The sequence below is a fragment of the Carassius carassius genome, chromosome 21 (assembly GCF_963082965.1).
Source record: "Carassius carassius chromosome 21, fCarCar2.1, whole genome shotgun sequence".
Classification (NCBI taxonomy): domain Eukaryota; kingdom Metazoa; phylum Chordata; class Actinopteri; order Cypriniformes; family Cyprinidae; genus Carassius; species Carassius carassius.
The window spans coordinates 2401570-2473658 of NC_081775.1; the positions used below are offsets into that span (position 1 = coordinate 2401570).

Genomic DNA, 72089 nt, shown 5'->3' on the forward strand with positions numbered 1-72089 from the left:
ACAATATGCATAACGCAGCCGCGGGTAAAAAAAACGGAAAGAAAAGGGTGGGGCTGAGAAGGCGAGAGAAAAAAAAAAGCGGAATTTAGATACTGAACCCGCTAAATTTCCCAAACTAACTGAAATATATATACAGCTATGCAGTAACATGCCACCAGTGATGATGATGAGGGACAGAAAGATGAGCTGGTTCCACAGGCAGATCCAGATCCAAGTATGGAACATGAGAGGAGAAAGATAGTTATTTGCTAGGGATGATGTTAGAAAAAGGGATATTCAGGCTGCTACATTTTTAATGATTACAGTAGTTAAAACAGCTAAACTTCAACATTTTAGCTGTAAAATGTCACATGCAGTAGCTAATATTAAGAAATATGTTGTGCTTTTACTTTTAAAAATGTTGGTAACATTACAGTTAATGCTTACAAACTTTTGAATACAGAAGTTACATTTGTAATGTTGTATTTTCATTTAGATGTGGTATTATTATCTGTGCAGTAAGTTTTATTAAAAAACTGGTATCCTGTGTGTGTATTTATGAATCATGTGTGTGCATGTATGAATCTTGTGTGTGCATATGTGAATGTAGTGTGTGCATTTATCTTTTTTGAGACTCGTCTAGCTCCATATAAGACTCCCAAATATATATTTTACCAATGTTTTTTGTTAAAATTTATGTAGGAAAAGTGCACCCTCAAAAATCGACATTATAAAATCATTCCTTGTTAAAAATAAGAAAACATGAAACAGGCAAATGTATGTATTGTAATCAGCCAGAAATTAAAGAACATGTATTATTAAAATGTAAAAAAAAAAAAATCTCATTAATGAAGTTAAAAACATGGTGTTGAATCATTCAGTTAGATAAGTCTTTTGAAAGAACGTTAAATTATTAAAAGGATACAGAACTGGTAAAAAAATAAATAAATTATTATTAGTAGTTGTAATAGATTATTCTGAGTGAGATTTACGTAAACCACGCCCCTATTGAATGTACGTGTATGGCCTATTATCGAGCGTGAGTTCTCAGTAAAACAAGTACGCTTGCAGAGTATGTGTCTGTCATTCATCTCTCCTAATCCACCTTTTAGCACAATATATTACAGTGGCGACGAGGATTAAGAGTTCATTTGAGAGACCATTAGTGGTGGATAAACACGGTGTTGCACTTGTCGTAAGAGTGAAGAAAAAAGGAACAAGGCACGAGTGAAAAGCCCCTAATGAAATAGCTAACATGGCAGCGATGCAGTTTGGCCATGTGGATGAGTACAAGGAAGTAAAGGAGGATTTTGAATCGCACATTGAGCGCTTTGAACAGTGGCTGCTGGCGAATGATATTGCCAGCGAGAAAAAGGGGGGCGTGTTTCTCTCTGTGATAGGGGCAGAGACATATGGACCCGTAAAGAATCTAGTCACACCAACGAAGCCGAGTGAAATGATGTACAACGAAATAAAAGCAGCGTTGCTAGCACGATACAGACCGCAACCATTAGTGATCGTGGAGCGTTTTAAGTTTCAGAAACGCAACCAAAAGGAAGGTGAATCTGTGGCGGATTACATCGTGGCTTTGAGGCAGCTTTCAGTGAGCTGTGAATTTGGACAGTATTTGAGTGATGCTTTTAGAGACAGATTTGTGAGTGGACTAAATTCTGAGTCGATGCAACGAAAACTGTTGAGTCAAAAGGATCTGACGTTCCACCAGGCTTGCGAAATTGCGTCATCCATGGAGCTGGCCTCGAGAAACACCCTGGAAATTGCGGGTAAAACAAGGGATTTACAGTCAGTGAATACTGTGAATGAAGCAAAACTGTTTCATAAAAGAGGAAAAGGAAAGTTTAAGGGGGGAGTCGATTCTGAAAAAGGAAAATACCAGAACAGGGAAATGAGACCAGAAGAAAGCAATAAATGTTACAGATGTGCTGGGAAACATTCTGCTAGAGACTGCAGGTTCAAGAATGAGAAGTGTCATGGGTGCAACAAAATTGGACACATTGTAAGACCCTGTAGAAATAAAAGAGCAGCTGGACAGACACTGTATGTGGAAGCAGAGAGTGGTAATGAAGGAAAAGAGGATGAATCAGAGTTATTTGGTGTGTATACAATATACACAACCTCAGATGGAAAAAAGGCATTGTAGTGAATGTGAAATTGGATGGGAAGTGTATGGACATGCAGCTGGACACAGGGGCAGCTGTGTCGCTAATGTCAGAACTATCATACAAGGAGTTCCTGTCACACTTACCATTAAGCAAAACCACCATGCAGCTAATTACATATTCAGGTGAGAGAATTCCATTGCTGGGATCTGTAGATGTGCCAGTGCAGTATGAAAAGCAAAATGTCACACTGCCATTGGTCATTGTCAAAGGGGAAAGACCAGCTCTGCTGGGCCGGAACTGGCTGGAGAAAATTCCGTTAGATTGGCCCAACATTTTCAATGTGGAGAAAGCTGAAGTGGCCTCTGACCCAGCAGTGAAAACATAGTATGTAACCATAGTTCCCTGAGTAGGCTGCTAAGTTACCACGAGAATCACCCAAATAGCCCCTCATGTTGAGGGAAGCGATGCTTGAGGTGTATAAACAAATACATACTGGCTGAATGGAGCCCAAGGAACCAAGGTCTAATCATCTCAAGAAAGGGAGCGAAGCAGAGCGCGTAACCCTTATCGTACAAGATTTCAGAAAGTTTGCAGAGTCTTGCGTACAAACTTACCACTTGTGGATTTTTAGAAAGTGCGCAAAGCGTTCACGTGCACACTGACCACCATGTGGTTTTGAGAAAGTACACAAAGCTTAGCGTGTGTACTTAAAGGTTCCTAAGCATCGCAGAGGCGCTGAATCTCACGGGAGAGGCAAGCTCAATTTTACAAACCTCGGGTGAGGGGAGCATCACCTGAGGCAGCATATACAAGAAGTCGTCTGTAACTGCCACCTCCACTTCCCGCTAGATGCGACAGCACCCTAAGTGGCCAGGAGACCCCTCAGGGTGACCTGGCCGGACATCCATGAAATACCCTGCAGTGCTGTGCCAGGCCTGATTATCAAGGAGGCTCCCTCAGAAACCTGTGATCTCAGCCACCTAATACCGGAACATGAAGCCGGATGGCTGGTGCTGGCGAGTGTTTAGTAAACACTGTAACTGAGCACTGCAAAAGGAAACTCACAGAGTTTATTAGTAGACACGTAACCACAAGCAATTAAATACACATAAGTATATACACAGAGGGTTACATTTACTCACCCACCCTCCTGCGCTGGAGCCCCGCTCAAGGGGCGCCTCCTTTTAGTCTGGACCATCAGTCAGGTGGTTGCTATGAACATAGAACCATAAAAACATTATAGGTCCAGCATAGGAGACTGTTATGCGAGAGGTTTCCACCTAACCTCGATCAGGTGGAGAGCTGGTGGTTACAGGGGAATTCTGAAGGGGAGGATAAAAGCAGAAGTTAACCCTCTGAAGTCGATTAACACATATACGCGTTATGAGGCTATTTTTCCCTGATAACCTCTTAGAACCCAGAGGGTTAAAAATCCCCAAAGGGAACCAGTAGATACCTCGGTATCACTCTGATTCGGACGAGAACGTTGCCTCGTCTAGATCATACCCCTTAGGTTCTGCTTACCTCCTCTTGACCCACTATTCCTCTAACCCCTGCCCGCAGGTGGGGGAGGAGCGTGAGTTGCGACACTAGCCTTCTGTGCCTGTCTTTGATCCTCAGATCGGGACAGGCCAGGACCCCTGTGTTGTTCGGGCTCAGACCTGGACCTTCGTGGAACGAAGGATCTGAAAGCAGCAGAGTGCTCCTTCGTCTACCTGAACTTCTCAAATCGCTGTCTCAACGGAAATACCGAAAAGCTGAGAAGGCTAAACCCGAGCATCGAGAAGAAAGCATTTTCTTTCCTCCCGATGTCTGCCAGGTTCATCCACAGATGTCTCTCCGCTGCCACCATGGCCGCCATAGTCCTGCCCATGGCCTGCTTGGTAGCACGGAGAGAGATCCATGGTGCGGCGCAGCTCAGCTACCTGATCAGAAAAAGGCCCCTGCCTCTTTCCAGGTCTCTTAGCAGATCAGTCTGATATGCTTGAAGCACCAGCATTGTGTGTAATAAAGCCACAGCCTGACCTGCTACTGCGTATGCCTTGCCATTTAAGCGAGATGATTTTTTGAAGGGGCTTAAATGGCAAGGAGGGAGATTAAGAGAGGATGTTTCCCCTGCAGAAAGAAAAAAATTTCACAGATAAAAATTATTTATAAATTATTTATAAAAATTTTTACTCTTTCTACAGGGGGCATTCCCTCATAGCCGCTTTCGCACATCACCTCGATGTCAGCAGATTACTTTCATGCCAAAACCGATGGATTCGATTAACACATAGAAGAAAACGGCATCTTTCATTTCTTTTTAATCTCTGTATGGAGATCATGCAGAAATAAAAGGCTCACCTGAGCTGGAGGGTTATGGTCAAAAGGTAATTTTCGCTCAATAACCTCCAACAGCTCTACATAGGCAGGGCAGGAGAATTGAGAAGGCTCAGCCTCAGCTTTTTCACCATCCTTAAATATCTCCTGCTTTTCCTGGGTAAAAACCCAGCAGAGCACTAACCTCAGTATCAGAAAGTGTTAAAGATATAACATCATCCTCCTGAGGCTCTCTCTCATCCGCCGCCCTTCTTTATTTATTTATTTATTTTTACGAGCACGAATGGGAAAGTCCCTCCTTAAATCATACAGACAGTTCTACCTGTATTCTCACGAGCTCATTCTGTTTCACGCCTCGACGTGGACACGTCCTGAACCGCGGGAAGCAGATGGCTGCCTTTTTTCCCCTTTTCTTTCAGAAGAGAGACGCATGAGAGCGGAGCTTTTTCCATTGAAAAAACGCTCACAATGCATGCTGATTGCCTCCTCAAAGACATCGCGTGCGTGCTCTTCACCCAAACAAATGACGCAAAGATCGCGTGTGTCATCGGGTGTCAAATAACGCCGACACAGATGCACACATAGTCTAAACGCTTGCTAGTTGTCGGCATGATAAACTGAGAAAGATCGCCCTTACCGGTTCTTTCAGATGCACGCTTCAAACAAAACATTCAGTGTTGATGAAGAAGATAGTGACGTGCCCTCCCGGTGCTTATTTATAGTCGCGCCGCTAGTGACGTCAGAGGCTGTCGCCGGCAAACAAGTTGGTGTTTTTTCAATGTATGCTTCAGACACAGGTCACGACGAGGTGTTCCCCCAAAGCAGCCCCTAGAGGACGCAGTTCAAAGTTCCCTCGAAAGGGAACTGTGTTGAGACGACACACAGATGTATTTTCTGACAAACCGAGTGCAATTAAGGATTTCAAAGCAACTATCCAAGTCTGTCCTGATGCAACACCAATCTTTCAGAAAGCTAGACCTGTTCCTTATGCATTACGAGAGGCGGTGGAAAAGGAACTGGATAGACTGGAAAAAGCAGGCATAGTATCTAAAATTGACAGAAGTGACTGGGCAGCACCAATCGTAGTTGTGCCAAAAAGCGATAAGTCCATCCGCATATGTTGTGACTATAAAGTCACCATAAACCAGAATCTGGAGGAGGAGACATATCTGCCACCCAACACAGAGGATTTGTTCGCTAAGCTGGCAGGTGGAACATTGTTTAGTAAACTGGACTTGGCGCATGCTTATCAGCAATTAAATCTGGACCAGCACTCGGAGAAATAGTGTCAGTTCATGCAAAGCAGTGTTGAGTATTTGGAGCACCGCATTGATAAAGAGGGACTTCATCCTACTGACGAAAAGTAGCAGCAATTGTAAACGCCCCAAAACCAAACAATGTCACTGAATTACAGTCTTTTTTGGGCCTCCTAAATTATTATGGTAGTTTCTTGCAAAATCTCTCCAGTCGACTTCAGCCTTTACATAATCTGCTTAAACAGAAGCAACCATGGAGTTGGACTGCTGATTGTGAGATGGCTTTTGAGGAGGTGAAACAGCTGTTGCTCAGTAGCACAGTGCTGGTGCATTATGATGGCAATCAATGCGATGCCTCATCTTATGGGTTGGGCGCGGTGATCTTACACATTATGGACAATGGAGAGGAGCGCCCCATATCATTCGCATCTCGCACGCTGGCGCAAACCAAGAAAAAATATGCTCAAATAGAACATGAAGCCCTGTTCATCATCTATGGGGTAAGGAAGTTCCATAAATATATTTATGGACGTAAATTCACACTAATAACTGACCACAAGCCTCTGCTTGCAATTCTCGGACCAAAGGCAGCAATACAAACTTTGGCAGCTCTTCGAATGCAGCGATGGGCATTAGTGTTGATGGCTTATAATTATGACATTGAGGATCGGAAATCTGCTGACCACATGAATGCTGACGCAATGTCCAGACTGCCAACAGTGGTTAAAGATTGTACTGGGGAAGAAGGAGGTGTGTTCTATTTTTCCCAGTTGGATGATCTTCCAGTGTCTGCAAGGGACATAGCCCAGACAACACGGAAAGATCCCACAGTATGCAAAGTGTGGGATTATACTGTAAATGGTTGGCCCAACTATGTGTTGCAAGAGGATCTGAAACCATACTTCACACGTAGACATGAGCTGTCGGAGGACCAAGGCTGTGTGTTGTGGGGATTTCGTGTTATAATTTCACCCAAATATCGTTCAAGACTACTGGACGAGCTACACCATGAGCATCCAGGAATCTGCCGTATGAAGGCCCTCGCTCGTAGTTACCTGTGGAGGCCAGGATTAGATGGCTGCATTGAAGATGCAATCAAGTCAAGTCACCTTTATTTATATAGCGCTTTAAACAAAATACATTGCGTCAAAGCAACTAAACAACATTCATTAGGAAAACAGTGTGTCAATAATGCAAAATGATAGTTAAAGGCAGTTCATCATTGAATTCAGTGATGTCATCTCTGTTCAGTTTAAATAGTGTCTGTGCATTTATTTGCAATCAAGTCAGCAATATCACTGTAGATGAAGTGACCCCGACTAAGCAAGCCAGAGGCGACAGCGGCAAGGAACCGAAACTCCATCGATGACAGAATGGAGAAAAAAACCTTGGGAGAAACCAGGCTCAGTTGCTCTCTTAATCTCCCTCCTTGCCATTTAAGCCCCTTCAGAAAATCATCTCGCTTAAATGGCAAGGCATACGCAGTAGCAGGTCAGGCTGTGGCTTTATTACACACAATGCTGGTGCTTCAATAGTTAAATTCCACGCTGCAGCAAAGTCAGATTGTGCAGAAGAATCATCTGTTTCCTTTGGTCTTGTCCTGGTGGTCCTCTGAGACAAGGTCTTTACAGGGGATCTGTATCTGGGGCTCTAGTTGTCCTGGTCTCCGCTGTCTTTCAGGGCTGTAGAGGTCCTTTCTAGGTGCTGATCCACCATCTGGTCTGGATAAGTACTGGATCCGGGTGACTGCAGTGACATTTTGATCTGGATACAGACTGGATCTGGTGGCTACGGTGACCTCTGAATAAGAGAGAAACAGACTAATATTAGCGTAGATGCCATTCTTCTAATGATGTAGCAAGTACATCGGGTGTTATGGGAAGCTTTCCCGGTTCTGGTTTACCTAATTAATGCAGCCTAAAAATCCTTTAACGGATTTGGATATTAAAAGCATATTAGTATGTTATGTGTAAGCCAGGTTAAAGAGATGGGTCTTTCATCTAGATTTAAACTGCAAGAGTGTGTCTGCCTCCCGAACATTGTTAGGTAGGTTATTCCAGAGTTTAGGCGCCAAATAGGAAAAGGATCTGCCGCCCGCAGTTGATTTTGATATTGTAGGTATTATCAAATTGTCTGAGTTTTGAGAACGTAGCGGATGTAGAGGATTATAATGTAAAAGGAGCTCATTCAAATAATGAGGTGCTAAACCATTCAGGGCTTTATAACTAATAAGCAATATTTTAAAATCTATACGATGTTTGATAGGGAGCCAGTGCAGTGTTGACAGGACCGGGCTAATATGGTCAGACTTCCTGGTTCTAGTAAGTCTAGTAACTCTTGCTGCTGCATTTTGGACTAGCTGTAGTTTGTTTACTAAGTGTGCAGAACAACCACCCAATAAAGCATTACAATAATCTAACCTTGAGGTCATAAATGCATGGATTAACATTTCTGCATTTGACATTGAGAGCATAGGCCGTAATTTAGATATATTTTTGAGATGGAAAAATGCAGTTTTACAAATGCTAGAAACTTGGCTTTCTAAGGAAAGATTGCGATCAAATAGCACACCTAGGTTCCTAACTGATGACGAAGAATTGACAGAGCAACCATCAAGTCTTAGACAGTGTTCTAGGTTATTACATGCAGTGTTTTTAGATCCTATAATTAACACCTCTGTTTTTTCAGAATTTAGCAGTAAGAAATTACTCGTCATCCAGTTTTTTAACATCGACTATGCATTCCATTAGTTTTTCAAATTGGTGTGTTTCACTGAGCCGCGAAGAAATATAGAGCTGAGTATCATCAGCATAACAGTGAAAGCTAACACCATGTTTCCTGATGATATCTCCCAAGGGTAACATATAAAGCGTGAAGAGTAGCGGCCCTAGTACTGAGCCTTGAGGTACTCCATACTGCACTTGTAATCGATATGATACATCTTCATTCACTGCTGCGAACTGATGGCGGTCAAATAAGTATGATTTAAACCATGCTAATGCACTTCCATTAATGCCAACAAAGTGTTCAAGTCTATGCAAAAGAATGTTGTGGTCAATTGTGCCAAACGCAGCACTAAGATCCAATAAAACTAATAGAGAGATACAACCATGATCAGATGATAAGAGCAGATCATTTGTAACTCTAAGGAGAGCAGTCTCAGTACTATGATACGGTCTAAATCCTGACTGGAAATCCTCACATATACCATTTTTCTCTAAGAAGGAATATAATTGTGAGGATACCACCTTTTCTAGTATCTTTGACAGAAAAGAGAGATTCGAGATTGGTCTATAATTAACTAGTTCTTTGAGGTCAAGTTGTGGTTTTTTGATGAGAGGCTTAATAACAGCCAATTTGAAGGTTTTGGGGACATATCCTAATGACAATGAGGAATTAATAATAGTCAGAAGAGGATCTATGACTTCTGGAAGCACCTCTTTTAGGAGCTTAGATGGTATAGGGTCTAACATACATGTTGTTGGTTTAGATGATTTAACAAGTTTACACAATTCTTCCTCTCCTATAGTAGAGAATGAGTGGAACTGTTCCTCAGGGGGTCTATAGTGCACTGTCTGATGCGATACTGTAGCTGACGGCTGAATGGTTGCAATTTGATCTCTAATAGTATCGATTTTAGAAGTAAAGTAGTTAATAAAGTCATTACTGCTGTGATGTTGGGAAATGTCAACACTTGTTGAGGCTTTATTTTTTGTTAATTTAGCCACTGTATTGAATAAATACCTGGGGTTATGTTTGTTTCTTCTAAAAGAGTAAGTAATAAAAGTAAGAAAAGTAATCGGATCTAGCAGTTTTTAATGCTTTTCTGTAGGATAGGATACTTTCCCGCCAAGCAATACGACATACCTCTAGATTTGTTTTCCTCCAGCTGCACTCCATTTTTTGGGCTGCTCTCTTTAGGGTGCGAGTATGCTCATTATACCATGGTGTCATACTGGTTTCCTTAACCTTCCTAAGCGTAAAGGAGCAACTGTATTTAAAATGCTAGAAAAGAGAGAGTCTGTAGTTTCTGTTACATCATCAAGTTGTTCTGAGGTTTCGGATATGCTATGGAATTTGGATAAATCAGGAAGATAACTTAAAAAGCAGTCTTTTGTGGTAGAAGTGATGGTCTTCCATACTTGTAACAAGAAGTAGAATTTACAATTTTGGCTATATGAAGTTTGCACAAAACTAAATAATGATCTGAGATATCATCACTTAGCTGCATAATTTCAACACTATCAACATCAATTCCATGTGACAGTATTAAATCTAGAGTATGATTTCGACAATGAGTAGGTCCTGAAACGTGTTGTCTAACCCCAATAGAGTTCAGAATGTCTATAAATGCTGATCCATATGCATCTTTTCATTATCAACATGGATATTAAAATCACCAACTATTAAAACTTTATCTGCATCCAGAACTAACTCGGATGCAAAATCACCAAACTCTTTAATAAAGTCTGTATGGTGCCCTGGTGACCCTGGTGGCCTGTATACAGTGTGCGCAGCTGTAGCTGCTGTCTGGCAGTTCAAAATTCACCTGCAGGAGCACCCCTTCATCCTTGGAGATGGCCTGAGAGGCCATGGCAGAGGATCCACATTGATTTTGCAGAAAAAGACAAGCAGTTCTTCCTATTAGTGATCGACAGTCATTCAAAATGGTTAGAGGTGGTGCCAATGTCATCAGTCACCTCCTCACTCACCATCGATGCACTGCGAGAATTGTTTGCAGCATATGGAATACCAGAGGAGGTGGTCTCCGATAATGGGCCACAGCTTGTGTCTTCTGAGTTCACTGATTTCCTAAAGGGAAATAGAATAAAACATATACAAGTCCCTGCCTATCATCCGGCCTCAAATGGTGCTGCAGAAAGATCTGTTCAGATACTTAAACACTCACTTCTGAAAAATGTTTTTGAAAAACATGGTAAGAAGATGCTTTCACTCAAGCACAAATTGGCAAATTTCTTGATAATGTATCGGTCTACACCTCATACCGTAACTGGAAAAACACCAGCCAAGCTATTTCTAAAATGTCACATCCAAACTTTTTCACTGTTGAAGCCTGATCTAGCAAAGTCGGTTAAAGAAAAACAGCTGGAACAAAAGAAACAACATGATCGAGGAAGACGAGTCCTAAGATCCTTTGCGGACGAAGAACCAGTAAGAGTCCGAAATTTCAGAGGAGGGCAGGAGAAATGGTTGAGTGCAACTGTGATTGAGCGTAAGGGTCCTGTAAGTTATGTCGTGCAGGAGGGTCAGAGAAGGCGCACTGTGCATGTGGACCATATGTTGCCAGAAACACTGCAGAAGGATCCCCCATGCCTGGTGTGTGAGAGATCCCAAATTCAAGTGTCATTGATGATAACAGAGGACCATTGAATTTTCCTACCGTTGGTGACTGTTCCATGCCAATCATTGAGCCTAAGAGCCCTGAAAGCACAGAGAAATTGACAGCACAAGTTCCAGGGAGTGCAACACCTGCTGCGGAAACTGTTGGCAGATATCCTCAGAGGATTCGTACTGCTCCAAAAATACTGTCATCTAAATGGTTGGAAGCCATTGGGTTTTTCTGTTACAGTAAAAAAAAATGTTTCCAAACTGTTTATGTTGTAAGGAAGATGTTTAAATCTAATGGGGAAGGAGTGTAATAGATTATTCTGAGTGAGATTTACGTAAACCACGCCCCTATGGAATGTACTTGTATGGCCTATTATTGAGCGTGAGTTCTCAGTAAAACAAGTACGTTTGCAGAGTATGTGTCTGTTATTCATCTCTCCTAAACCACCTCTTAGCACAATATATTACAGTAGTAGTAGTAGTAGTATTAGTATTATTTTAAAGTATATTCAACCAAGTAGTGCTCCATACTCCAATCCAGTAGGTGGCGGTTAATGCACCTTTATTTGGTTTGCCAACCGCCGTTAAAAAATCAGAAGAAGAAGAAGAAGAAGAAGAGGAAGGGTGCAACGAGGTCCGCTTGTGGCTTTTGAAGATTATTCTTGAAGAGAAATAAACAAGTGGGGAGAAGGAGAGGCTGGTGTTGCTGTTGTGCAGTAATGGAGGAGGATTCTGAGGAATCGATAATGGAGGACAGGGAAGGATTTACGGAGATATATTCAGGGAAAAGTAATAAAAAAAAGAATGCAGGATAAAACAAAAAAAAGACAAAAGAAAACCAAGAAATAATAAGAGAACAAAATGGACACAAAGTTATGCTGACATTTAAAAAGAGTACAGGAACACATTTACATCCAATAGGACTATCCAAGACGATTCATAAATTCATTGGGGCAGTTGTTTTGGCTAAGTGTTTGGGGCAAGGGAGAGTTTTGATCATAGTGAAAGATATTGGGCAGAAAAACAAACTAATCGAGATAAAAGAAATGAACGGAGAAAAGGTCACAACTAAAGAGGTTGGAGTAGAAAAGGGGGAAAAAGGTGTAATATATGGAATATCAACATATATATCCACTGACGAAATGCATGAAAATATAAGAGGAGGTAAGATTAGTAATGTGAGAAGACTGTATAAGACGATAGAAGGACAACGACAGGAAAGCTTGAGTGTCTTGTTGACATTTGAAGGGAAAATGCCTGAAAAGGTACAAATGGGATACATAAGTTACCTTGTAAGAGTGTTTGTACGAATGCCATTGAGATGTTTTAAATGTCAACGAATAGGACATGTGGCTGCAGTGTGTCGGGGGAAGGTAAGATGTGCAAAATGCGGAGGTGAGCATGATTATGATAAATGCACAGAGGTGAATGGATTAAAATGCTGCAACTGTGGAGGTGCTCACAGTGCAGCATATGGAGGATGTGAGGTACAAATAAAAGCAAGAGAAGTCCAAAAATACAAGACTGAGCATAAAGTCACTTATGCGAAAGCAGTGAAGGTCTGTAAAGGTAAGGATGATAGGAGGGTTGAGATGAGGGATAATCTCAACCAAGAAGCAAGGGACAAGAGAAAGGTTCAAACTAAAGAATCAGAACAACAGTGTGATATAAAAGAAAATACTTTAATAATGACTAAAGAGAACTTTCTAGCCTTTATTGTTAAGGTAATTAATGTCACTGCTATGCTGCCAAGCAGATCGGCAAAGATTAAAACAATTCTTGAAGCTGCATCAGAATTCCTAGGGATATCTGGGATTTCAGTAAGCACAATACATGAAATTCTATCTAGAGCAACAATAGTAGAAGGTTCACAGGGATCAGAGTAGATCAATGGTGATAAATGTAATGCAATGGAACACAAGGAGCCTTGTGGCAAATGGTCAAGAATTAAAAAAATATGTACTCGATTTGGAACATAAACCAAGTGTAATTTGTGTTCAAGAGTCTTGGCTCAAGCCAAATCTGCAATTTGCGTTACCAGGATATAAATCTGTTTGAAAGGATAGGGTTGGGAAACAAGGGGGAGGGGTGGTAACTTTTATGAAAGAAGGAACTATTTATAGGGAATTAAGTGAGGTTAAAGATATGGAATGTGTTGTAGTTGAAATATATTTTAGAGAAGAATCAATTGTAATATATAATTTTTATAACCCGTGTAAGAAGATTTCAATAAAGTTGTTTGAAAAGATTAGGAAAGAGACAAAGGAATTATGGTGTGGTGATTTTAATGCACATAATTGGCTATGGGGAAGTAAAAATATAGATTATAATGGGGAAGTAATTGAACAGCTCATGGATGATAGATCATTTGTATATTTAAACACAGGAGAAGGAACTAGGTATAATTTAACAGAGAATACGGTATCAAGTATAGATTTAACATTAATTTCAAATGGTATGGCTGATTTATGTGAATGGAAAGTAATTAGCGAGAACACAGTTGGGAGTGATCACTTTCCAATTATTTGTAAAATAAATGTAAATAATAATCCAGAATGTTTACTACAAAAGAAATGTTTGTATGAGAAGGCAGATTGGAATTCCTTTAGTAAGCACTGTGAAGATAATAAAGACTCAGTGGCTGAAGATACAGTAGAAACTTTTTGTGATTCAGTTACAAATCTAATAATGGAAGCTGCAACATTATTTATACCACAAAGAATAGCAGGTCAGAAAAACAGAAATATTCCATGGTGGAAGGAAGAATGCAGTAATGCAATTAAAGAAAGAAATAAAGCATTTAAACAACTCAGGGAAAACATGAGTATGAGAAATTTGGTAGAATATAAGAAAGCAAGAGCTAAAACAAGAAGAATAATTAAGAATGCGAAGAGAGAAGGATGGAGAGAATTTTGTTCTACCATAAGATACTCCGATAGATAAAATATGGAATATGTTAAGGAATATGAGTGGGAAAGGAAAGAAGTCGGCTCTAATACCAGTTTTAATTGAAGAAGATAAAGTTGCAGTAATAGATATAGATAAAGCAAACATGTTAGGTAAGGTTTTAGAAAGAGCACATAGAAAAGAATTGGGAGAAGAATATGAGCTAAGGAAAAAGGATATTTTAGACAAAAATCCAGATATAATGAAGAAAAGAAATAGCAATAGTAGCTGTATGGAAATAGAGTTTACACTTACAGAACTGAAGGTTGCATTACAAAAATGTGCCAATACCGCTCCTGGGGTGGATAGGGTAAGTTATAAAATGATAAAGCATTTGTCAGATAGTATATTGTTAAAGATACTTGAGTTATATAATAAAATATGGATGGAAGGAATTATGCCAAAAATATGGAAGAAAGCTGTAGTAATCCCTATTGTAAAGCCAGAAAAAAAATTCAACAAACCCAGGAAGTTATCGACCAATTGCTCTGACTTCAAATTTATGTAAATTAATGGAAAAGATTATAGTTCAGAGGTTAACATATGAACTAGAGAAAAAGGGTAAATTTAGTAAGTATCAATGTGGATTTAGAGGTAAAAGATCAACTATGGATGCATTAATCAAGGTTAGTAATGAAGTAGAGAAGACAATAGCTATGAAAGAAATCATGGCAGTAGTGTATTTTGATATAGAAAAAGCATATGACACGGTATGGAGAGAAGGGCTATTAATCAAAGCATCAAGGATAGGAATAGATGGAAATATGTATAATTGGTTATCTCAATTTGTTTGAAAGAACATTTGTGGTTCAAGTGGGAATGTGTCAGTCAATAATTTATAAGGCAGAAAATGGTATTCCGCAAGGGAGTGTTATAAGTCCAATTCTTTTTAATATTATGATTAATGATATCTTTGACAATGTAGGATTTGGTGTGGGATGTGCATTATATGCTGATGACGGGGTTATTTGGAAGAGAGGGCGAAATACAAAGCAAGTGATTTCAGGTATGCAAACAACTATTAAAAAGGTGGAAGAATGGAGTATAGAATGGAGTTTTAAAATGTCAACTAGTAAATCAAGTTATATGATATTCAGTAGGAAAAAGGAAGATTTTAAGGATATTCAATTATTATTATATGGAAAGTCTTTAGAACAAGTTAAAAGTTTTAAATATTTAGGAATGTGGTTAGATGGGAGATATACCTGGAAAAAACATATTGAGGAAATAGATAAAAAATGCAGGATGGTTTTAAATGTGATGAGGGCAATAGCTGGGAAAGAATTGGGGAGCAGAAAGAGATTCAATGATAATAATTTATCAAGCCTTGATAAGATCGACAGTTGATTATGGATGCATGATTTATGGGTCAGCGTCAGAATCATTGTTAAAAAAGCTAGATAGAATTCAATATAGAGCTATTAGAATATGCTTAGGAGCAGTAAAAACAACTCCAGTCAATGCATTATTAGTAGAAGCAAATGAAATGCCATTGAAATTACGGAGAGTTAAATTGTCTTTGGTATTTTGGACATCTTTAAAGAGTTACACTGGAGAAAGTATAGCTAAAGATGTTTTAAATAATTGTTGGGAATACTTAAGTAACGAGAGAGGATATGGATGGAAGATAAAGCAGTTGGCAGAGAAATATCAGATTGCTAATATGGAATGTAGTGTGTCACCTGTATGGGGAGAGGTTCCGAAATGGATTGTTTCTGAGGTTAAAATTGATTTAGGAATATTAGATAAGAAACGAGAATGGGAGGAAATGGGTATGATTAAGTACCATGTTAATAAGTACATACAGGAAAGATTCTATGCAAGTATGCACATCTATACTGATGGATCTAAAGATCCAAGAACAAGGATTACAGGAATAGGAGTGTATATTCCAGAGTTTAAAATATCAATATCTAAACGATTAACATCTAAATTGTCAATATATACTGTGGAAATGGTTGCTATTATAATAGGATTAACATGGGTAGAGGAGGTAAAACCGGACAGAGTAGTCAAATGCTCTGACTCTGCTTCTGTCTTAACATCACTGTTTACTTATTGTACTGCTAGAGAAGATTTGATGTGTGAAATATTTTCATTATTATGGAGAACACAAAGGATAGGAATAGAAGTTGGATTCTGCTGGGTGCCAGCGCATGCAGGAGTAGCTGCTAATGAATCTGCTGATGAATTAGCAAAAAATGCTTTAAAAAGGGATTAAATAGATTTTAATGTTTCATTAAGTAAATGCGAAATCAAATCTATTATTAAGGAAAATATTATTAAAGAGTGGCAGGAAAACTGGAATACAGATAGTAAGGGGCGGCATTTATATAATATTAAAAGAATGGTAGGTAAGAAGTGTAGAAATGGTAGAAATAGGAAAGAAGAGGTTATAATGACTAGGATGAGACTTGGACACTCAAGACTGAACGCATCGCTCTTTATAATTGGAGGTCATGAGACTGGTTTATGTGAGAATTGTGGGGAGAAAGAAACAGTAGAACATGTGATATACGATTGTAAACGGTATGATGAGGAAAGGAAGGAGCTGATATCATATTTAAACGAAATAGGGAAGGTTAATAAGGATTTGGCATATTTGTTAGGTTATGATTTTAATAGAGATAGAGTAGGATACAGAATGTTAATAGAATACATATATAATACAGGTTTAAGTGAAAGGATTTAATATAAATATGCTTTGGTCTATTCCAGATTTCATAGGCCGGTCTGGAGGAGATGAACACGCAGCGCCAGATCGGATATGGGAGATGGAATGAGATGGAGCATCAAATAAGTATATATAAGGATTAATATGTGAGGGAGAGGCAAGTGAGAATGAAAAAAGAAAAAGAAAAGAAAAAAAGACGAAAGAAAAAAAAAAGAAAGAAGAAAAAAACAGAAAAAAAGGAAAAACTGATCATAAGAAATCATGACAGGATAACAGCAAAGGTAGGTGCCGGTATGCACTGAGAATGCAATGCGCCAAAAAACGAAGAAGAAGAAGAAGAAGAAGAAGTTGAAGCTGAAGTTTGCAAGTTTGGGAGAGCCTTAGTGGTGCTTTCGCACTTCAAATGCGCACTCCAGAGTCCATGCACTTAACTTTGGGACACACCTTTAAAGACTTCGTTTGGAATGTCTCTACAAATGAAGTGTCCTTCAAGGGCGCAAAGCCATTTTAAGAATCGCGGAATCGTCGCGTTTTTAAGCAGGAGCGGATAACAGGTAGCTTCAGTAAGAAGCTGGATCCAGCCGCGATTAGTTTAGATGTAGGACGAGTCGACTGATCTGCGGGAGGAAAAGCATAATTTAGATGACTCTGGTCTGAAAGCAGAGGCTGGATCTGTAATCCTGTACGTGGATTTCGCTTTGGATTATTGTGTTAATAACGTTCCTGTAAATTACCGTCGGAAGTTGCATTCGGAGTCAATAGGAGGTAGCTACATTTATGTCCAGTCCAAATTGTTAACATTTGACATCGGAACCTATGAAATGCAATTTAATCTGTCATTTTTATATTAGAGATGAAGCAGTCTAATCAAACGCGTTTCCCCCAAGTTAATCGTAAAAACCCACGGCGTGTGCATGTATCGTTCATTGTGTGTTTTATTTATGACCGTTAACGATAGTTATATTTATTTGCACTTGTTCAGAAATGTATTTCCCCGTTTTATGTGTATAGGCCTTATGCGTCGTGACGTCATTACTTGGCATAGCTCGTGCGAAGCATGTGCTCAGCCCGATCGTCTCAGAATGTTCCCCTGATCCTTTCGGGTGAAACGAATTAATATCGCAATATTTTTTTTTTTTTTTTGAAACACGAATTACTCTGTAGCTTTCACAAACTTTGACTGCAGTTATGAACAGCTTGAGAATAATTGCGATTCAGTTTTAGTTTCGTTTTGGTTGCATTCAGTGTTCCTCGAGAAACCCGGATGGAATTTAGTTTTATCCGGGTTACTATTATCCGGCTTCAAAGTCTGAATGTGAGTACGACATCTGAAGAAAAAAACCCATCAGCCTGGATTTACTAGAGGTGTGAATGTGAGTTGACGCAATTAAATAATAATAATAATAATAAACACTTGTAATTCTGATAAATATGCACATATGTATATTCATATATATCTCGCCCTGCTGAAAGAAACAATAGAAACCATCACAGAAAATATGATGTAATCCAAACCAGGTTACTGGTTTATCAACTTTTAAAACCATTAAAAATGGGTTCACGTGTGTTTTGGGATATACTCTATTAAGTAGGGAGTATCAGACCTGCATAAATAAAAATAATAAAGTAATAAATAACAAAATAAATAAATGATAAAAACTTTGATGGTTTCTATTCACCCCCATCAATCCACAGGGCAGACTATGCAGCTTTATTTATATTTATAATGTTTATTTTGTGTACTTATCTCTGTATGTATTTATATTAATGTATCTGTATTTCACATCTGAAAACTGTGTAAAAAAATCTTACATGTGAAAAATACATATCATTAAAATTTATGATGTGAATATGCTTAAACGTATGTCTTTTACTTCAGGTTTGAAATGCCTGCAGTATGGCATCCGCACGGCAGTCTGCTACAGAGTACCTCAGAAACGCCAGGAAAGACCTGGTGACTCATATGAAAAACCTTCCTCTGATCATCGAGAATCTTTATCAGAAGCAGGTTTTCAGTCACGATGAGGTCGATGCTCTCAAAGCTGAGAGGACAGAGTTTGATCAAGCCAGATGTGTACTGGATTGGGTCGTTAACAAAGGTGATACGGCCAGTTATGAATTTCTCCAGGTTCTGGATGTCACTAAGAAGAGGACATTGGATCCTGGTTTACACTTCTGGATCAGCTGTTCTCCCTTCAGAGATGAAGACGCAGAGCCCAGCTGTTTATTTGGTGGGTAGAAAAATAAAAGAACATTTTGGTGAAATGAACACATTTAAAATATTCAATATATTTGTAATGCTTTTGTTGTTATTTTAGGTACAAAGCCCTGTCAGATCTACCAGACACAGCTCAAGGTGAAAGCAAAAAGTATCCTGAAGAACCAAAGCAAATATCTGGGTGACAATGTACAAGGAAACTTCAGTTTTACACCTCTTGTTATAAAGACCGACTCTGTCATACACACACAATACAAAATAAAATTGAAAATTAAAAAATGTAAAAAACTACGTCCCAAGAAGCTAAGAGCTTACAATCCTAACGAGGAAAAAGAGTTATCACCTGACGACCTCCTGAGATGGCCGGACAAGAACATCCTCATCATCGGCAAACCTGGAGTAGGAAAGACTTCAGTTGTCCAGGAAATGCTGCGTCTTTGGGCAGAGAAGGGTGACAGACAGATAGACTACATGTTTTACTTTGATCAGAGTGTTTTGGCCCACAGTAGTGTTGCCAGCTTGGAGTCTCTCTTGTTTGAGGTCTACTCAAAACCAATGGAAGAAGACAAAAAAGACATATTTCAAGATATTGAGGAAAACTCTGAGAATGTTGTCATTGTGTTTGATGGTGTGACGGATTTTGAAGAAAAATCCATCTTATGGAAGATAATGACGCACGAACTCCTGCCGGATGCCAAGATTGTGATCACATGCAGATCAGAGGAGGAAGATGATCCTCTTTTCTCTGACTGGCCGACACGGACCGTGTATGTACAAGGATTCAGTGAATGGTCTATCAGCACTTACTATCAGAAGATGTTGGGTCATGATCCTGTTCTTGTGGAAGCTGTTTTGAAGAATCAAGAGCTGTTCAGCCTTAGCCACATGCCAATGTATGCATCTATGATTGTAGACTTCATTAAGTTTAAAAATGTCACTGAATGCAACTATCATCACACAGTCACTGAAATATACATCCACATTTTCCGTCTTGCTGTGAAGAAACATGGGAATAAACAAAATAAGGAAATAGATAAGTACCTAAAGGAGAAGAAGGATCAGATTCATAGATTGATGGAAAATGCTTTCAATGGCACTATGCAGAAGTGCCTGAACCTTTCAGATTTTAGCAGTGATGAGACGGACATTTGTCATGCTTTTCTGAAAATGATCACAACAACAGACTCTCCAACATCTGCAACTACATATTGTGCGTTTCTCCATAACACAATGCAGGAATTCTTCTCGGCTTTGTGGCTTCTTGGACATCCAGATGATATTGAGAAAGTCCTACAGCTCTGTCAGACTGAGGAGCATAAACACATGAGACATGTTCTTCCTTTCTTATGTGGACTTCTGAGTGAACACCACACCAGACTCCTCAAGTGTCTCTTCCAAGAGGATCAGATAAAGGAAACATCTGACTGGCTGATTGAGAAGCTTTTGGACACATTTCTTCAACCTCAGAGTGAAGAGTTTGATCTTCTCTATGTGTGTCAGTGCTTGTATGAGCTCCAGTCTCCTAAAGCCTGCTTAATGTTCCTGGAGAAGATGAACCATCAGATTGAACCAGAAGTGGATCTCGATTCTCATCAGAGTTGTGCTCTGTCTTACGTGATCGGTCAGTCCAGAGATAAAGAGGTTAATCTGAATCTGGACGACTGTGACGTTACTGATGTAGGAATGATCATGATGCTCAGCTGCTCACCAAACATCAGGTACTCGAAGCTGTAGTGCTTTAAAGGGGATCTATTATGCCCCTTTTTACAAGATGTAATATATAAACATATGTAAAATAAAATAATCATTTTGCTCAGCTCATCAGCCTATTTTCTCACATGTGTATTCAGTGGTCAGGCTGTCTCTCTCATCTTGTACTGTGTGAATGTTGTTAGGTCAGTGAGTTATGGTGCTTTCTGTTGCATTTAGCTTAGTAACTAAGATGCTGTGCACCCCGTGTGCAAATAAGTTATTTGCAATAAACCAAATGAAAATTCTTGCTGAAGCAAGACACAAAGCATAGCAACACATTATGGCAAGAAGTTATATCAAACATAATTGTCTGATTTTTGAGTGATTTGATATGGTTTTGTAATTATTCAAATGCGTTTTGTTTGTTTGACCACAATATTATTGAAAAGGGGCATATTTGATTAAATTTGAAAAATCTGCATTTTAATACCTGTATCTGTGAGTTACACTGTTAAATTGACAGCTGCAATTAGCATCCGTGTCCCCCTAGAAATGTAGCATTTTTTGGTGAACATAATCCTAAAAAAAAGTCATTCAGTACATGCTCTTATGTTTGATTTCTTTGTTGCAGGTTAAAGACTTGTAAAGAACTCCTGAAGCAAATCACGTTCTTTGTAGAATTTTTCCATAAATCATCTCATTGCGAATGCAAACTTCTTGCGGTGAGAGAACAATACAACCCAGAAAAATGCAATGCTCTGCTGGATCTGTGCGCTCATGTGAAGAACTATGAGACTCAAACAGACAGGAGTTTTCTTCCAGCATTACAGTCAGTTTTCCAGTCACCTGATGAATGGATCATAGATCTCTCAAAGAGAAAGATCTCCGTCCTCCTGGAAGTGCTGAAGCTCCAGACAGAGAAGAAACCAGTGAAGCTGAGATGTTCAGAGGAAGAGAGTGACGTGAAGAGTTTCCTTCAGTGTCTGCAGCACATCTCACAGCTGAGGTGAGAACATCTGTCATCTTACAGTTATTGTGAAATATGATTTCTGTATAAGCTGGAGCATGTTTTCTGGTTTTAATGAGTGTCTTTAGATTAGAGGCTCTGTTTTGTTTCAGTGTTAGCTAGAGAGTGATGTATTCGGACCATTCACTACATCTAACTACAACAACTGTTAACTAGGGATGTTCATTTCAGTTAAGTCACGATACAATATGTATCACCATACAGAGGCCACGATACGATAGGTATCATGATACAGGACTGCACTGAATTTTACCTGAGTAGAATTTAGTAAAACAGCTGTTTATGAAACTGCATACTCTAGGGCCAGTGCTATAAGCAGTTGACCTCTGAAATATCAAGGGCCTCCATAACTGTACCACAGTACAATACAGGTAATGTCAATATGTTTAATGTTTACATTGGGCACCACCAGGTACAACATTCTGATTGTTTGCATTGAACTCGATTGTTTGCCATTCGTATTGTCAAATCTCTGTGACGATTCATCGTCGTATTGATGTTTTGAACACAACCCTAGAAATGAACACAAATTTAAGGTATGCTCTAGATGCCATCAAACGGAGCTCTGGTGGAATTGAAAGTAAACTCGCGCATTGCCAGTGGCCTACATAATTTGGACATGATGAAGGTACACTTGACAGGCTGTGGAGCTTCATTTTACCACAACGCTAATGTTTAAACTAGCTTTATTGTGTGCAGTGTGGATAATCTGCGTGTGTTCCTTAACTTTATAGCCCAGTTCACTGTTGTTTAAAAACCTATGCGATTAATGCAGACAGTTTGTTCTTTATTTTATTCTGGCATAAGTTAGATTGTGTTAACACACTATTAATGTGTTAACTTTGACAGCCTAAGATATATTCTTACGAACATTGGACGGAAAATAAAATTATCCAAAAAAAATAAAATAAAAATACAACGGAAAAAAGTCAGCAAAATCATTGATGTTGACATTCATGAACAGCTTATTGAGTCAAAAATACTCTGAAAACAACGTTTGAAGTTGGACAGACTGAAAATTTCCGTCTATTTTATGAACAAGATGTGCAGAATCTGTCAATGTATACAACCACCATGCGTGCATGCTCTTTCACGATGAACATGCCGCTTTCAGTCCGAAACCACTAGTAGTCATCTGACTTGCACACTCTTTTATCCGTTCTTACCACAAAGATCCAATTTACTGTTTACTTAACCAAAGTTTACCATGTTTGTATCATTTTAATGTTCGTAAACTTTTTAACAGAAGCCACAAACTCCCATGCAGAGCATGCGTGACCTAGACAATCTTATATCTGACATCTGAACCGTTGAGATATTAGGAGATGGAAATTCAGCGTCAGAAAATGTACAAGCATTATGATTTTTGGACAGAAAATCTCTGCCCCTGTTTTATCCCGATTTATTAACTATTTATCATGTAGCAACGCATATGAGAATTTAACCCACACAAGATGTTTTTATTGTTTTGCTACTGATAGAATTACATCGAAAACGTATCTCTGTTTACTATAGAATCATAGTTTAACATTCGTAACTGATTTGACAGAAGGTGTAACGAACGTTAGTTTCCATCGCATCGTAGTGGATTAAGGGAATTATACTTTCAGTGCACCAAAATAAATGTTATGCGCCAAAATTCTGGATTTTATTAAAGGAAATTAAAGAATCGACTTAGGAAAAATCCATATGCACTGAATGTTCCACCCCGACATTCGCAATTTCTGGGGACGGAAATAAAATAAAGTCTCATTACACGATAATGCCAAGGCTTAGTGGGATAAAATTAACTTTATTATTTCTTACATCTATCTTAACCCTCTAAGCGCCAAAGTCGCAAAATTGCGACAAGACATCATACTTAATAAAATAGACTGTAGTTCCTTATAAGGTGTAATATCTAATTTGTATTCCCTACCACTAGATGGCAGACATGTACAGTAGTACTTTGATTCTAGACCAAAATTAGGTCATGTTCCTATTCAAAGTGTTCGAGCATGTGAGCTCTCGTGTCATTGATACAGAAGCAGTTCAGTTCATAGCGTGCGTGTAAATGGTGAGATTTATAAGAGAAAATCGCCAAATGGCCAATACAACGTTGTACCATGAGGATGTTGCAAATGTTGTTCACCGATTCCAACTCTGAAGGGGAATATTTGCCTTTCGGAAATGACGATCAGCCTTCTAATGATCTTGCGGTACATCTTTGCAGCGCAATGCTTAATGCAATACTTTCTCCTGTTTTATTGTTGGCTTCCTCTTTTCTGATCATTTGGAATGAGGATAAAAAAGACACACACTCAGAAAAACATACAAATAAGTTCAAACATCAATTCAATATCTAATGTTTCCTGAATATTATGCAATTTGAGATCGCCGCCCCTGTTGACATCATAATATGCTAATTAAATGAGTATATTTACACCCCACATAAACTTTCAATCATGCCCAACATTTTTGTTAATTGACAGTAGATATCTATCTTTAAGCTCTTTCAAGCCACAATCTTTTGAAATCTTGATGTCAAAATACAGCATTAAAAAAAAAACCCTGGCGCCTAAATGGTTAAAAAAATAGTGAACTAAAAATACAAAAAAGTCAACTGGGTATTATTCGATCTATATTGCTCATTACATCTTTTGTGGACCGAAAGGGGGGAATCGCTCTATAAAGAAATTCAGAGAGACCTCTTTAAGTGCTGCTTGCTGAAAGGACCTGAAGAAATCCCAAAAGCTGCTCTTGGTTTGGGTTTGAAGCAACTATTACAAGAAAGGAATCCAAGGCACTTCTTGAGGTCCAAAAATAAGTTAAAAGCTGTAAAAGCTTGGACCAATCAAACACAAATATTTGTTATATTTAACCAATAATATCTAATGCCCCCTCATCTAACCAAAAGGTCTATGGAGCATTCCCCCAAAATCACCTCAAAGAAAAGGCAACCATAGACACACTATCTGATAACATTAGGTTTACGACACCCAAGAATGTGGCTAAGCAACTCTTAACTAAAGTCTCTCAAAATCAGACACACAATGCACATAAAAGGGACTCTTCTCTAATAAGTTCATAATAAAACCTCTCTTTGAATGAACACACATATCCTTTAATCTCTTAGCCTGCACCCCGACGCCCACTTCCTCAACTTCCCGTGTACGCACGTGTCAATATTTATGAATAGATTAAATGAAAGGGACAAATTTAATCTTGACAAATTTATATCACTATAAGGATCTAAGCCTCAAGCATCGATGACAGAGCGCTGTTTTTCAATGGAAAGCTTATAAAGAAAGTATTTGCTACATTTGTGTATATAAAACATATAAAAAGCTAGCCCCCCATATATATACATTTTTCTTTATGATGTCTGTTTAGTAGTTTCTAATTGTTTCATATTAAATTATTCAGTACATGCATCTATTTTTTGCATACTCACAGCTAGGCGAATGGTGTCTAGTGGGTGGCGGTAGCCGGATGGAAACGGACAAAGAGCAGACAAAAAAAAAAAAAAAAAGAGGAAAAAGAAAAAAAGTGAAGAGTTAGTGGTGGTTCACGCATGTTGTGTTGCATGGCGCTGTGAAAAATATGTAAAACCCGAAATTCAATCACACTTGTTGCCGTCAAGTTTGTTACACAAGGCAATGAAAGTATCGTACATTTAACTAAACGAAACAAGGTTTAGTAAAAGCTATAGACCCCATTATAAATGGCGCTGATGGTTTTATACTGCGTTCCATTATACCCATAACCCGTGTTTTTCCAACCTTATACCAAAGGGCAACTTTGGGTCTCAATGAAAAATCGTTGTCTGGCTGCCTTTCAGTGTCCTTTTCACCTTTCCGTCAGCTCTCTCCAACCATTCATCGCAGCGACTGTGCAAAATAGTGAACAAACTTGGTAGAGAAAGCGGGTTGGGAAATACCAAGTAGTCGGTGCAGTGGGCAGGGGGGGTACATTACAGATTATTTAAAATATGATACTATCTTTTTTGCTGGCAAATGAAATTAATAAAGAAAACGAACAAAAGTATTATTTCTGAATATTTCATTGTAATGAATTAAATTCTAATAATCATCGGGAAGAAGGAGGCGGGAACCGGCGGACAATCAAACAAAGACCTTAATTACAAAATAAACACAAAACAGCGCACCAGCCCTTCACGGACGACTGGTGCACTCAAATAAAAACCAAAACACAACTAAAAGCCCAGGCCTGGTCCTCTCTCGTCCTTCACTGTCGTCGCTCCAGTTTTATATCCTTCCATCTCCTACGTGGGACTCGAGACCGGCGGTGGGTCGCAGGTGTCACTGATTTGCCCAATCATTGCCGGCCTCACTCCTTGTTCCCACGTCCCTCGGCCCCGCCCCACTCGCCACATACCCCCATCGCCCCTCGCAGGCCGGGGGGTACCCTCGAGACTGCACTCTACGCCCCCCCCTCCCTCCGGGGGGGACCGCTCACGGGGACCTGCGGGAACCTGGGGGTAGGACAGATGAGGCGAGAGAAAAGGAGATGGAAGGAGGAGCAACAGCGACGAGAGAGGGGAGAGAGAAAAAAAAAAAAAATTCCGGTTCCCAGACGCACTGCTGCTCGGCCCTCCACCGGCTGGGCGATCTCCTCCGCGGTGCCTGGCGGTGGCACTGGACGGCCCTCGGCGGACGGCACGACACCCCTCCGGCCCCCTGGCGAACGGCGCCGACTCCTCCGCTCCCTCACGGATGGCAGCCGTCCCTCCACATCGCGGGCGGTCGGCAACGAGCTCGCCCGTCCCCGGCAACTCGCTCCAGTCCACCGCCTCGAGCGTCCATGGCGGCATCCTCCTCGCCAGCTCCGTGGCACCGCGGATTCACCACAGCGGCGAGGGATCTTCAGCAGCATGTCCGTCCTTCTCCCGGGCTTCGGCACCACTGTAATGAATTAAACTCTAATAATCATCGGGAAGAAGGAGGCGGGAACCGGCGGACAATCAAACAAAGACTTTAATTACAAAATAAACACAAAACAGCGCACCAGCCCCTCACGGACGACTGGTGCGCTCAAATAAAAACCAAAACACAACTAAAAGCCCAGGCCTGGTCCTCTCTCGTCCTTCACTGTCGTCACTCCAGTTTTATATCCTTCCATCTCCTACGTGGGACTCGAGACCGGCGGTGGGTCGCAGGTGTCACTGATTTGCCCAATCACTGCCGGCCTCACTCCTTGTTCCCACGTCCCTCGGCCCCGCCCCACTCGCCACATTCATATTTATTTTAATCAGAATGATGTGATTATATTGGGGGGGGTTGTATTAGCTGGACCTGATTTTTGGGGGGCTCTTGACCCCCGTAACCCCCGTGCAAATTACGCGCATGTTTATACCTGTGAAAGTGCATTGGAACGGCAGTCAAACCCGTGACTTCCCACCCGTAAACTTGTACTAGATCGATGTACTCCGAGTTCTGTAGTCACAGCCCGCGAAACACCAATAGCAGTCCCTACGGATAATACTGCCTACGGTTGCAGTGTTTATGCAAGTGGTACACGTTGAAAAAACTATTTTAGGACAATGTAACGTTGCAATAAATTAATAATCTAGCTACTATTCCTTGTGCTCAAGAACTTTGATGTGAACTGCCTGGAACGCTACAAAGTCGTGATTCGTGGTTTGAAGTTGTGACTTACAAGCTCAAAAACCTGCCTGGAACGCAGCATTACTCCGGTGGTTAACTGACTCTCTTCATGGCTTTATTCTCTGGTTTTACTGACGGTATCATCCATCAAATCTCATTTACCCTTTCCCCTGAATGAGTTTTTGTTTGTTAGAATAGTTTGCGTTAGTGTTTAGTTAATAAAACTCTTGTGCACAAATTACATGAATTGCTGATTTTGCCTTGCACATTAATGTCCCTTATGATTTTGATCCTTGCTACATCCTCTGATGTATTAATACTATTGAAAGTATTTTCTTTTGTCACAAAAATATCCTTTTAGAGAAATTACCCTAAATGTTCGCTGGATGAACAGATTAAATGATGGCAATTCTTTTTAATTTAATTCTTAATCTTAATTTAATCATAAATAATTGTAATTATTTATGCATTTCCCTTTTGAGCTTAAATAGGATATTTACTAGGGATATCCCGATCAGGTTTTTTTGTCCTCGAGTCAGAGTCATTTGATTTTGAGTATCTGCCGATACCGAGTCCCGATCCGATACTTCTATAATACATAAAAAAAGAATAAAGAAGAGCGAAAAAACAGATCCAGGATCTTCAATAAATTACATTTTGAAATATATTCAAATATAAAACAGCTATTTTAAATAGGCTAGTAAAAATATTTTATAAATAGTTTTGCTGTACTTTGGATCAAATAAATGCAGGCTTGGTGAATAGAAGGGACTTCTTAAAAAAATAAAATAAAATAAAAAAAAACCTTAAGCTTACTGTTCAAAAACCTCTGACTGGTAGTATAGGCAACTTTATTTTTTCTCTAATTTCTAGCTTTTAATTGGCTTAGAAATCTATAAATGCTGGACAATAACAAATAATAATGATTTGTTTATATACTACAAACACTGTTTATCACATAATAATGCAGAATAGTTTCTATACTGTAATAAATACTATGTCAATCAGCACTGCATTGTTCATACTTTATTTATCACCTGCTGGAGATGACTTGAAGAACAGTTTATTGTCGTGATCGTATATTAATGTCTTCGTGTTTGCATAAGTTTCTGTTTTCCTGTGCACACCACAGCGATAGCTGGACGCTTTTGTCCATATTAGGAATATCCTGATATCAGCGCGAGAGCGCGCTCCGGCTTCGAGTATGAATGAAACACACACTGCATGAGAGTTTAGCGCTCTGTGATGTTCATCTCGCTGTATCCTGGGTCCGAATGAAATATCAGGTCATGCGCAAACTATCATGTCTCTTTGAGTTTGAATCTACAACCCGAATTCCAGAAAAGTTGGGACGTTTTTTAAATTTTAATAAAATGAAAACTAAAAGACTTTCAAATCACATGAGCCAATATTTTATTCACAATAGAACATAGATAACATAGCAAATGTTTAAACTGAGAAAGTTTACAATTTTATGCACAAAATGAGCTCATTTCAAATTTGATTTCTGCTACAGGTCTCAAAATAGTTGGGACGGGGCATGTTTACCATGGTGTAGCATCTCCTTTTCTTTTCAAAACAGTTTGAAGACGTCTGGGCATTGAGGCTATGAGTTGCTGGAGTTTTGCTGTTGGAATTTGGTCCCATTCTTGCCTTATATAGATTTCCAGCTGCTGAAGAGTTCGTGGTCGTCTTTGACGTATTTTTCGTTTAATGATGCGCCAAATGTTCTCTATAGGTGAAAGATCTGGACTGCAGGCAGGCCAGGTTAGCACCCGGACTCTTCTACGACGAAGCCATGCTGTTGTTATAGCTCCAGTATGTGGTTTTGCATTGTCCTGCTGAAATAAACAAGGCCTTCCCTGAAATAGACGTTGTTTGGAGGGAAGCATATGTTGCTCTAAAACCTTTATATACCTTTCAGCATTCACAGAGCCTTCCAAAACATGCAAGCTGCCCATACCGTATGCACTTATGCACCCCCATACCATCAGAGATGCTGGCTTTTGAACTGAACGCTGATAACATGCTGGAAGGTCTCCCTCCTCTTTAGCCCGGAGGACACGGCGTCCGTGATTTCCAACAAGAATGTCAAATTTGGACTCGTCTGACCATAAAACACTATTCCACTTTGAAATAATCCATTTTAAATGAGCCTTGGCCCACAGGACACGACGGCGCTTCTGGACCATGTTCACATATGGCTTCCTTTTTGCATGATAGAGCTTTAGTTGGCATCTGCTGATGGCACGGCGGATTGTGTTTACCGACAGTGGTTTCTGAAAGTATTCCTGGGCCCATTTAGTAATGTCATTGACACAATCATGCCGATGAGTGATGCAGTGTCGTCTGAGAGCCCGAAGACCACGGGCATCCAATAAAGGGCTCCGGCCTTGTCCCTTAAGCACAGAGATTTCTCCAGTTTCTCTGAATCTTTTGATGATGTTATGCACTGTAGATGATGAGATTTGCAAACCTTTGCAATTTGACGTTGAGGAACATTGTTTTTAAAGTTTTCTACAAATTTTTTTACGCAGTCTTTCACAGATTGGAGAGCCTCTGCCCATCTTTACTTCTGAGAGACTCTGCTTCTCTAAGACAAAGCTTTTATAGCTAATCATGTTACAGACCTGATATCAATTAACTTAATTAATCACTAGATGTTCTCCCAGCTGAATCTTTTCAAAACTGCTTGCTTTTTTAGCCATTTGTTGCCCCCGTGCCAACTTTTTTGAGACCTGTAGCAGGCATTAAATTTTAAATGAGCTAATTAAGTGGATAAAAGTGTAAAATTTCTCAGTTTAAACATTTGCTAGGTTATCTATGTTCTATTGTGAATAAAATATTGGCTCATGTGATTTGAAATTCCTTTAGTTTTCATTTTATTAAAATTTAAAAAACGTCCCAACTTTTCCAGAATTCGGGTTGTATATTTATTCACACCAGCTCTTGAAAACGAAGTGATGTCATGCCGCACGCGTTGCTGTTTCTGTGTGGAGTCAAAAGGGTCTAACTCTGTGCCACCGCATAACAAAAGATGTGTTAAAAATTAATGAGAATATATATATATCCGAGTCCTGGTCGGGAGGTAACGTCCGATTCCGATAGAGTCTGAAACCACGCGATCGGGCCTGATTTCCGATCACGTGATCGGATCTGGACATCCCTAATATTTACTTTTAATGGTGATTTGAATGGTGTTTTTTCATCTCCTTAAATGAAGGCCTTCCTGTTACCATTGCATATCATTGTAGTCATTGAAGTGATGCAATTTAATAGTAATATTGTAATTCTAGCCTAGTTAACTAGTAATTTTCCATTGTCTGTGAAGTGAATGTTTTGATTTGTGAATGAAGTTGTATGCGACACCTCATGAGTTTCCCGTGCATGTTTACAGCAGCACAAGTTATACTCCACTTGCACGTGTTGTAAGCTGCACTGGTCTCTTAGAAATGTCTGACCCCAGGAGGTGAAGGCGTGGCCTAGTCGTTAGAGAGTATGACTCCTAACCCTAAGGTTGTGGTTTTGAGTCTTGGGTCGGCAATACCACGACTGAGGTGCCCTTGAGCAAGGCACCGAACCCCCAACTGCTCCCCGGCCGTCGCAGCATAAATGGCTGCCCACTGCTCCGGGTGTGTGTTCACAGTGTGTGTGTGTTCACTGCTCCGGTTGTGTGTTCACGGTATTTGGATGGATTAAATGCAGAGCACAAATTCTGAGTATGGGTCACCATGCTTGGCTGTATGTCACTTCACTTTAACTCTTTAGCAGCTATACAGGATAAGACCTTCAGCTGCTACGGCTGGGCGATATATATAAAAAAAATATATATATATCTCGATATTGCAAATTTTTACAATATTCAATATATATCTTGATATGTTTGCATTTTCATTTAAATAATAAAAAAAACTCTAGTGATCACTTACTGCTTTTTATTGAATGAACACATGTATGTGTAACTGAAGCAGTGCAAAACAAGTACAGAAAGTACATTCTTTCAACGTTTTAGTGCATGCAATTCACAATTTACACAATTCACAAAAGTTAAGTTTGCTTAATTTTCAATAATTTAAAGATATGTTTTGTGTGTTCATCTCAGAAAATGCTTTATTTAAAACCCCAACTGAATGGCACTTAAATGCACTTAATTCATCTGTCAACTTTATGGTCATTGTTCACAGTACAAGCAGTGTTGCCAGGTCTCGCGAGACAAATAAGCAACCAGGCCTGTGAAAACAAGCCCAAAAACAAGCGACTTTTTCTACGGACCCCCCCCCCCCCCCAGGTTCTGGGAAGAGAAAGATGTATAATCTGTGCGCATGGTTTTACAATTCGTGAGGACGGATTTTAAACTGTGGGTACAGACTGTCAATTTACATCCATGTGGACAGATTGGTAAACTGTGCGCAGTCTCACAAAACTGCACACAAGGTACAGTTTATTTATTTTTCTCCCCCCCTGAGCTTCAGGACAATGACCACAAGAGGGAGTTAAACCACCTTTTAACATTATTTAACATTAGAAAACTGATGGGATATCAAATATAGACTGATGTACCGATTACATATACACATTAAACATCTGATAATTAAAAAGTCCAGTCAGTCACCATCAGTCGCAACTGGTGCGCATTTATTTTAAGTTTACGTCACTCAATGACGACGTTTTCCTAACCAGAAAAAAAAACAGATTGCCCTGCTCTGCCTCTGATTGGCTAGTACTCGTTGCCATCTCGGTCAGAGCCAATTACAAGCAGGATGTGGGTGGGAAAAAACTCAACTGTCTCCTGTGTGTATGGGGGAAAGGGAGGGACAGAGAGAACAGGCTAGAACTACGTTTAAATAACATATAGAAAATATCTGCTTGATAACTTATTTTGGAGCTGGGAACAAGCCCAAATAAGCAACTACACTTTAGAAACAAGCCCAAAAAAAAGCGACCCACGACTACCAATATTTGTAAGCGACTTTACAGAAAAACAAGCGGACTTGGCAACATTGATTACAAGTACAGACAGAGAAACAATGGGTACTAATTAAATGTTTATTTTTGATGTATGCATTGCATTCTATGCATTTAAAAAATAAAAATATTATTTTTCTAAAAAAGGACACTTAGTTGTTCATTTTAAGAGACACAGGAGTTTTATTTTCTTTTGCATAATTAATATTGCACTTTAATTAAGCAAAACCACATTTTATCCGATTACTCGATTAATCGATGGAATTTTTGGTAGAATACTCGATTACTAAAATATTCGAAAGCAACAGCCCTAATCGATATATTGGTCGATCTCTATGAATGACCCAACAAATTTTAAGATAACCCATACAGTGACCCAATATGTGTAACCCAATGTTTTTTTTTTACTGTGTACACACGGACGTGAGCGTTGCAGCTCAATGTAACAAAATAAAATAGAACTTATAATCAGAGATGCTGTCTACACTAGATGCTGCGGTGCGATAAATCCTGACAGAAAACTGCTGACTCGTTCTATTAATGACGTGCTGACATGAAGATCAGATGATTTGCAATGCTTTGTACGCGTCCAGTGTAGATCTTCTATATGATGTTAGAGCAAAACCATGGCGAGAGGGTCAGGGGATCTCTGGATAATACGTAATTCGTTTGTAATTATAAAACGAAAATACCGTTTTTCTGTTTTTTGTTTCAAAACGAAAAACCAAATAACCGTTTTTGGTGTCAGAATCAAAAAACGAAAAACCAATTAAAAACGGCCCGTTTTTCGTTTTTGGCGATCATTTTATCGTTATTCCTTTTTGAACAAATAATGAAGAGAGTCTTTGAACTTCAGTCAATTCCTTTTTTGTTTATAAACCAAAAATGGAAGTCACGTGGTCTATTCCTTTTTTGGAAGCGGAAGTAACCGGTAACACTTTCAAAATAAAAGTAACTATAGTTAGCGGTCATTGTAGACTAAACTGACTATAACGTTTTTTTAGTGCAACTAAAGTAGCACTGGGTGTGGAAAAAACAAAACACTTAAGTTAACTAAAACTAATAAAATAATAACTCTGGCTGTTAGGGAGAATTAAACATTTGTAAGACCATTGGTGACCTGTAACTTCAGATTAAGACAAGTGAACTATTTTTTAATGTAGCTTAGGATAGCAGGTAGCCTATTTATTTATAAGTTTCTATTATTTAATTCACATTTTAGTTTTGTAACATATTTATTGCTATGCTGCTGGCATCGCCGCCTTCCACTGCCGTTCCTGCTGCGCTATCCGGCGCCTATATCCTTTCAATCCTGTTATATCCAAGCTGTTCTTTATGTGTGTGTTCGCCCTGCGACACACACTCGTAAAAGAGCTCGCGTCTTTTTTAAGATGCCTTCCTGCGGCTCGTCAGAGCCCCACTCAGCGAGGGAGACCGGTACGTCATCTGTGTCTCCTGCCTGGGTGAAGATCATGCAGCGCTCGCTCGCTGACGGCGGATGCCCCCACTGCGAGCTGTTGCCATGGTGACTCTGAGGACTCGCCTTTTTCTCTGAGCCTGCATTCTCCGCTGCGCTGAGGCGCCGTAAAAGCATCGCTTCCAGCGGATTCCGGAACCGTCTTCAGCTCAACCGAGCTCGCTTCCCTGTGGGCAGCGCCCGCTGTTTGCTGGCGCGTCGTCCGAGGAAGTCGATCTCAGGGCCGCTTCGGGGGAAGAGGACACGCGCTCTCTGCTAGCTTCGGGCAGTGAGGGCTGGGCAAGCTCCGAGGATCTTGCACCTTCTGCTCAGAAGCCCAGCAGACGAGCTGACATCGAGAAGGAGCCGGGGCGAATGCTCGTGTTGGCCGCGATGAGTCTCGGCCGCGAGTGGTTTGCACCAGCGCCCCCCCTCTCGTTCCCGGCTGGATGGTATTTCCCTTTCGGATGAGCGTACTTCTCAAAGCCCGCCTCTTTTCTTCCTGAGCTTCACGAAGAGGTGGCGAAGGCTTGGAACGCTCCATATTCGGCACGAACTCGTTCGTCTGTCTCACTAGCATTCTCCACACTGATGATGCTAAAAACAGGAACTACCACTCACTTCCGCCGGTGGAACAGGCGATAGCGACGCACCTTTGTCCGCCCTCTGCTGGACGGCGGCAAAAGCTGTGTTGCCATCTAAAGCCTGCTGTGTGACGCTGCGTCGGCACTACTAACGATGGCTGCTTCATCGAAGCGCAGGTGTACGAGTTCCGCTGTGGCCGAGCTCTCACCCAAGCGCGCCGCTGTTTCAGTTCCAGGAATTGTGACTGTTTCAGCGTTTTTTGCAATGCGCAAGCCTGTACGGTTGCCCGCTTGCCTGCACACGAAAACCGTTATCACGGCTACCCAGATATTTCCTGAAAAATGTGTAATTTCTGGTGTCCCGGCCACGGCCGACGGTGCTATAAATGTAGTGACGATGCCCACTGCTCAGTGCCCATCTCCACATATAAGCACAGCCCTTCACACAGGGCTCGCGCCCATAAAAGCGACTCAAGTCGATCACGCGCACTACATAGTAGACGTGCCCACTCCTCAGTGCCCACAATTACTATGTCACACGCGTCATGTGGTTTCTGTAAAAACGAAACCCGTGCATGCTCGTCCGGCCATGGCCGATGGTGCTATAAATGCAGTGACGATGCCCACTACCCAGTGCCCATCTCCACATGTAAGCACAGCCCTGCACACAGGGCTAGCGCACATAAGATCGACACAGATCGGTCGAGCGCGCCGCATAGTAAACGTGCCCACTTCCAAGTGCCCACATACACTGTCACATACGGCGCGGGGCTTCTGTAAAAACGAGGCCCGTGCACGTACATTCTGCACAGGCAGACAGCGAGTTGAAAGTGGTAAAAGTGCACACATGCAGCCTACGGTTACTCGCAGATATATCGAGTCCCACAGGACCCGCTCAGCCTCCCTCCAGTCGGTTAAGCGCCGGAACGGGGTCGAGGAAGAGCGATCTGCCCGCTGTGATCAGCGTGCTCCCAGCCTCAGATGCGCAGCACACTCGAGCGCCGCCGTTGCCCAGTCAACAGAGCTCGTTTCGCATCCAGCCCTTAGCCATTCATGCAGATGCATGGTCAGTGCTTCCAGGGGTTTCGGATTGGGTGCTAGGCATTATAAAGAGAGGCTACTCGCTACAGTTTTCTCGACGCCCACCGCGCTTTTCAGCGCGCGTCGAAACTACGGTCAAAACAGAAGTAGCACACATACTTCGGGCCGAAATATCAAAACTGTTGAGCAAAGGGGCTGTAGAGCCTGTGTCTCAAAGCGAGGGGGGGCTGTACAGCAGATACTTTCTGGTGCCCAAGAGAGACGGGGGTCTCAGGCCCATACTGGATCTAAGACAGCTGAACAAGGCATTGATGAAACGCAGTTTCAAAATGCTCACGACCAGGAAGCTCCTCGCGCAGATTCGCAGAGGGGACTGGTTCATGTAAATAGATCTGAAGGACGCGTATTTTCAAATACAGATAGCGTCAAACCACAGGCGATATTTGAGATTCGCCTTCGAGGGCCAGGCATACCAGTTTGCAGTCCTGCCATTCAGCTTGTCCGTAGCTCCTCGTACGTTTACGAGGTGCATGGATGCAGCGCTCGCTCCTCTCAGACTCAGAGGCATACGAGTGCTGAATTATTTGGACGACTGGCTGGTTCTGGCCCGATCATGAGCGGAGCTCGTGGACCACAGAGCCGTTTTACTCGATCACCTCGAGAAGCTCGGCCTCAGTGTCAATTGGGCGAAGAGTTCGCTGAACCCCAGTCAGACGATCCTGTTTCTGGGTATAGTTCTGAACTCGTGTTCCATGACGGCGCGGCTGTCACCACAGCGCGCAATGGGCATTCAGCGTGCAGCGAGTTCTTTCCGCTGTGGCGCGACTGTGTCGCTCAAACACTGTCAAAAGATGCTGGGTCTCATGGCCTCAGCATCTCCGGTTCTGCGGCTGGGCCTGCTCCGCATGCGCCCCCTGCAGTTCTGGCTGAAGGCTCAGGTGCCGCGCAGAGCGTGGGCGTCTGGCCGGCTGCATTTCAAGGTCGATCAGAGCTGTGTTGCGGCTCTAGCACCTTGGACAGCGAATGGCTGGTACCGATCAGGTGTAAGCCTGGGGACTTCCCCGAGTGTGAAAGTGGTGTCGACGGACGCCTCCACTTCGGGATGGGGAGCGCTGCTCGAAGGCAGACCGTCCTTTGGCCTATGGTCAGAACGGGAAAAGCTCCATCATATCAACTGCCTGGAAATGCTGGCAGAGGAGAACGCGCTGACGCGCTTTTGTCCCCATATCAAGGATCACCACGTCGTAGTCCGTTCGGACAACATGTCCGTGGTGTCCTACATCGCCAGGGCGGTCTCGGGTCCCGAAACCTGTGCAGGCTGACGGAAGGCCTCGTGATTTGGGCTCAGCGCAACGTGCGCTCGCTGAGAGCAGTGCATGTGCCTGGACTGCAGAATCTGGGTCCAGACAGGCTGTCCAGAGGCAATGTTCCTACGGGCGAATGGTCTCTACACCCGCAAACAGTCCGGCTGTTGTGGGAGAGATCTGGCATGGCGGAGGTGGACCTCTTTGCGTCCCACGAAAACGCTCACTGCCCCGCGTTCTTTCCAAGAACGAAAGCGCGCTGTCACGGAGATGGCCGTGCTGCCCGCTTTATGCGTTCCCTCCCGTCTCCTTCCTTCCGCAGGTGATAGAACGGGTGAGAGAAACGAGATGTTCAATACTGCTTGTGGCACCTCTTTGGAAGAACCAACCATGGTTCCCAGATCTGATGCAGTTAGCAGATGTCGCCCCGTGGCCGGTACCGTTGAGGAGAGACCTCCTCTCGCAGGCCAGGGGCTCGATTTGGCACCCTCAACCGGAGTTGTGGTCCCTCTATGTATGGGCACTCAACGGTTACCCGCTGATCTCGCAGTGGGAGTGCTAAATACCATCACTCAGGCTAGAGCTCCGTCGACACGACGTCTGTATGCCTCGAAGTGGTCGGTGTTCTCCAGCTGGTGCACAGCTCGAGGTTATTCACCCCTTAGTTGTGAGGTGACGGAGGTCCTCTCCTTCCTTCAGGAGCTGTTGGATAAGGGCAGAGCCCCATCCACGCTCAAAGTTTATGTGGCTACCATCGCGGCGTTTTCTGAAATGGCGTCCGGTCAGTCAATAGGAAGGAATGATTTAGTCATCCGGTTCCTCAGAGGAGCTAGGAGGCTGAATCCTCCCAGACCTCCGTCAGTCCCTATGTGGGACCTCGCGGCGGTTTTGGAGGCCTTGAAGGGTCCCCCTTTCAAGCCTATCCAATCGATTAGCCTTCAGCATCTGTCATTCAAGACAGTATTCTTGTTGGCTCTCGCTTCTGTGAAGCGTGTGGGTGATTTGCACGCGCTCTCGGTGAGCCAGTCGTGCTTGGAGTTTGGGCCCAATGACTCAAGAGTCATACTCAAACCTAGGCACGGTTATGTGCCGAAATCCCTCAACACACCGTTTCGGGCTCAGGTTATTGCCCTGTCTGCCCTGCCGGTGTCAGGGGAGGATGGAGACTCGAGTCTTCTTTGCCCTGTCAGGGTTTTAAGAGCTTATGTGTCTCGCTCTGCTGCCTTTCGGCAGACGGAGCAGCTATTTGTCTCGTTCGGTTGGCATTCCAAGGGAATGGCTGTTTCGAGACAGACGCTATCCAGATGGATAGTTGACGCCATAGCGTTAGCTTACTCTTCCAGGGGCCTTCAGAGCCCGTTGGGCGTCAGAGCACACTCCACAAGAGGCGTCGCCTCGTCGTGGGCGTGGTCTACTGGGATCTCCTTGCAGGATATATGTATGGCGGCAGGTTGGGCCTCGCCGTCTACATTAATCAGGTTCTATAACCTGGAGGTTCCCGCCTTGCAAGCAAGGCTGCTGTCAGTATAGGCGAATCAGGGCCCTGAGGGGAATTCTGAGTTCACGAGCGCTATGCGCTGCCGACTGTTATATGGGCAGTATTGCGTAAGACCCGCATTGCCACATTGGTCAGGCCTTGCCTCGGCTGTGTGATGTCATATTGCCGCATCTACGGATGCTGCTAGATATGGGACGGAGGGCTTTTTCCCTTTTCTGTCCTGGACTCTCTGTGAGTCCCTCAGGTGACTGTGCACTGTAAATCCTGGGCGTTGCTTCAGGTTTATTGGTGTGTGATCCCTGCGCGCACGGCGTTTTACATTGGGTCCCCGTAGCGTCTTAGCTAAGACGCAGTACGAGAGAGCTCTCGTAAGAGAACGTACTCGGTTACTAAACGTAACCTCGGTTCTCTCTAGAAGAGCGAACGAGTACTGCGTTCTCTGCCGTGCGCACGATTCACTCTGGTTCGCTTCGGCGATGAAATAAATCAGGTGAGTCAGCCTTTTCGAGCTCCTTTTATAGGTTGGGCCACACCCGTTTCGGCGGGAAGTGGCAAGAAGGGCGCGAAGCGCCCTTATTGGTCTGATGTTGCATCAGCCCGCGCTCGATAGGCTGTGCAGTTGCCGCAGAACAAGCCAATGAGCGAACGAGCCGTCTCGCCTATGGCTGTGTACTGCTGCAAATGCGCTTTACAAAAATACAAAATTAAGGATAATTTTTTGCTTCAGTATTTCGTGAAAAGAGACTTTTCCCGTAGCGTCTTAGCTAAGACGCAGTACTCGTTCGCTCTTCTAGAGAGAACCGAGGTTACGTTTAGTAACAGAGTACGTTTCCCCAATACCTGGAGGATGTGAGCCTGTGCACTGTGTGCAGGGTTTAAGGACTGATGATAGTAGCAAGACTGGCCCCAGTCACCTACCATCACTCTCTCTTCTGGACCGGCAGGACACCACTCCTTCCTCCGGCACCATAAAAGGGCCTTGTTGTCACTTTCAGATATTTACAGCATGGTTAATGGTAAGCCACATCTTTGATTTGTGGCACTACTTTTGTGGAATTGGATGATGTCAACTTATGTCTTTAAATACAAATGTACATCATAATGTACAAAGGTACAGTGAAGCAGGGCTCTGCATTGCAACTCTTTCACTTGCATATATGCCCTTAAATGATTTACAAGCATATTGGGTCAGTGAAGACTAAAACCTACTGTAAATGTTATAGTCAAGTCATCTTCATTTATATAGCGCTTTTAACAATGTAGATTGTTTCAAAGCAGCTTTACAGATATTTTTTGTGTCTGGAACACCACTGTACAACCATGTTTACATTGCATAGGCCTATAAATGAAAAACACATCTTTAGAGGAGGCTTCATTTAATGGGTGATTTTCACATGGTTTTTACTCGTTTTATTAACATAACAAAGTAAATATCATTTGAGGTAATACAATCGTCTTTAAAAATGTTGGATGAAGACGTTATATTTAGAAAAACAAAATCTACAAGAGCTAACCCCTCTGTTGATTGTGTGTCTTATATATACTGTAGCAACAACAGAACAGGCAGTCCATGTTTGGGTGGTGTGACAGGATAGCACAGCAGCCATTCTCCGAAAGCCCTCTGTGATGCCTTGGTGATGTGAGAGGGTAGTGGGAAAGGGTGGCACAGCAGTGTCGAATCCTCATTGGCACAGTCATTCAGTCATGCTGTAAGAGATTTCCGGAGAGCAAAGAGATAAAGACATAAGACTATATTGGATACAACTAAAAACTAAACAAATCTGTGTCAGACAGTTAAAAGATTTGCAGTTGAATTTCATGCCCCATATTTTTTGGGTTTCAAAAACAACAGTGTAGCTACAGGAATACCAGAGACTTGAAAAAGTCAAATAGAGACTTGAATATCTTTCAGCTTCCCTGAAGTCATAAATATGACAATCTTTTGGTTTCCCTGCAAATAATCCTAATAATACTTTTTTCATTTATACATTTTTTTTTTATCCAAAACTACTTATTCCTACAATCACATGAAATAAGGACAGATATTTACTATGACACTGTACTACCAACATATTAATGTAAGTGGGAAGAAAGACAACTGTATAGGTCAATATAGGCTGGATCATGAAAAAGGAGATATAACATATTGTCCCACAAATTGAAGTAAGAAAATCATGATCTAACCGTGACAAAAATCTAATTGTAGTCAGTCACTTTGTTTTTGCCATACTTAACCATTTTATAAAAGCAAAAGCTCAGTTCAAGCAGGATTTTGTGTCTATTATATCACAGTTAAGGAGGTTGTCAGCCCAACATGAACAGTGCCCCTTAAGTATGATATAATAAGTGTATACTGAAGCCTGAAGTGAGCTATTGCTTAGATATTAAGATGCTTCAATACCAGGACTCTAGCTGATATCTAGCAATAAGAGAACAATCGGCCTTTGTTTTTTAGTGAGCATCTTTATAACATTTGATCGTTCAACCATCCGACTGCTGTTTCCTGTTTCTATGGTAATGTTTACTGTACTGTCTGCATGCAACAGTACAGTAAACTGTTGCATGCAGACCCCCCCCACCCCCCGCCCACACACACACACACAAGCACACACACACAAACACATACTTGGGATGAAAGATGAATCAAGTGCATTAATGCATTTTGGAAGGGCCCAAAATTGTGGTTCACTGTCTCGTCAAGCAGGACTGTGATGTCTGAATATGCCTCAGTGAAGCGCCTCTCAGCCTGATGACGTTCCGTTGCATCCACAAAGGGATCTCTACCAAAGACTGATGCTCTTGTTAGGCTGGCGTGATTTTCTTGGTCATACAAGTCAGCAGCCTGACTTGCAGTTGGAAGCTGATCTGCAGTGAGCTTCACCCTGCAGCCACCTTCTGCCAAGAGATTTGGAATGCCTCTACCTGGGGAAAAGATAATTGTTTTGAGTAGGGACAACAAAAAAAGGACACATAACTAATGAGAACTACAAGCTGCATAAAAAATATTTAATCTACTTTACTAACATAATGAGTATATTACACTGGAGAAAAATGCGAAGGAAAATAAAAAGTATACAACTTTATAGATTTGTTTTGGAAGAGTTTTGTTTTGACACAGAAGGGGTAACAGTAGATGGTGGAAGCTGAGAGTTTTTAGCAGCTATAGTGCCATAGAGAGAGGAGCTGGAAGGCAGGTGAAGTTCTGTACACCCTTCAAACTCCGTGATTAGCTTCTGTTGGTAGCAGTGCTTGCCTTCTCTTTGATATAAACACAAGTCAGAAGGTCAAACCCTTGTTGCCTGTTGTCGCCACAGAAAGAGTCGGTGCACAGAAGGGGGTAGAGTGACCTCTGCAGGTTGAGCTTCCACATAGCAATAAATATGTTACAAAACTAAAATGTGAATTAAATAATAGAAACTTATAAATAAATAGGCTACCTGCTATCCTAAGCTACATAAAAAATAGTTCACTTGTCTTAATCTGAAGTTACAGGTCACCAATGGTCTTACAAATGTTTAATTCTCCCTAACAGCCAGAGTTATTATTTTATTAATTTTAGTTAACTTAAGTGTTTTGTTTTTTCCACACCCAGTGCTACTTTAGTTGCACTAAAAAACGTTATAGTCCAGTTTAGTCTACAATGACCGCTAACTATAGTTACTTTTATTTTGAAAGTGTTACCGGTTACTTCCTCTTCCAAAAAAGGAATAGACCACGTGACTTCCGTTTTTGGTTTATAAACAAAAAAGGAATTGACTGAAGTTCAAAGACTCTCTTCATTTATTTGTTCAAAAAGGAATAACGATAAAATGATCGCCAAAAACGAATTACGGATTATCCAGAGATCCCCTGACCCGAGAGATAAGAAAAGTGGACACTGAAAATAGATGATTTAAATGTGAGGACTGAACAGTTTTGAGTGAGTGAGTGATATCATCTTTATGGATGTTGGTTTGTAGTGAGTTCAGTTTTGCATCAGAATTTGATATTAATGGACCTTATGTGTCATGTAGATGTAATTTGTCTTTGCAGTGAATATAATTATTTTTTTAATTCACACAATTCATCACCTACATGTATATGAAGAATGCTATGTTACAAGCAGTAAGGATAAATTTATGAAAAGAAATGTGACTTTAAAACAGAGTACAATTTAAACTATTTACGTGATTGTATTGAATAGTTATATTGAATACTGATTGTGTCAGTTTATCCCATTGTAGATTAAAATTAAGTATTTAATTACCTACTTAATTACACTTCTGCTTAGCTGGGTCTCATGAAACTTAATCTTTTATTGTCCCTTCAATAAGAAGACTTGTGTACATCGTCAGTCTGTGTTGAACAGTTATCAAAACTGTAAATTCATTATTGAGATTTAAAGTTTAATTTAAAAAAGTGTTTAATGTAAGCTGAAAAACAGAAAAAAAACACTGTGTATTATTAATTTGCATTATTGAATCATATTGTAGCTGTAATGAGTTCTGTGACATCTGTCTATTTTCATTTTAATTTTGTTACAGATTCTCTGATCCGAGTGAAAGCAGATTTTTTCTGAGTCTCTTCATGAAAGCAGCAGAGATTGAGACACAGACAGGAGAACAGATGCTGGAACAGTTAGCATCAGTCTGCGCCAGCTTTTCTGGTTATGGATGGACTTACATATTTAATAATATCGATTTCCTGCTGGATCTGTTCTCTCATGTGAAGAACTATGAGACTCAAACAGGCAGGAGTTTTCTTCCAGCATTACAGTCAGTTTTCCAGTCACCTGATGTCTGGATCATAGATCTCTCAAAGAGAAAGATCTCCGTCCTCCTGGAAGTGCTGAAGCTCCAGACAGAGAAGAAACCAGTATATCTGATATGTTCAGAGGAAGAGAGTGACGTGAAGAGTTTCCTTCAGTGTCTGCAGCACATCTCACAGCTGAGGTGAGAACATCTGTCATCTTACAGTTATTGTGAAATATGATTTCTGTATAAGCTGGAGCATGTTTTCTGGTTTTAATGAGTGTCTTTAGATTAGAGGCTCTGTTTTGTTTCAGTGTTAGCTAGAGAGTGATGTATTCTGACCATTCACTACTAGGGCTGTGCAAAAAATAGAAATGCGATTTTCATGCACATCTCATCAGTAAAGATGCTCCTGTAATTATAAGTATATCTCCAGCACGTGCGTTCGGATCAGGGTTGCCAGGTTTTTACAACAAATCCTGCCCAATCCTGGGGTTAAAATATACGTTTTTTAGCAGGGTTGCCTTGGTAAAATTCGCATTTTAGGGGCTAAATATCACGCTATTTGTATTGGGGTCGCTTCGACCCGTGGACATGAAAAACAACCTCAGACTTGGCAACACTGGTTGGCATTTACTACACCGAGCCGTAATTCACTGACAATCTGCACAGAATCAATGTTAAAATCGCAGGCGATTCTTTGTCGATTTTGAAAACGATTTTGTGTAAGTTGTCGGTAGACTACGGCTCTGTGTAGTAACTGCCGCTCCACCTGAACCAGTGTTGCCAAGTCTGCGATTGTTTTTCATGTCTGCGGTTTGAAGCAATCCCAATACAAATAACGTGATATTTAGCCCCTAAACTGCGAATTTTACCAAGGCAACCCTTCCAAAAAAAATTTATTTTAACCCCGGGAAGAAATTTTTATCGGGGAAACTCCTGGAAACGCGATTGGGCTAGTTTTGGACCAGTTTTGAGGAGCAACTGGGAAGAATTTGTTGTGAAAACCTGGCAACCCTGATCTGAACGCACGTGCTGGAGATATTCTTCTAATTACAGGAGCGTCTTTACTGATGAGATGCGCATGAAAATCGCATTTGATTTTTTGCACAGCCCTATTCACTACATCTGATCTTATTTTATCATGAACACATGAATCCAAGCTCAGTTTTTGTGCAGGGTGAGATACAGCTGGCCGTGAGTGAAAGTGCTCACCATACTGTATTTCTCTTTCTCTTTCTCTCTCTCTCTCTCGTTAATGAACACCTGATGACTTCCACTCTTCTGAGAACTGAATATCGAAGCGGAGATGGGGTCTTCTTGGTCTTCTCGTTGAATTATTTGTGTCTGATGTGTGAAGTAGTGTTTTAATTAAAATGGTCTCAAAGAATGAAGTGTTTGGTTCTTGATTGTATATTATCAGGTTCTGGTTCACTGATGATGAAGAAGGAAGGATGTCTGGAGTCAGATTGCTGCTGAATCTCTGTGTTGCTGCAGTAGAAACTGACAGATGTACAGGAACAAGATTCTCCACTCTGCTGTCATCTGTGTGCAGCTACAAAACCTTCCCTTTTGATGAAGAGAGAGATGATTATGTTGTTCATTATCAGAGTGATTTCCTGCTGGATCTGTGCTCTCATGTGAAGAACTATGAGACTCAAACAGGCAGGAGTTTTCTTCCAGCATTACAGTCAGTTTTCCAGTCACCTGATGAATGGATCATAGATCTCTCAAAGAGAAAGATCTCCGTCCTCCTGGAAGTGCTGAAGCTCCAGACAGAGAAGAAACCAGTCGAGCTGATATGTTCAGAGGAAGAGAGTGACGTGAAGAGTTTCCTTCAGTGTCTGCAGCACATCTCACAGCTGAGGTGAGAACATCTGTCATCTTACAGTTATTGTGAAATATGATTTCTGTATAAGCTGGAGCATGTTTTCTGGTTTTAATGAGTGTCTTTAGATTAGAGGCTCTGGTTTGTTTCAGTGTTAGCTAGAGAGTGATGTATTCGGACCATTCACTACATCTGATCTTTTTTTATCATGAACACATGAATCCAAGCTCAGTTTTTGTGCAGGGTGAGATACAGCTGGCCGTGGGTCTGGATACTTATCTGTAGATATTTGAGCTCAAATTATTGGTGTATTTATGGGGTGTTCTTATAGATTCAACCAGCAGATGCTACAGAAGTACATGTGCTAAATGATGTAGCTGACAATAACGGTTAACTGTTAACACTAGTCATGATGGTGTCAGTAGATCAATATGATTAATTATACTTACTTTTTTTGTCATTTAATTGAGGTAATAATAATAATAATATTAATAGTAATTTTTAATTATATAGCACCTTTCCAGAGCTCAAGGATACTTTACAATAAACATCAGAAATGTGATGTTTACAGAAAGTAAAGTGAACATCAGACATCCAGAGAGTAATATATAGATAAGACAATACAAGACAGAGTCGTCCTCCTGTTGGTGTGAGCAGTCAGTGAGAGTCACCTGTGTAGGGGATGACAGCCGAAGGAGGTCCGTCCCTGAACTTTTCCCCCCGTCAAAAAAGACCAAGTCTGTTGTATGGGAATTTTTCAGGTAAGGTAGACCAACCGTGTTCTGTACAGATGACATTTTAGCAGCGATCGCGAAACAAATACTTCCAGGTCGAACATAAACTATATTTGTGTCATATTCATTTCTCCCTCTCTCAACCACCCGCCATTTGTTTCAGTGTTGAAATAAATATGATTTGGCTTGCTACCCAGGCAGATAACAGGCTGATTAACTAGCTAATGTCAACTACTTTCCTCCATCACGTTACTTCACAGAACGGGTAATATCGGTCTAAAGTACTGTACTTTTCTACAATTTAGTACAAAAATTTAGCAGGCATCATGTCTATACTTTTAAAGCCTCCTGCCATTGTTTACATCTGTTCAAGATCACGACATTTAAAGACTGTGCGTGTGTGTGTGTGTGTGTGTGTGTGTGTGTGAGACACTCGACTTCTCTCTCTCTGAGCTGCAGGATTAGGATCACTTAAGTGATTGCACTTAATTAAGAATAATTTAATTATTTAAATTATTTAGCCTCACATGTACTCTTCCAAAACATTATATATGTTTCTTAAAAATAAAATATATTGTTCAATGTCTTTTCCCCAGACATTTAAAAATAACATCTTAGAGCTGTAATTACAATACAGTGATACCGTAAAACTGTGATATTTTTATCTAAGGTTGTCATACCATCAGAATCTCAAACAGGTCCATGCCTAGAAACAATGCTAAGGGACGGTGAGAAGGCGAGAATCAGAGGACCGCAATGAATGGGTGGAGAATAGGGAAGGAGCAGATTGCCAGACCATACAAAGCTTTAGAAGCAAGCAGGAGAATTTTAAACTAAATACGAAAGGCCACTGGTAGCCAAAGCAGATCAGCTAGAATAGAGGTGATGTGGGCCGGACGCTTAGCATGACTGAGAATATGAGCAGCTAAGTTTTGGGCCTGGAGAAGTTTTGTCATGCCCTGACACATTTGTGCTTTTTTCCGTTGCTTATAAACATGTAAAAGTCTAATCTCACTGTAATCAGCACAAACAGGGCTATTATAATATGTGAGCAACATGTATGTACATGATTTATGGTTTATGAGGAAAAAAAATGTTATGCGTGGTTAGTGAAAACTAAAAATGTTAAAACACTTGAAAAAGGCAAAAAAACACAAAGAACAATGGTTCCCGGGATTTTGAGAACTGGAGCTTGTAGCCTAGAGTTTTTCTTTCTAAATTATGTGAAAATCATCTTGTTTACTCACTCACAGAAAACAATATATTGATTTAAATTTTCTAAGACACTTTTTGTTGGTAAAAGTCATGCGAGTAGGCGTCAACTATCATGAATATCATTGTGATTTACACCTGAGAAGACAAAGGCCCGCATAATGAGCTGCATAATGAGCTGCATAATGAGCTGCATAATGAGCCTTTCAGTCAGCTGTGTCACTGAGAGGGAGGAGTTACAAGAAAGAATGTGAGAACAAAATAAATATATTCTAAATAAACTTTAAACTACAAACATAAAATGATATTTTTTGACATTTAATTATATCCCACAACATAATTTAATATCCACTTGGGGGAGCAGTTAAACAGTTTATTAGGAAAAATCAAAGCTGACTTTCAAACTGATTTTTTTGCATCATTACTCAAGTCACACAATCCTTTAGAAATCCTTTTAACAATCTTATTTTCTACACACACAAAAAAAACTTGTTGTTATTATTATTATTATTATTATTATTATTATTACTATCATTATTATTATTAATGTTGACAAGAGCTGAGAATTTTTTTCAGGTTTTTTTATGGGGGATAAATTGAAAAAACAGCATTGTTTGTTACATTTGTTACAGTTACATTTATTTGTTACATTTATTTACATCAAGCTTTTGAATGGTATAGTATTTTATATTGTTATTGAAACTTCATAATATTTCACTTGATTATATATTTAGTCAAGAATTATAGTTTGAAAAAAAAAGTCTAACTAATAAAATGTTTACACGTTATGTGAAAACTAGTACAAGTATATAAATAAATAAAAAGAGACTCATGTTTATGATCTCTGCTGAATAAAGCACGTCATCCTTTTTTCTGAGGAAATCCAAATCTCAAATCCTCAACCACATCACATCTTTTTGGGGTGAATTATGTCTTATTCCTCTCATCGCGAAGCAAACAGTAAAATAAAAAGAACTTGAAGAACAGTCTGGCTGCGTTGTCTTCTGTTGTGTGGCGTAATCAAGCCGCGCGCTTCAGTGAAACATTAGGATCTGAATAGCGCGTTCAGCTCGGGGGCGTGGTCTCATTAGAAGATAATGATGGGAGACGTGAAAAACAGACATCACGTTGTTTTCATATGGATTACTTTATCACAGAATATTTGTTTTCGGCAGCACTTGTTTAGTTTAAAAGTAGACATGTCAGGCTTTCTATAGATATCTCTCTGGAGTCCAAATAATTTTATACTTTATTGATAATAACTGGCAACTAAAATATAGTGTTTGTTTTTATTTGCATTAAAATCACACAATCATCAAACACAATAACGTTGACTCGTGAAACATTTCATTATATAATAGTCTTTACACATTCCCATTTTTTTTGTAGCTGAATTTAACTGGTCAACAAGGATTTACATAAAAATACCTTTTTGTTACTGGTATTTAAGCAACATGAAAAAAAAATCTAACAGTTTAATTAGTTTAATGTTTATTTGCTTTGACCTTCAATGTATATCAGTTTACTTGAATTAATAAAGGCCCATCTGAATGTAAAGTTATTCATTCCATTTTAATTTGCATTTATCATAAAATTTTGCATTCTGGTGTCTTCGTCAACTAAAATGTTTTTGTTTGTTTTTATTTGCATTAAAATTACACAGTCATCAAATACAATAACATTGACTTGTAAAACATTTCAACACAACACTTTTAACACAATTTAATGACAGTTGTCGTAGCTGAATTTAACTTGTTAAAAAGTATTTACATTAAAAATGCTTTTTGTAACTGATCAGTATTTTAACAACATAAAATGAATATCACACTAACATAAAATACTTTTATGCTTTGACCATCAAATATCAATTTAATTACATAAAGGTCCATCTGAATTTGATATATATGCACATGCACAGGCTGTGTGAAGAAGCCCTCTGCTACTCTGACCTGTACAATCCGTCGATAAAACAATATAAAGACAGCCAGATGTGCAATAATTCTGGGCAAATATTTGTTCACATTTTTGTTGCAGAGCAGGTCATCAGTGTACGCTTTTGTGTATATATATATATATATATATAATTATTATTTATTTATTTTTTACCTCTGATTCCAAACTGTTAGAACTCTTCCGAACTCGCTTCATAGCAGCAGGCGCCTGAGACGATGACATCATCTTGTTTTTTTTGGCGGAGCACAGACTTATAAGTGCATTACCACCACCTATATCTCAAGGGGACCACTGACCCTCCTAATTGAGATTGTAGATCGTGTTAATGGTCCATTTGAGAGATAGGTGGCGATAATGCACTATAACGCGATAACGCAAGTCTGTGATCTGCCAAAATGAAACAAGAAGATTGTTTTTTTGTTTTTTCTAGTAATGTTTATTACAAACTCTCGTGGAGACAACAGCATAAGAAAAACAGTCAAGGCATCAACAAAATGCAGATTTGACAATGAAAACATAAAAAAAAGGCATTGTTCTCAAAATACTAAATGTTACAGGTTCAAAAACATTTCAGCAGCATAACAAATAGCTTCTATGGTTTGTTTAGAAATGTTTACAAGGTTCGAGGAGGATAATAACATATGATATTAATTTTTAAAACGGTTTACATTTGTCAATAGTTTTTTCCATTTATTTTTGTGAATGTAGTATTTACCTATAATTATGATAAGGTTAATCAAAAGTGAAAGATCCCTTGTCAGTTTATAATTACAAATAAGAATATCTTCTATTGTAAATTGTTCAAGTTCACTAATTTCATTATTTAACCAGCTATGGACGTCTTGCCAGAACTTCCTACTAACTGAGCAAAGCAAGAATAAATGCTCTGTTCGTTCTGGGTTTTCATGACAAAAGTCGCAAGGGTAAACTTCAAAACCAAATCTACCCCTCGGTGTCTCCGCAGATGGATAGTAGTTAAGATTTTTAAATTGCATTTCTTTTACTTTGGGTGCAATTGGCCATTTTATAAATTCCCAATGTTTTTCTGCAATTGCTGGATTATCTAATATTTAAAGTTTTATCTTCCTCTCATAATCATGATATATATATATATATCCTTTGAAAGCTTTATTTAAATATGTCACATATTTTGTCCGTATTGTTTAATTCTCCTATTGTCAAGTTTGGAAGTTTGATTTGATTTAGAAAAACGAATAATGCAGCTTTTTATCAGCTGTATCAAATTCACTGGGATTAAGATGATCGTCTCAGACGCCTGCTGCTGTGAAGAGCGTTCACAAGAGTTCGAACAGTTCAGACATTGCATGAATCAGAGGTTAATAAAAACTGCATAAATTGATAGCGTTGTTAGAAAAGCCCCGGTGGACAGCAGCCGTCTTGTCTGGAAGATAATTTAGAAAGGAGCAGCAGACAGCATCATGAGGTGGAGGTTTGGTAAGTTCATTAACTGTGTTGGATAGTGCCTTTTGAGGAATGATTAAGGAAGAAGATAGAGTAGGATGATAATAAGACTTCAGTACCATATATTAAAATGCATCGGTGTCGTGGAAATCGAGTTGTGTGATTCGGAGGTTATCACAACCCCTTTGCCACAAATGTTTAGATCCATACGGTGTGAGTATGTTTAACAGCAGGAAGACATCAGAGACTTCAAAGTTTCCTTGAGAAACAATATGTCAAGCATATTGTCAGTTATGAATTAGTTGACTTCAGGGGATTCAGTTAGCATCCAGTCAGTCCTGACGAGCTGCACATTTTTCAGGTGCGTTTCAGGAGCATGTAATACACAAAAAGTTAGTTTCCCCTGAGAAATAACTTTATCATCATGCAGTGTGAAATACAGACTGAACAATGACTCTAAAAACATTCTGAAAGTAATTCTAATGATATTGTTCCTCTGTGATGTTGTTGTTATAGCTGTAGTATGGACTTACCTTTTCTCATAGAATTAAAACTATTATGAATACGCAGTTACTGTCCTTGGTGTAAACTTACCGGACACATCCAAGAAAATCGCCGTCTTCCTCCTACACATCCACAGACTTTGCACAAATACATGTAACATCCCATTGCTGCCCATTTCAGCTAAAACATTATCAAATCAGATCCCTGGGTCTTCTTTTTGAATCATTTATTTGTTTCTGATGTGAAGAAGTGATGTATGTATTATGTGATGTATGTTGTCTCAAATGAATGAAGTGTTTGGTTCTTGATTGTATATTATCAGGTTCTGGTTCACTGATGATGATGAAGCAAGGATGTCTGGAGTCAGATTGCTGCTGAATCTCTGTGTTGCTGCAGTAGAAACTGACAGATGTACAGGAACAAGATTCTCCACTCTGCTGTCATCTGTGTGCAGCTACAAAACCTTCCCTTTTGATGAAGAGAGAGATGATCAGAATGATTTCCTGCTGGATCTGTTCTCTCATGTGAAGGACTATGCGACTCAAACAGGCAGGAGTTTTCTTCCAGCATTACAGTCAGTTTTCCAGTCACCTGATGAATGGATCATAGATCTCTCAAAGAGAAAGATCTCCGTCCTCCTGGAAGTGCTGAAGCTCCAGACAGAGAAGAAACCAGTATATCTGATATGTTCAGAGGAAGAGAGTGACGTGAAGAGTTTCCTTCAGTGTCTGCAGCACATCTCACAGCTGAGGTGAGAACATCTGTCATCTTACAGTTATTGTGAAATATGATTTCTGTATAAGCTGGAGCATGTTTTCTGGTTTTAATGAGTGTCTTTAGATTAGAGGCTCTGGTTTGTTTCAGTGTTAGCTAGAGAGTGATGTATTCGGACCATTCACTACATCTGATCTTATTTTATCATGAACACCTGAATCCAAGCTCAGTTTTTGTGCAGGGTGAGATACAGCTGGCCGTGGGTCTGGATACTTATCTGTAGATATTTGAGCTCAAATTATGGGTGTATTTATGGGGTGTTCTTATAGATTCAACCAGCAGATGCTACAGAAGTACATGTGCTAAATGATGTAGCTGACAATAACGGTTAACTGTTAACACTAGTCATGATGGTGTCAGTAGATCAATATGATTAATTATACTTACTTTTTTTGTCATTTAATTGAGGTAATAATAATAATAATATTAATAGTAATTTTTAATTATATAGCACCTTTCCAGAGCTCAAGGATACTTTACAATAAACATCAGAAATGTGATGTTTACAGAAAGTAAAGTGAACATCAGACATCCAGAGAGTAATATATAGATAAGACAATACAAGACAGAGTCGTCCTCCTGTTGGTGTGAGCAGTCAGTGAGAGTCACCTGTGTAGGGGATGACAGCCGAAGGAGGTCCGTCCCTGAACTTTTCCCCCCGTCAAAAAAGACCAAGTCTGTTGTATGGGAATTTTTCAGGTAAGGTAGACCAACCGTGTTCTGTACAGATGACATTTTAGCAGCGATCGCGAAACAAATACTTCCAGGTCGAACATAAACTATATTTGTGTCATATTCATTTCTCCCTCTCTCAACCACCCGCCATTTGTTTCAGTGTTGAAATAAATATGATTTGGCTTGCTACCCAGGCAGATAACAGGCTGATTAACTAGCTAATGTCAACTACTTTCCTCCATCACGTTACTTCACAGAACGGGTAATATCGGTCTAAAGTACTGTACTTTTCTACAATTTAGTACAAAAATTTAGCAGGCATCATGTCTATACTTTTAAAGCCTCCTGCCATTGTTTACATCTGTTCAAGATCACGACATTTAAAGACTGTGCGTGTGCGTGTGTGTGTATGTGTGTGAGAGTGTGCGTGTGTGTGTGTGTGTGTGTGTGTGTGTGTGTGTGTGCGTGTGTGTGAGAGTGTGTGTGTGTGTGTGTGTGAGACACTCGACTTCTCTCTCTGAGCTGCAGGATTAGGATCACTTAAGTGATTGCACTTAATTAAGAATAATTTAATTATTTAAATTATTTAGCCTCACATGTACTCTTCCAAAACATTATATATGTTTCTTAAAAATAAAATATATTGTTCAATGTCTTTTCCCCAGACATTTAAAAATAACATCTTAGAGCTGTAATTACAATACAGTGATACCGTAAAACTGTGATATTTTTATCTAAGGTTGTCATACCATCAGAATCTCAAACAGGTCCATGCCTAGAAACAATGCTAAGGGACGGTGAGAAGGCGAGAATCAGAGGACCGCAATGAATGGGTGGAGAATAGGGAAGGAGCAGATTGCCAGACCATACAAAGCTTTAGAAGCAAGCAGAAGAATTTTAAACTAAATACGAAAGGCCACTGGTAGCCAAAGCAGATCAGCTAGAATAGAGGTGATGTGGGCCGGACGCTTAGCATGACTGAGAATATGAGCAGCTAAGTTTTGGGCCTGGAGAAGTTTTGACATGCCCTGACACATTTGTGCTTTTTTCCGTTGCTTATAAACATGTAAAAGTCTAATCTCACTGTAATTAGCACAAACAGGGCTATTATAATATGTGAGCAACATGTATGTACATGATTGTTTATGAGGAAAAAAAATGTTATGCGTGGTTAGTGAAAAACTAAAAATGTTAAAACACTTGAATAAGACAAAAAAACACATGAAGAACATTGGTTCCCGGGATTTTTGAGAACTGGAGCTTGTAGCCTAGAATTTTTCTTTCTAAATTATGTGAAAATCATCTTGTTTACTCACTTACAGAAAACAATATATTTATTAAAATTTTCTAAGACACTTTTTGTTGGTAAAAGTCATGCGAGTAGGCGTCAACTATCATTAGTATCATACACCTGAGAAGACAAAGGCCCGCATAATGAGCTGCATAATGAGCTGCATAATGAGCTTTTCAGTCATCTGTGTCACTGAGAGGGAGGAGTTACAAGAAAGAATGTGAGAACAAAATAAATATATTCTAAATAAACTTTAAACTACAAACATAAAATGATATACATTTAATTATCCCACAACATAATTTAATATTCACTTGCGAGTGCAGTTAAACAGTTTATTAGGAAAAATCAAAGCTGACTTTCAAACTTAATTTTTTGCATCATTACTCCAATCACACAATCCTTCAGAAATCCTTTTAATCTTATTTTCTACAAAAAAAAAAAAACTTGTTGTTATTATTATTATTATTATTATTATTATTAATGTTGACGAGCTGAGAATATTTTTTCCAGTTTTTTTAGGCTGGGATAAATTAAAAGAACACCATTTTTTGTTACATTTGTTACAGTTACATTTATTTGTCACATTTATATTGTTTCTATAAAGCTTTTGAATTGTATAGTATTGTATATTGTTATTGAAACTTCATAATATTTCACTTGATTATATATTTAGTCAAGAATTATAGTTTGAAAAAAAAGTCTAACTAATAAAATGTTTACACGTTATGCGAAAACTAGTACAAGTATATAAATAAATATAAAGAGACTTACTCATGTTTATAATCTCTGCTGAATAAAGCACTTCATCCTTTTTTCTGAGGAAATCCAAATCTCAAATCCTCAACCACATGACATCTTTTTGGGGTGAATTATGTCTTATTCCTCTCATCGCGAAGCAAACAGTAAAATAAAAAGAACTTGAAGAACAGTCTGGCTGCGTTGTCTTCTGTTGTGTGGCGTATTCAAGCCGCGCGCTTCAGTGAAACATTAGGATCTGTATAGAGCGTTCGGTGCGGGGGCGTGGTCACATTAGAAGATAATGATGGGAGACGTGAAAAACAGACATTGCCTTGTTTTCATATGGATTACTTTATCACAGAATATCTGTTTTCGGTGGCACTTGTTTAGTTTAAAAGTAGACATGTCAGGCTTTCTATAGATATCTCTCTGGAGTCCAAATAATTTTATACTTTATTGATAATAACTGGCAACTAAAATATAGTGTTTGTTTTTATTTGCATTAAAATCACACAATCATCAAACACAATAATGTTGACTCGTGAAACATTTCATTATATAATAGTCTTTACACATTCCCATTTTTTTTGTAGCTGAATTTAACTGGTCAACAAGGATTTACATAAAAATACCTTTTTGTTACTGGTATTTAAGCGACACGAAAAAAAAATCTAACAGTTTAATTAGTTTAATGTTTATTTGCTTTGACCTTCAATGTATATCAGTTTACTTGAATTAATAAAGGCCCATCTGAATGTAAAGTTATTCATTCCATTTTAATTTGCATTTATCATAAAATTTTGCATTCTGGTGTCTTCGTCAACTAAAATGTTTTTGTTTGTTTTTATTTGCATTAAAATTACACAGTCATCAAATACAATAACATTGACTTGTAAAACATTTCAACACAACACTTTTAACACAATTTAATGACAGTTGTCGTAGCTGAATTTAACTTGTTAAAAAGTATTTACATTAAAAATACCTTTGTTGCTTTTTGTAACTGATCAGTATTTTAACAACATAAAATGAATATCACACTAACATAAAATACTTTTATGCTTTGACCATCAAATATCAATTTAGTTACATAAAGGTCCATCTGAATTTGATATATATGCACATGCACAGGCTGTGTGAAGAAGCCCTCTGCTACTCTGACCTGTACAATCCGTCGATAAAACAATATAAAGACAGCCAGATGTGCAATAATTCTGGGCAAATATTTGTTCACATTTGTTGCAGAGCAGGTCATCAGTGTACGCTTTTGTGTATATATATATAATTATTATTTATTTATTTTTTACCTCTGATTCCAAACTGTTAGAACTCTTCCGAACTCGCTTCATAGCAGCAGGCGCCTGAGACGATGACATCATCTTGTTTTTTTTGGCGGAGCACAGACTTATAAGTGCATTACCACCACCTATATCTCAAGGGGACCATTGACCCTCCTAATTGAGATTGTAGATCGTGTTAATGGTCCATTTGAGAGATAGGTGGCGATAATGCACTGTAACATGATAACACAAGTCTGTGATCTGCCAAAATGAAACGAGAAGATTGGTTTTTTGTTTTTTCTATTAATGTTTATTACAAACTCTCGTGGAGACAACAGCATAAGAAAAACAGTCAAGGCATCAACAAAATGAAGATTTGACAATGAAAACATAAAAAAAAAGGCATTGTTCTCAAAATACTAAATGTTACAGGTTCAAAAACATTTCAGCAGCATAACAAATAGCTTCTATGGTTTGTTTAGAAATGTTTACAAGGTTCAAGGAGGATAATAACATATGATATTAATTTTTACAACGGTTTACATTTGTCAATAGTTTTTTCCATTTATTTTTGTGAATGTAGTATTTACCTATAATTATGATAAGGTTAATCAAAAGTGAAAGATCCCTTGTCAGTTTATAATTACAAATAAGAATATCTTCTATTGTAAATTGTTCAAGTTCACTAATTTCATTATTTAACCAGCTATGGACGTCTTGCCAGAACTTCCTACTAACTGAGCAAAGCAAGAATAAATGCTCTGTTCGTTCTGGGTTTTCATGACAAAAGTCGCAAGGGTAAACTTCAAAACCAAATCTACCCCTCGGTGTCTCCGCAGATGGATAGTAGTTAAGATTTTTAAATTGCATTTCTTTTACTTTGGGTGCAATTGGCCATTTTATAAATTCCCAATGTTTTTCTGCAATTGCTGGATTATCTAATATTTAAAGTTTTATCTTCCTCTCATAATCATGATATATATATATATCCTTTGAAAGCTTTATTTAAATATGTCACATATTTTGTCCGTATTGTTTAATTCTCCTATTGTCAAGTTTGGAAGTTTGATTTGATTTAGAAAAACGAATAATGCAGCTTTTTATCAGCTGTATCAAATTCACTGGGATTAAGATGATCGTCTCAGACGCCTGCTGCTGTGAAGAGCGTTCACAAGAGTTCGAACAGTTCAGACATTGCATGAATCAGAGGTTAATAAAAACTGCATAAATTGATAGCGTTGTTAGAAAAGCCCCGGTGGACAGCAGCCGTCTTGTCTGGAAGATAATTTAGAAAGGAGCAGCAGACAGCATCATGAGGTGGAGGTTTGGTAAGTTCATTAACTGTGTTGGATAGTGCCTTTTGAGGAATGATTAAGGAAGAAGATAGAGTAGGATGATAATAAGACTTCAGTATATAAGTCTTCATATATTAAAATGCATCGGTGTCGTGGAAATCGAGTTGTGTGATTCGGAGGTTATCACAACCCCTTTGCCATGCAGTCTTGGCCTGGACAAATGTTTAGATCCATACGGTGTGAGTATGTTTAACAGCAGGAAGACATCAGAGACTTCAAAGTTTCCTTGAGAAACAATATGTCAAGCATATTGTCAGTTATGAATTAGTTGACTTCAGGGGATCCAGTTAGCATCCAGTCAGTCCTGACGAGCTGCACATTTTTCAGGTGCGTTTCAGGAGCATGTAATACACCTGTTATTCAATGATGCAGTTACTGCACAAAAAGTTAGTTTCCCCTGAGAAATAACTTTATCATCATGCAGTGTGAAATACAGACTGAACAATGACTCTAAAAACATTCTGAAAGTAATTCTAATGATATTGTTCCTCTGTGATGTTGTTGTTATAGCTGTAGTATGGACTTACCTTTTCTCATAGAATTAAAACTATTATGAATACGCAGTTACTGTCCTTGGTGTAAACTTACCGGACACATCCAAGAAAATCGCCGTCTTCCTCCTACACATCCACAGACTTTGCACAAATACATGTAACATCCCATTGCTGCCCATTTCAGCTAAAACATTATCAAATCAGATCCCTGGGTCTTCTTTTTGAATCATTTATTTGTTTCTGATGTGAAGAAGTGATGTATGTATTATGTGATGTATGTTGTCTCAAATTAATGAAGTGTTTGGTTCTTGATTGTATATTATCAGGTTCTTGGACATGTATCATGATGAAGGAAGGATGTCTGGAGTCAGATTGCTGCTGAATCTCTGTGTTGCTGCAGTAGAAACTGACAGATGTACAGGAACAAGATTCTCCACTCTGCTGTCATCTGTGTGCAGCTACAAAACCTTCCCTTTTGATGAAGAGAGAGATGGTTATGTTGTTCATTATCAGAGTGATTTCCTGCTGGATCTGTGCTCTCATGTGAAGAACTATGAGACTCAAACAGACAGGAGTTTTCTTCCAGCATTACAGTCAGTTTTCCAGTCACCTGATGTCTGGATCATAGATCTCTCAAAGAGAAAGATCTCCGTCCTCCTGGAAGTGCTGAAGCTCCAGACAGAGAAGAAACCAGTATATCTGATATGTTCAGAGGAAGAGAGTGACGTGAAGAGTTTCCTTCAGTGTCTGCAGCACATCTCACAGCTGAGGTAAAGTAGTCTATGTAAACAGTTCTTCAGTTAACTGAAATTATCATAATAATATATAACCTATAACATGCTTTCAGGGCCATTTTAGTGGGACTCATTATCAGCCCTGGAGTATCATGCCAGAACGGCCCACTTTAGCTAATGACTGACTTTATGAAAATAATGTAATTAAAATAGGGCTGTAGCTATCGAATATTTTAGTAATCGTGTATTCTACCAAAGATTCCATCGATTAGTCGGATCAAATGTGTTTTTGCTTAAAGTGCAATATTAATTATGCAAGAGAAAATAAGACTCCTGGGTTTTGTGTCGGTCACGGAGGGACCGCACGTTCAACATGGACGTTAATACACACACATACACACAAACACACACACCGAGACTGTTTGGGGATACAAGTGACGTGACATTCAGCCAAGTATAGTGACCCATACTCAGAATTCATGCTCTGCATTTAACCCATCCGAAGTGCGCACACACACACACTGTGAACACACACACTGTGAACACACAGTGTATAATCGTTAGGCAATCATAACATACATTGATTCTCGTGGAAAAGTGCAAATTGTGGGTCATGACTCCTTTAATAAAGGAAGACGCGCTTCTGCTCCATTCATTAACACAGACACGCAGAACATGCAGGATTCATATTTAAACAGACTACCCCGGCTTAATATTTACAGATATTAGTCCATATCGTGATTTGATGTAAGTGCAATGACCTATTTTTGATTCATTCATTCAACATTTGGCAAAAATCAGTTTTTATGACTGGATTCCGCGATTCCCTCTGCGTTTTCTGCATCGCGGAAATCATAGGGTCCTAGTTGTGGTGTGCCATCATTTTGAACGAATCTTTAATGTGACTCGGGAAGAACGAGTCGTCTCGGGGAGTGATTCGTTCAGTTGCGCATGCGCATTATTCTATAGGTTCTGTTCTAGTCAATGCAGTCTGAGCCGGAAAGAGAATTGATTAGTTCATAGTTCGGGTCTATCGGGTTTTTGACTCGTTCCTTAATCACGTGACAGCCACATACGCTAAAACCATAGACAGTAAAATAATGCAGTATTGAGCCGGAAAGAGAATTGATTAGTTCATCTTTCGGTTCTTCGGGTTGTTCGTTCTTTTGTCCCGTGATGTGACAACATTGGCTAGAGTAATTATTAAATCAGATTGTCTGTATAAACCATACTTTTGTAACATATGACACTTTATAAACATTAAAAAACACTGTGTACATACTTTTGAATTGTTGTTTATTGTTTATTTTTGTGCCAGAAAAGCTTTGTAACAAAGAGGACAACTATTCCAAAATAAATCAAAATATTAAAAAAGTAAATAATTAAAAATAAAATTAAAAGATAATAAAGCCACAGGGTCTAATAACCTTAACAAATGAACTTTAAAAGTACAATATAAAAAAAGAAAGAAAAAAAAAGAAAAACTAAATATTGCACAACAAGCTTTACTTTTTTTATATAATAATTTAAAATGAATACGTTTTAAAATAAATAACACTTTTGTGCCAAAATAAAAACTTAATATCAAAGAGGATAACTATTCCCCAAATAATTTTAAACAATTTAAATAAAAATAAATGAAAATTAAGAGATACTAAAGCTACGGAGCCTTATAACAATAACAAATTACCTTTAAAATCACAACAACAACAAAAATAGTGCACAACAAGCTAGTCTTTTTCTAAATAAATAAGCTTTAAAATAAATAACACACTGTGGCTATATTTTTAGGACTTGCTTTAAGGCATGTTTGCATTAAAAAAAAACAAGCTCCCTGACCTTGGATGGGCTGAGTCTGTTTCTTCATCTGAGATAATCTGCCCAGTTTTAGAAAAAAATCTTTCAGATGGCACAGATGTGGCCACAATGCAAAGTCTTGTCTTTGTGACTTCAGAAAGGCTTTTGTATACTGGTGAACATCTCCTCCACCAGGCCAGAGGGTCTGATGTGCGGGGTAAGAGTGACTCTGCAAGGTAGGCCTGCACCTTTATAGCATCTGAGGTCTTAGAAGAGGGAGCAGAAGGCCTCAAGCTTGCTACCCTCTCGTCAAAGTCTTCCCAAAACATGGCCCCTGCACTGGATCTGAAGTATCCTCCTCACTCTGAGCTGGGTTAAAACTGTTAAAGCTGAAGTTATCATAACCTTAATGTTTTAAACTAACATTAATAATTCAAATTCAAAATTTTATTTGCTTTTAATGTATATGTCATTATGTCCTTTTTTGAGCAATCTTCTTATACATATATTACACCAATATGTCAAGTCTGCCTAGGAAAAGCATTTATTATACCAGAAAACTCAAAATTGGAGTAAAAATGAACAAACTAGTATAAATACTTTTTATTGTAAGCTTGAATTATTATATTATTATATAGCCTAGTGTTTATTGATAGACAGTCAAAAAGACAAATTAATCAAACCACAGATCCTCAACAAACAGTAACAAAAACACAGTGACAGAAAATGTCAGAAATAGCGTATGGGTCTGTCACGTGATTAAGGAACGAGTCAAACTCGACCCGAGACACGAAAGACTCATGAGACGAACTAATCAATTCTCTTTCCGGCTCAAGACTGCGTTAGTTTTGCGTATGGGTCTGTCACGTGATTAAGGAATGACTTAAACCCGAAGACTCTTGTCAGATGAGAGGTGAGGTGAGCTAATCACAGACTAAAGACCCAGGTAAAGAATGAATTTTTTTCTGTATCTTATAGCATTTTAGTTTTGTATTTTTTTTAATGTGATCAACGTTTGCGTAAGTACTAGGTGTGTTGGGGAAGTAACACATAACATTTTCATTACATTTTGCTAAAATGAACGAAATGACTCGAAAAAAGATTCGTTCATTTTGCTGAACGAGACTCAAAAGTCCGAGTCGGTAAAATGATCCGAACTTCCCATCACTATTGTGTCTCCTTCCGCTTTGTGGGTGACGTAAACGCGTTGTCACATTAAAAAAAAATCATTGCGAAAGAACCTGACGTGAGGTTTAAAATAAATTAAAATAAAAATAAATTAAAAGAGGCTTTGAGGAAGAGGAATTTGCCTCGATCATTTTTTATAATCGAGTTACTCGAGGAATCGTTTCAGCCCTAAATTAAAACCTCAGTATACAAGTCTGAAATAGTGCATTGTTCTCTACGGACTTGTAATTCACTGAATTTTTCTAGAGCTTTCATTTTGATGTTAGAATTTGAACCACAAAAATGGAAAATATGGGACAATTGTAATTTATTTTAAAGGCAAAAAGGGACAGACTAAGGGACACTCAAAATATTAGTGCTGTACCAGAATGTGCCTGCAGTTAAAAAGTTCCTAGAAAGAATCACATTTGTTTTTGTAGAATTATTCGAAAAAGAATCAAAGTCATAAAAAATAATTGTCCTGAATAAATTGCACTATTATAGAAATGTGAGTGGACAAGTAATTTAGGAGGTGAAGTACTGTAATATTACATACAATGGCCTGAACAGAACGTGTATGAAACGTCCGTCAACAAAGTATTCTTTAAACAATGGCACTTACATTTTTGAACTAAAATTTTATTGCAACCATATAGCTTATGAATGAATGAAAATGCATATTTTTCAATAAAAAACATCTTAGAGAGTGTGGGCTGTTTCTGCTGCTTGGATTTGTACTTGATTAATGAGTTTCAAAGTTTATGTATTTGCTCTTTCTCTCTATTTAACAACATTAACTTATAATATGATAAAAAAAATTCCCTCAGGTAGATTGAATGTTTTCCTGCCTTGCTGGATGTTGGGACTCGTGATCAATAAGTTGTTTGTATTCACTCAAATGCAAAGCGTGGATATTAGTGAAAGGGAATTGCCCTTAGCATGAGTCCCACTCGCTGTGAAGCAAATAAAACTATGGTTTGTACAAAAAGAATGGATAGTTATCAACTGAGAATTTGTTATTCATGTGGTCTGGTGGTCACGGCGTATGCCTGCGAATACGGGACTAACTGCAGTCTGTAATCTATAGGTTTCATACGGGACGCTTCTATGATGCCTTAAATATGGGATGATGCCATATTATACAGAACGGTCAGCAACCCTAGCATTAACCTGCAGGCTACTCTCTGCGAGTGAGCTGTGAGAAAATTAAATAAAAGAGTGGGGCTGCTGTGAGCAGGAAACCTATGGACCGCATATTTCAGCCCAGAGGCATGACAACACCGGCCCTCTCGGCCAAAAACAGACCGGCCCACTGGGAATACACTCCTGGTGCTCCTGATTAGACATTCCTGGCCTGCATGCTCTCACATTCATTATTTCGACATTCTGGGAGGAGTAAAAATTACATATGTGGTTTCGACAACCAGTTGTTTTTACACTTGTAATGTCCCAGACCACCTTCTGAAGTGCTTTGAGCTTTCAGATTTAAATCCGTCTCAAAAGCGTTTTGGAGGGCACTTGGACCTGGACTCTTCATGACTCGATAGTGTCCGAGAAAACACATGACATGACCAGGTGTAAACAGGCCCCATTAGTAATAGGAGTGAACAGTGTTTGGCGACAGCTTTCCCATGAGAGGGTGTGGCTTCAGCGCAGATAGTGGACACGCCCCCAGTATTTGAGAGCAGAGAATAGGCTCGGTTGAGATGAGCAAGAGAAATCTGCCCAGAACCGATCAACGGTGATCCCTGCAAGATGCATAAGTGTTTAGAAATGTGTCCGAGGGTGGTCCTCTCTGCTGTGACATCACAACGATGTGAGCCAGAAATCTCTTGCTTCAGTGAGCCGGTAGCTGTGCAGTCAAATGTCCACCTTATTTTTCCCAAAAGAGTGGACGCGATTTGTAATCTCATCCACGTCCAGCTTTTTTTTAGCTGTACACAACAGCTTGTTTTGCTGCTTGATATTGCAAATCGGTGTGTCTTAACAAATGCCCTCAACTAGAACAGCAATATGGAGTAACACAAAATACACAATTTAAATATGCTTTGAGGTTTATATATATTATTTAATATGCAACATGTCTAACCTAGTAACATTAGATGTAATAATACAAAGTCATTGTAATACAATAAACAGGATGTGTTCTCTTAGATGAGTTCAAAACCTGAATAAACAGACTTTTTCTTGTAACTGTAGTTATTGTCCTTGTCCTTGTTCTTAAGACTTCCTCCTTCATATCCACAGACTTTGAACAAATAACATCTTATTTCAGTGCATTTCAGCTAAAACATTATCAAATCAGATCCCTGGGTCTTGTTGAAATATTTATTTGTGTCTGTGGCATAATGTGATGTATGTATTATGTGATGTATGTTGTCTCAAATTAATGAAGTGTTTGGTTCTTGATTGTATATTATCAGGTTCTGGTTCACTGATGAAGAAGCAAGGATGTCTGGAGTCAGATTGCTGCTGAATCTCTGTGTTGCTGCAGTAGAAACTGACAGATGTACAGGAACAAGATTCTCCACTCTGCTGTCATCTGTGTGCAGCTACAAAACCTTCCCTTTTGATAAAGAGAGAGATGATCAGAGTGATTTCCTGCTGGATCTGTTCTCTCATGTGAAGAACTATGAGACTCAAACAGGCAGGAGTTTTCTTCCAGCATTACAGTCAGTTTTCCAGTCACCTGATGAATGGATCATAGATCTCTCAAAGAGAAAGATCTCCGTCCTCCTGGAAGTGCTGAAGCTCCAGACAGAGAAGAAACCAGTGAAGCTGAGAAGATGTTCAGAGGAAGAGAGTGACGTGAAGAGTTTCCTTCAGTGTCTGCAGCACATCTCACAGCTGAGGTGAGAACATCTGTCATCTTACAGTTATTGTGAAATATGATTTCTGTATAAGCTGGAGCATGTTTTCTGGTTTTAATGAGTGTCTTTAGATTAGAGGCTCTGTTTTGTTTCAGTGTTAGTTAGAGAGTGATGTATGTAACGGTACGCAAAAATCACGGTTCGGTACGTACCTCGGTTTTAAAGTCACGGTTCGGTTCATTTCCGATACAGTAAGGGAAAGAAATGCAAACATTAAACTGCAGGTTGTTTATTACTATAAACTTTTTTTAACAATTTGTTTACACTTTTTTTTTTTTAAACACTTTTTAATATAATATAATAGTATATATATATATATATATATATATATATATATATATATATATATATATATATAAAGAATAAGAAATAAAATACTGCTGCAAAGTTCTCCACTAAATAAAATACGGTCTCAAACCAATATCACATAATAAAATATAATGAAAAATATAAATAAATAACTATGATTACAGTGCAGCATTACCAATCCCAGCTTGTAGCCTGCTCATATTTAAAATAAATATATAACTTTTCCAAAGCGTAAAGTGCAGTATCAACACTTTCAGATTTTAGACCTGCTCAGATTTCGTCATTGCTTTGGACCGATCGGATTAAGAGCAAAGGTCTGTTTAAATGCCGACGGGAGCTGCGTTTGAATTACGGTCGTTTTTTTCCTAGTTGTAGTCATAGACATTAATAGCGATGTTCACACTCGCGTGATGCCTTTTCTAAACTTTTTTGGAATCAGCTGCAGGGCGGGATTTGCGCTGAACGCGGAGACTTCTGCACTTAATATGTTCGTGTGGAAACACGAAAATGTACCTATGTTCCTCACACAAAATATTGCATTCGGTCATTCGGTACACACGTGCACCGTACCAAAAGCCTTGTACCGAAACGGTCTAGTACGAATACACGTACCGTTACACCCTTAATTCAGACAATTCACTACATCTGATCTTATTTTATCATGAACACATGAATCCAAGCTCAGTTTTTGTGCAGGGTGAGATACAGCTGGCCGTGAGTGAAAGTGCTCACCAAACTGTATTTCTCTTTCTCTTTCTCTCTCTCTCTCGTTAATGAACACCTGATGACTTCCACTCTTCTGAGAACTGAATATCGAAGCGGAGATGGGGTCTTCTTGGTCTTCTCGTTGAATTATTTGTGTCTGATGTGTGAAGTAGTGTTTTAATGACAATTGTCTCAAATTAATGAAGTGTTTGGTTCTTGATTGTATATTATCAGGTTCTTGGACATGTATAATGAAGAAGCAAGGATGTCTGGAGTCAGATTGCTGCTGAATCTCTGTGTTGCTGCAGTAGAAACTGACAGATGTACAGGAACAAGATTCTCCACTCTGCTGTCATCTGTGTGCAGCTACAAAACCTTCCCTTTTGATAAAGAGAGAGATGATCAGAGTGATTTCCTGCTGGATCTGTTCTCTCATGTGAAGAACTATGAGACTCAAACAGACAGGAGTTTTCTTCCAGCATTACAGTCAGTTTTCCAGTCACCTGATGAATGGATCATAGATCTCTCAAAGAGAAAGATCTCCGTCCTCCTGGAAGTGCTGAAGCTCCAGACAGAGAAGAAACCAGTCGAGCTGATGGGATGTTCAGAGGAAGAGAGTGACGTGAAGAGTTTCCTTCAGTGTCTGCAGCACATCTCACAGCTGAGGTAAAGTAGTCCGGTTCAGAGAATCCAGAGTTGGTGACGTTACTGTTCGAAGTTTCTTGTTTTCTCGCTCAAGCTGGAAGGATATTTATCCAGCAAAACCTCCAGTTCTGTGGGAGACTCCTTCGATTTTCATCTGACAGGGTTGAATTTACTCTAAAACCTAAATCCATCCGTTAGAGGAATGAGGTTTCTATTCAGACAGATCACAAACATACAATTAGGTGCAGACCAGATTATAAATAAACTGACCATTTAAACTGTTTTCAAAAGTGTGTAATTTTCCTAAATGTAGATTTGTTTATATTTACAGTCCGTGTTGTTTTTATAGTTGTTGTTTAGTGGTTAAATGATGGTGAGTAGTTGTAGGCATTGAGGTCTATGAGGGTTCCCATCACTGAGCACTTGATCTAATGATAAACAGTGCTCGGAGAGGAATTTGTCCAGGGTCCTGAGCAGCTTGAACATTCTTCTGAGACTCGAGACTTTTCAGTGTTTGACTTGACTGCAGTCTCGTCTGTTTATCTATTTGTCCCACTTTGTCACCAGTGACCGCTGACTGTCAGGTCTAACTGTAGGACAAATTTCAAAGGGTTTGACTTAATATACATTATTTCATAAATATAATGAACTTTGTTTGTCTGTGTGTAGACTGTCCAAAGAGACTGCCCAGAAGCTTGTTGAATGTGTCTATGAAGCTCAGGAAGAGGAACTGACTCGATGCTTCCTGCAGAAAGTGGACGGGGATCTAACTTCCTGTTCCTTGAACTGGGAAGAGCTTCATTATTTCCTGCAGCACAGCATTCAACAAATCACTGTGGACTTCAGAAAGAGCAATATTCAATGCAGAATCAGTGAAATTCTGCCATTCCTGAACAGGATTCAGTTTAAACGGTAAACAATTAGTTCTTTTACAAAATGAGTATCTAGTAAACGATAGAAAATATACAGTGATTTAAAGTGTGATGTGTGTCTGTACAGGATGAGCTCTAGCTTCATGCTGTGTGTGATCAGAGAGGTCTATGAGTCTGGCTCTGCTGGATTTGTGTCCAGTCTGTTGAGTTCAGTGGAGAACTACATTAACCTGCAGAGCAGAGATCTGGACTCTGTTCACTGTGCGTCGCTGCGCTTCACACTGCAGCACTGCACTGCAGCTTCACTCAATCTACAGTGGACCTCCGTACCAGAGGAAGAGCTGCAGAGCATTCTGCCTCTCTTCACACACCTCTCCCACCTCAGGTCTCACTGCTTTCCTCTCTATCTCTTCTTCTGTTTGTCTGTCTGTCTCAGGTCTGCATGTGTGTTACTTTCAGTAGATTTTTGTGTGATGTCTGCTACAAGCCTTGAATTAGCATTGAATTACGTTTTAACTACTTAAAGGTATATTGTTTTGTTAGAAGTATTTTAATTATTTTATTGTTATTTCATGTATTAACAAATCTCTTCCATCTTTATTTGACACTCTAACTCTAGAACTCTCTATTCTAGTTCTATTCTGGAAAAAAACTTGACATGCGCCCTAAAAAACAAACTAACACTAGATTTTCTAATCTTTTTGTATTCTATCTGTTTTCTTCGTATTTATTATACAATTAACAAAAGCAAAAAATGCCTCTAACACTAGCTTGGTCTATTCTTTTTCTATTCTATTGGTTTTATTTTTATTTCTCATATGTTATAGCACTTGCATATCATTGCTCTTTTGTTGATTTTGATTGCTTCCATTGTCCTTGTTTGTAAGTTGCTCTGGATAAAAGTGTCTGATGAATGACTAAATGTAAATGTATTTAAGGTTATTGGTTTGCATTTATGGGAGCTCTGAAACCACAGTGATTTAAAAAAGAAAATCAGTCCTTTCAAAAACAGCTCTTCAGTTTAGTAATCATAATCACAGGCAAACAATGAAAGCAATATAAATGTATTCAAACAATTCTATCTCAAAAGGACTGAAAGGTTAAAGGAACCAACCATTATCACATCCAGAATCATTAAAAGCATTCAGAATAAAATAATTCCTTAAGATTCCCATTCATACTAAGTGGTTTAAATTTTCTAAAGCTGCTTTATGGCTGTTACTGATGTTACAGAATCTGTTCTGATCTAGTGTTCGTCTGTGTTCAGTGTTGACAGGCTGCTGTTACTGATGTTACAGAATCTGTCCTGATCTAGTGTTCGTCTGTGTTCAGTGTTGACAGGCTGCTGTTACTGATGTTACTGATGTTACAGAATCTGTCCTGATCTAGTGTTCGTCTGTGTTCAGTGTTGATGGGCTGCTGTTACTGATGTTACAGAATCTGTCCTGATCTAGTGTTCGTCTGTGTTTGGTGTTGACAGGCTGCTGTTACTGATGTTACAGAATCTGTTCTGATCTAGTGTTCATCTGTGTTCAGTGTTGACAGGCTGCTGTTACTGATGTTACAGAATCTGTTCTGATCTAGTGTTCGTCTGTGTTCGGTGTTGACAGGCTGCTGTTACTGATGTTACAGAATCTGTTCTGATCTAGTGTTCATCTGTGTTCAGTGTTGACAGGCTGCTGTTACTGATGTTACAGAATCTGTTCTGATCTAGTGTTCGTCTGTGTTCGGTGTTGATGGGCTGCTGTTACTGATGTTACAGAATCTGTTCTGATCTAGTGTTCGTCTGTGTTCAGTGTTGACAGGCTGCTGTTACTGATGTTACTGATGTTACAGAATCTGTCCTGATCTAGTGTTCGTCTGTGTTCGGTGTTGACAGGCTGCTGTTACTGATGTTACTGATGTTACAGAATCTGTTCTGATCTAGTGTTCGTCTGTGTTCGGTGTTGATGGGCTGCTGTTACTGATGTTACAGAATCTGTTCTGATCTAGTGTTCGTCTGTGTTCGGTGTTGACAGGCTGCTGTTACTGTTGTTACTGATGTTACAGAATCTGTTCTGATCTAGTGTTCGTCTGTGTTCGGTGTTGACAGGCTGCTGTTACTGATGTTACAGATGTTACAGAATCTGTTCTGATCTAGTGTTCGTCTGTGTTCAGTGTTGACAGGCTGCTGTTACTGATGTTACTGATGTTACAGAATCTGTCCTGATCTAGTGTTCATCTGTGTTCGGTGTTGACAGGCTGCTGTTACTGATGTTACTGATGTTACAGAATCTGTCCTGATCTAGTGTTCATCTGTGTTCAGTGTTGACAGGCTGCTGTTACTGATGTTACTGATGTTACAGAATCTGTTCTGATCTAGTGTTCGTCTGTGTTCGGTGTTGATGGGCTGCTGTTACTGATGTTACTGATGTTACAGAATCTGTTCTGATCTAGTGTTCGTCTGTGTTCGGTGTTGACAGGCTGCTGTTACTGATGTTACAGAATCTGTCCTGATCTAGTGTTCGTCTGTGTTCGGTGTTGACAGGCTGCTGTTACTGATGTTACTGATGTTACAGAATCTGTTCTGATCTAGTGTTCGTTTGTGTTCGGTGTTGATGGGCTGCTGTTACTGATGTTACTGATGTTACAGAATCTGTTCTGATCTAGTGTTCGTCTGTGTTCGGTGTTGACAGGCTGCTGTTACTGATGTTACTGATGTTACAGAATCTGTCCTGATCTAGTGTTCATCTGTGTTCAGTGTTGACAGGCTGCTGTTACTGATGTTACTGATGTTACAGAATCTGTTCTGATCTAGTGTTCGTCTGTGTTCGGTGTTGATGGGCTGCTGTTACTGATGTTACTGATGTTACAGAATCTGTTCTGATCTAGTGTTCGTCTGTGTTCGGTGTTGACAGGCTGCTGTTACTGATGTTACAGAATCTGTCCTGATCTAGTGTTCGTCTGTGTTCGGTGTTGACAGGCTGCTGTTACTGATGTTACAGAATCTGTTCTGATCTAGTGTTCGTCTGTGTTCGGTGTTGACAGGCTGCTGTTACTGATGTTACTGATGTTACAGAATCTGTCCTGATCTAGTGTTCGTCTGTGTTCAGTGTTGACAGGCTGCTGTTACTGATGTTACTGATGTTACAGAATCTGTCCTGATCTAGTGTTCGTCTGTGTTCAGTGTTGACAGGCTGCTGTTACTGATGTTACAGAATCTGTCCTGATCTAGTGTTCGTCTGTGTTCAGTGTTGACAGGCTGCTGTTACTGATGTTACAGAATCTGTTCTGATCTAGTGTTCGTCTGTGTTCGGTGTTGACAGGCTGCTGTTACTGATGTTACTGATGTTACAGAATCTGTCCTGATCTAGTGTTCGTCTGTGTTCAGTGTTGACAGGCTGCTGTTACTGATGTTACTGATGTTACAGAATCTGTTCTGATCTAGTGTTCGTCTGTGTTCGGTGTTGACAGGCTGCTGTTACTGATGTTACTGATGTTACAGAATCTGTCCTGATCTAGTGTTCGTCTGTGTTCAGTGTTGACAGGCTGCTGTTACTGATGTTACAGAATCTGTCCTGATCTAGTGTTCGTCTGTGTTCAGTGTTGACAGGCTGCTGTTACTGATGTTACAGAATCTGTTCTGATCTAGTGTTCGTCTGTGTTCGGTGTTGACAGGCTGCTGTTACTGATGTTACTGATGTTACAGAATCTGTCCTGATCTAGTGTTCGTCTGTGTTCAGTGTTGACAGGCTGCTGTTACTGATGTTACAGAATCTGTTCTGATCTAGTGTTCGTCTGTGTTCGGTGTTGACAGGCTGCTGTTACTGATGTTACTGATGTTACAGAATCTGTTCTGATCTAGTGTTCGTCTGTGTTCGGTGTTGACAGGCTGCTGTTACTGATGTTACTGATGTTACAGAATCTGTTCTGATCTAGTGTTCGTCTGTGTTCGGTGTTGACAGGCTGCTGTTACTGATGTTACTGATGTTACAGAATCTGTTCTGATCTAGTGTTCGTCTGTGTTCAGTGTTGACAGGCTGCTGTTACTGATGTTACAGATGTTACAGAATCTGTTCTGATCTAGTGTTCGTCTGTGTTCAGTGTTGACAGGCTGCTGTTACTGATGTTACAGATGTTACAGAATCTGTCCTGATCTAGTGTTCATCTGTGTTCAGTGTTGACAGGCTGCTGTTACTGATGTTACAGAATCTGTTCTGATCTAGTTGTTCATCTGTGTTCAGTGTTGACAGGCTGCTGTTACTGATGTTACAGAATCTGTTCTGATCTAGTGTTCGTCTGTGTTCAGTGTTGACAGGCTGCTGTTACTGATGTTACAGAATCTGTTCTGATCTAGTGTTCATCTGTGTTCAGTTTTGACAGGCTGCTGTTACTGATGTTACAGATATTACAGAATCTGTTCTGATCTAGTGTTCATCTGTGTTCAGTGTTGACAGGCTGCTGTTACTGATGTTACAGATATTACAGAATCTGTTCTGATCTAGTGTTCGTCTGTGTTCGGTGTTGACAGGCTGCTGTTACTGATGTTACAGAATCTGTCCTGATCTAGTGTTCGTCTGTGTTCAGTGTTGACAGGCTGCTGTTACTGATGTTACAGAATCTGTTCTGATCTAGTGTTCATCTGTGTTCAGTGTTGACAGGCTGCTGTTACTGAAGATGCTTCACTGCTGCAGTGTCTCTGATGTCCAGCAGGAAGCAGCAGCTGTTCTGCTCTCTGTCCTTCAGCACAAGCTGGACTTCTCCTGCCGCTCTGCTCTGGATCTGACAACAAACACAGACTCAGAGCCTCTACATCTGACCGCTGATGACTGCCATGTGACATCCAGAGTCATTCAGAGAGCTCATTCAGACACAAAGACACGGCTGATTCTGCAGGACTGTGAGATTCATACAGCTGGAATGGATCAGCTGTTCCCAGTGTTACACTCAGTTCAACTCTGGTAAGAAACACCAACAGATCATATTCACACACAGATCCAATATGAAAGCATTCAGTAAATAAAATGCATCTATCTCATGCTCTCTGTCTTTCAGCTGTGATAAACCTCTGCTGCTTCAGTTTCTGGCTCATGTGAGGACTGAGGATGCCCCGTCTCTCTCTCAAGCTCTGGGTGAAGAGCTGGATCTCAGTCAGACCCAGCTGGATCCGCAGGTCTGTAGAGGTCTGGAGCTGATTCTGGAGTATTCTGAAGGACTGACAGAACTGGATCTGAGTCAGTGCCATCTCACCGATCACAGTCTGGATCTGCTGCTCCCAAACCTCCACAAAGCTCAAATCATTGAGTGAGTGACAGAAACTCAAAGTGTAGTGGAATAGTTGTTACATTTCTGATTTGTTTGTTTGATCTCAGTTTCAGTGGCAATAGCATCACTGACGCTGGGGCTGAGAAAATCTACAGGATCGTCACTCATAACAGTAACATAAAGACAGTAAGGTGTGTCACAATGTAGCCCAAAGTTATTAAGCTTATTAAAACGTATGCAAAATATGGGTTAAAGGTTTTTGTTTTTTATTAAATTAAAGAGCATGCTGTTGCCTCTTTTCATTCTCTCATTCATTTATCGTATCACACCAGTCATCCACTTTAAATGAATTTGATAGGAACAATTTATATTTGTCAACAATTTAAGCAAAGCTTTTAGATAAAGCTTTGTAGTCATTAAAAAATGTCAAGTGTTCAAATTTTAACAGATAGTTTGTTGTCGTTTGCAACGAAGTGGAAATCATTAATGATGCTAAGTGTGTGTTTCATTTACATGCATTCATTTATCAGATGCTTTCATCCAAAATGACTTACAGATGAGGACACAGGCAGCAGGTATAGTGTAGCTAATATCAATGTGTTTGTATCTCTGTAGGCTCTTCAGCAACAGAATTGAATCCAGAGAGCTCTTCTGCTCAGACTCCCGATTTGAGATCTGGTGATGCCAGTAAACTCTCTCTGGAATCAGCAAACAGG

General features: G+C 39.7%; 2 protein-coding genes across 4 annotated transcripts in view; both read left to right on the plus strand.

Moving 5' to 3' along the window:
* Window positions 1-17158: 17158 nt before the first annotated feature.
* On the plus strand, window positions 17159-52065 carry LOC132097350 (uncharacterized). The gene is made up of 8 exons (XM_059503005.1): window positions 17159-18019; window positions 18526-18877; window positions 18965-20582; window positions 21188-21562; window positions 42561-42968; window positions 44191-44634; window positions 50743-51171; window positions 51285-52065. Exons 2-8 carry the CDS (start codon window positions 18544-18546, stop codon window positions 51292-51294), a joined length of 3618 nt encoding a protein of 1205 aa, XP_059358988.1. The 5' UTR covers window positions 17159-18019; window positions 18526-18543; the 3' UTR covers window positions 51295-52065.
* Window positions 52066-57372: 5307 nt separating this feature from the next.
* The window catches only part of LOC132097354 (uncharacterized), a 15342-nt gene continuing 625 nt past the window's right edge, over window positions 57373-72089 (plus strand). For 2 of the 3 annotated variants that reach the window (XM_059503011.1, XM_059503012.1), the window contains exons 1-9: window positions 57373-57800; window positions 63152-63580; window positions 64847-65278; window positions 65927-66169; window positions 66257-66514; window positions 70761-71069; window positions 71164-71412; window positions 71481-71564; window positions 71989-72088. In XM_059503011.1, the coding sequence (XP_059358994.1) occupies window positions 57388-57800; window positions 63152-63580; window positions 64847-65278; window positions 65927-66169; window positions 66257-66514; window positions 70761-71069; window positions 71164-71412; window positions 71481-71564; window positions 71989-72055 (2484 nt within the window). In that variant the 5' untranslated portion in view covers window positions 57373-57387 and the 3' untranslated portion in view covers window positions 72056-72088. Of the gene's footprint in view, window positions 57801-63151; window positions 63581-64846; window positions 65279-65926; window positions 66170-66256; window positions 66515-70760; window positions 71070-71163; window positions 71413-71480; window positions 71565-71988 lie in introns of all 3 variants that reach the window. The other variant, XM_059503010.1, reaches the window with a different exon arrangement.

Coding starts and splice junctions, on each gene's coding strand:
- LOC132097350 (XM_059503005.1), top strand. CDS start 18,544: ATGGCATCCGCACGGCAGTCTGCTACAGAGTACCTCAGAAACGCCAGG. Junction 20,583..21,187: donor AGCTGCTCACCAAACATCAG/GTACTCGAAGCT, acceptor TCTTTGTTGCAG/GTTAAAGACTTGTAAAGAAC. Junction 44,635..50,742: donor CAGCACATCTCACAGCTGAG/GTGAGAACATCT, acceptor GTATATTATCAG/GTTCTGGTTCACTGATGATG.